Source organism: Dreissena polymorpha, chromosome 6 (genome assembly GCF_020536995.1).
Source record: "Dreissena polymorpha isolate Duluth1 chromosome 6, UMN_Dpol_1.0, whole genome shotgun sequence".
Taxonomy (NCBI): Eukaryota; Metazoa; Mollusca; class Bivalvia; order Myida; family Dreissenidae; genus Dreissena; species Dreissena polymorpha.
This window is the reverse complement of record NC_068360.1, coordinates 83,279,318-83,351,406: the sequence shown is the minus strand read 5'-3', so window position 1 is coordinate 83,351,406 and position 72,089 is coordinate 83,279,318.

Sequence of the window (72,089 nt, the reverse complement as noted above, 5' to 3'; positions counted from 1 at the left end):
TAAACTTTAAATGTCTATAGACAGGAAGCGTTTTTCCTTGCCATGATTTGTTTCATTATTACCAACAAATACATTATACTGCATGTGACTCTTGTTTATCAACAAAAGTACTATTTCCAACCTTAAGATATGTTTTAACAGACTACTTAAAAATGAAACAAACAAAAATCACCAAAGCATAATTCGTGAGCCTTACATGTTGTTTATTATGTTTAAGTGTGCCTTTTTTGTATAATTAAGGTGGGGATGTGTCCCACTTTACTATGCCCATTGCTTTAATGTGTATAATGCTCCAGAAAACGTATGACTTAAGATGTGTTGAAAATGTATTTATATAAGTAATTGTTCGCAGTATTTTAATTAAATTTGATTTAAAACAAAAGAAAACAAAACATAGCAAGTGTTTCGTTAATACGAAATGTCTTAAACATTGCAATCGGCCTGAAAGTATTACTGATGTCATTATTGATTCAATATAATCATTATACGCAAAGAAAGCATCTTGAAATTGTCTTTTTTATTTTCTTAATAATTTGTAAATTACAACAAATCTACCATTATAATTTCTCCATTTTAAATAAACCATAAAAAAACTAGCACCAGACAGTTCTAGACAGATGTTACGCGCATGCAAAATCGTTGCATAGTGACCTTTTTCATAATGATTGAACAAACGATAATTAATTGACAGTTTAGTTATTTAGGAAAAATCAACAACATTATATTCATACATTTATTAAACTAAATAAATATCTCTACATTATAAACGCGATTGCTTCTCTGAATAATTATGTACATGTTTATTCCCTGCATATAATTATCGCATAAAATCAAAACCAGTCTAAGAAAAAAACAAATATATAACAAATTAACTTCAGCAGAACAATATAACGTATAATTTGTATACATAAGTTGAATTTATTTACCGTAATTTTATTTTGCTTCATTAAAATAAATTTCACAAAGATTTATAAATATGCAGAAAATCTATTATGCTTATATATTAACATTATTTTATTTTCGTATTAAAATAACTTACAACATATTATCACATACAATAAAGGCGTGCAATCTTTATATACAAAATATGAATAAAAATACTATTTACTTACAGTGCTTCTTTGTTCCAGCGTTCACGTTTATATGCCGATTAAAAAATATGTTCAGTTTTCGAGACGTCACGTCAATCAATGATATTTGACTTCACAAGAGCGCAACATCAAAGACAGCGCTTTTATAACCGGTGTCTGGGGATTGAAGCAATCAACTTCCAATAGCTCCACTGAGACGAGCTTGTATGACATTTATTGTAAATAACATCATCTGATTCCGTAATTGTGACTGGTTGGCTAAACCAACGTCGCGGGTAAGAATGGATTGTGATTTGTTTCCAATAGAAGAGTTTGCTTGCTTTTTTTTATTAAATGACAAGATAGTATTACGACTTTTGATGGGTATTGTATTTAAACTAATCTAAACAAGTGAGGACAATTTTCAGAGATAAAAAAAACCACATTGTTTATAAAGCGCGATCTTTTTCCCCTGAACCCCAACATAAAAGAAATTATTGACAATATAGGACACATTTGGAAGAGCATAGTTCTGAAAAAAAGCTTTTTTTTTAAATAATAAACCAGCGCACAACCATTGGCTGACAAGCAAATCAAAGGAAACCTTGAATATTTATTTTACCATACGAACGGTGTTCTCATATTATGTTTACATTATAATAATATTTATTAAAGTATTGCATTTATTAAAAATACATTTTTAAAGTACAGTCTTATTCCAGCGGGTTTAGGTATATTACAGTTAAGAGTACAGTATTAGCATGTTTTCGTAACTGATAATATTGTTTCCCTATATGTTTTACACCTTGCTAAAATAAAACCATGGTGGGGTAAATTAAAAGCAATCCCTTAGCACAGGGTCGTCATATACATACCTATGCTTTCTTAATAATCTAAAACGAAAACGGAAAGGTCTACAAGTTGAAAGAGCGTCTAATGACAGTATATAGTATATTAAATACATCGGAGTATTTCACTATTTAACGGTTACATTTAAATAACAAACCAACAAAGATGTACTAGTGACGATGATCACATGTTGATGTTGTCTTTCATATGACAATACAAAGACGAGACAAGAAAAAAGTGTATGTGTAAATAAAGGCCGCTGGCCCGAAATAACAGAATATATATATATATATATATATATATATATTTATATATATATATATGTATATATATATATATATATATATATATATTTATAACAACATATTATTTTTTAATTGTGATACATCAACTATGAATATCAAGTTTGATCTACATATTTATTTTACATATCTTCGTTTATTTCACCCTCATCAGAAATGTGCATAAGATTGCACAAAGTTTGGAAAGGTTGTTCACAATTGTACCATGAACAGATATGCATGTGCCTTTCTTGGATTAATTTTGATAATTAAATAAATACACGAAAATCATCGTCAATACATATTTTATTCAAATAGACTGAAAAATATGTACAAAATTGATGTTCTCTTGAAATTCATAAATGTCGACCAGTTTCATTGGCTTGAACAACGGAATCTAGCATCTGACTTTCGATTATAAAATTGTATATAGATAAACAAATATTTTTCCGGGTTTATCATAGATTTTAGGAGTTTTAGGTAAAACATATTGATATATTTCCTAGAGTGTCAAGCCAGTTCAGTGTTTAATAATCAATCAATCTTTGTTTAAATGACAATAAGAATAATTTCATATTTCTTATCTCTTGACTTATCCAAACAAAATCAAGTTCATAGGGTTAAAAAAATTAATTACATTGTCACACAATGGGTTTTTCCGATTTCGTCATGCCCCTTTAACATAGTTTAACTATTTCTAATATATATATCTTCTGTCATACTAATAAAGGTACACTAATACATGATGTTCTATACACAGAGGTACTATACCACATTTTCCTAGTACAATGCTATCATTCACAAAAGGGCTATTTTTCTTACGGATGATATCATATAACACTATCGTTTATCGTCTAAACTATGCACAGTATTGCAAAAACAAAACATATTTTATCCATGGGCGCAAAGTTAAAGAACAAAACAACATTCGCTTCAAAAAGGCAAGCCAAACAAGTCGTCTGATTAGACAGATTACACGTGACATCGGATTACAAGTTTTATTTTGAAATAAAACTAAAATAAAAATATTTGATTAAATGCAGCTCACATGTGAACAATTTCATTAACTTAATTATAATGTCATGTATTACGAACATTTGTTTAATGTATATCTCAAATGAACTGGACGAAATCACAACTCTCATTAGCAAGGAATCTCTAGATATTAACAAATTAAAGAAAACGAACTTTTCAAAGAACAGTTTATATTAAACTCCCGATTCTAATTATGGCGAATGGAATAATTACTGAAAAAGTAGAATCATATACTATACTCCTTTAAAGGCAACTTTCAAATATTGTCACGTTTTAATGTTATCTCAAACATGTGTTAGTGTTATGTTTGCACGAATATATAGATTGACGGAAGACGCATTGGCTTTTACGTTTACGTGTTTCGGAATCAGAACAACGCATATTTCTTTATTTTCTCCAAAAGATCTTTTGAAAAAAATATTAATAAATACTGAAAAAGATGAAATCAATTTTGTGAATATGCATGCAAATACCTGTTATATTTTCACCGCCTCGCACTTAAAATAGGTTAGAATTCCATACACAATCATACGTTTTAATAATATTCCTGTTCAAATAATAAAATATTGAAGTGTGTCCCTGTTTATTTATTATGCGCTGTCACATTAATAACTATTATTGAGACAAACTTGTTTTAATTTTATATCTTACTGAAATTTGCAGAAAGAAAACCATTTACTTAAAAATGATAATTTTCCATCAAACATTTCAATACTATTTGCCGCTGACACCAGCTTCAATAAAGATATGCCTTTCTCATATCAGAACTACAAACGGCACAGGGCTTTGAGTTTTCGACCTCATTTTTGTCTTCGGTAATACATCCGGTTTAAGTTTTCTTCATGACAGCGTTGATGCTTGTGTGAACCGTTAGTGCCTACAAGTTGGGTGTGTTTTGTTTTCGTAATGACGTTTGTGAGTACAGAAAACACACTAGATTGATGGTTGCATGGGTAAAAGTTAAATTACAAATAAACCCAAGTCTCCTTAAGATGAAGTTTTATCTATAATCGTGTATATTTGTATTTCTTATATTTGTCATTTTCTTGCAATTTAGCGATTGAATGAAAGTTGCTTATCTTAAGCGTGTTACCAATAAACAAATAATAATTCACAAGTACTGCAAAGGTTTACAACCAAACACAAGCGCATGGTACTTGTGATTTATTATAAGTTTATTGATTTATCACTTTGACGTTTGTATTTTGTCCTGTTGTTTTTTCTAATTTTATCAAGCAATTAAAAAATGATATTCTAAATAATACAAACCACCTCACTCGAAACACTTATATTCAAACTGAATTGAGCTACGCACCAATGATAAATACGGAAACAATAGAAGGATACAATGTGTGCCTTAAAATCATTAAAGCAAGGGGCACTTCAGGAAACATACTGGTTCTCATCGTCGAAGCCAAACATCGCCTCTCTCAAATACGAGGTTTTTGAGTTTGTTCATTACGTCATGTGCCCGTTTGTCGTCGTTGTTGAACGTTCACGTCTTCAGAACATTTGCGAACATGATGTGGATCAAGTACGGAACATCCTTCATTTGCAAACTGCATATGTCTTTCAGTTATTTATATATATATATATATATATATATGCTGGTGTACGTGTATGTGTGTGTGGGGGGGGGGGGGGAGGCGTGTTGGGAGGCTTTTGATGCTAATTCGGCCAGCCTCATCATGTGAAAACGTCTCCGAAATGACGTCGCTAAGCATGCGCTTAATTTTGTTTAAATTCCTTTAAGTCGTTGTTTTCTGTGATTTTACCGTTTATCGTATGTAAGTGATATAAAAATGGACATGGCCATTGAAAGTATTTTCTATCAAACAAATTGTTGATTTGTATTGATCTAATTAGTTACTTTCTGCTGGTAAAAGTTGTTTAAAATAGAATTAAAATTGAATTGAATTTTTTCTTTTGGCTATTTTTAGCATACGTCACCGCTTTGAGGCTACACACCACGTAAGTTGCAAAGTTGTAAACATTTCTTCCAATTATGAAACAGGTATACCTTCCATAATTCTTGACATCGTTGCACCTAAGCTGTGTAATTATCATTTTTTATGCAAGAGTAACTTAAATCCGGTAAAAATTAGATTAGTTCATATGCATAATAATTGGATTTGTCACATTGTATGAGCCTTAAATTTTTCTAATATTTTTTAGATTTAACTTGTCTTTGTATAAGGTAATTGTTATTTTTGTATATATGACAGAGCATCCATAAATAATTTGATAAAAGCCCCTCGCGTATTACGTGCTAAGTATTCTGTTAATACAATGTTTTGAGATATATGCCTAAAGCTACAGTAACCAATCACTTTGAAAACTATGTCTCGTTAATGGATCATTCATTGATGTTTCTTGGTACTTATCTAAAACAGTATGTCTTGAAATTTCCGTAAAACCAATTGAAATAATTACGTTACTCTTTTGATGTCGTATTTTCTTTTCTACAGTAATGTGTATAAGGTTGACATTTTTGATATTGAATGAGACTCAATTAACCCAATTAAAAGTACATCGTGTTGTTTTACACGACAGTGACGTCAAACTTGCTTCAAAAAGACAGTCACCAGAACGTAGAGAATCGTGCGTTCACATACATAAACTACACATGGTTTTGATGCATTTGTGTCATTTAAATGCTTTTGTTGAATAATTAAAATTATGTTTCTTACATTTAAGAATTATCAGTAGCTTTGTCTACCTCGTGGCATTACACTTACTTCCCAATCTGTTAATTGAAAACTAAAAAACACGCACTTGAATCAATCCTGAATGGGCTATAGCAGTTGATTACGCGCAAAAGAATATCACGGCCTTACATATATGTTCACATATTTCATTTTCATGAATAATATTTCTACAAGTACTTCCCTGTTTCATTTCACCATTGGCTGAGCATCTTAATCGTGTAGTGATTACTCTTGATTGTGTTTATTTGTCATTATGTTATATGTATCTTTCACATTTAAAATCAATTTGTGTGGCATTTAATCCGGTTAATATTAGGTAAAAGCAAACCAAAACTATTAAATAATTACGCCACTTAATACTTAAGATGGACAGTATTCTATATAACGCATTATGGGTATTTAGCCGCGAAATAAGTATCATGCTTTCATTCAATCTTGAACTTTTCTCTAAAATACAAAAAATGTTTTGTACAATTTTAATCTGTAGGTATGAGTGAATTTTTTTCATCTTTGCATTTCGTTAATGAATTGGCTCTGTTGCTTTTATAATATTGCGAATAAATCTTGCCTGAGCGATATAATGGTTAATGAGATTTAAAAAAAACTGCTGTTTGATGCAACAATTAAGACGTATCAAGAGTTGTAATTGTTCGGAAACTTAATTTACATTTTTATTTTTCAGATGTATATGTTTGTGCTTCACTTTTTTATAATTAAAAAATGCCAAACATGGTATATATAAATTTGTAGAAATGTGATTATTTAATAACTTTATTACACATGCAGTCAAAATATTGTGAATACAAACAAGATGATAATTTGTATCGAGATAAAAGAAAGCAAATAAGCATTGTATTTGTGATGTACTCAGATATTTAGATGGGGCGAATATATGGCTAATACGTTATGATATAATTTCAAAATTTTAGAAATGTTTTTAGAACACACTTTTTAATGATATTGTTTGCATAAAGTGTTCTTATTGAAAATCAAAGAGGATGCTAAAAATACTTGTGTATTACTTGAGTTTTCCACATGAACATCATTACGACGATTTAAATTTTAAATATAGATAATAATTAAGATAATTATATGTTAATAATTGTGACCAAATACGATATGAAGTTACTCATTTTGTTCAACATGATGATCATTTAAAACTATAAAATAAAGTGTTAAATCAAGATGCTATAGAATGTGTCATAAAATCGCATACAAAATATACGCAAGTATCATAAACGTGAAGGTTACAGTAAATGTATGACGGATGAAACTTTAACAGGACTTCAATGTGTTCAGAATATAAAAGCGAGTAACTGAACGTTCCGACTCTGCTACATAAGCTTTTATTCAACCTGATTACCATTTGACACATGGGTATTATTTCAAAGCCGACGTCATGCTAAGTCTGTGCGTTGTTTAAATACCAACTGTGTAATAACTGTTTCTGTGTTGTGTGATTGCTGTGTCAAGGGCTGTTTTTACCGCTTAAAACTTCCTGATAAGTGTTCAATAGCCGTAAATAATAGACCCAACCTCCACAAAATATGTTTTTTTATAATACGGTATAGTTAATAGAACTTAAGAATAAGAAAACATTATAATAGGTTTATTGGTTACAACGGTATCACCATAAATTATCACATTATTAAAACTAGAAAAATGGTACGGCAGAGTATCCCTACGCCGCATTGATGTTATATTTAAGGGCAATTTTGGGTGTGAAAGGCTTATGTTGGTGGGCCCCGGGACGGGTAATGTGGACATGGATGGTCGATATAGACGGTGTTGTTATAAGAGATGTTCAGTATTAATATGAAGTAAATTGGTAAATAAATGAATAAATTATGTTTAAACAGAAAACAATTATGCTCTAAATAAATGTGGGTACGAAAAACCAATTTTGGTTAGAAAAAAATTGGGTACGAAAACATTTTGAAAGAAAAAATTGGGTGCGAACACAATTTTGGGTACGATAAAAAAATGGGTATGAAAAAAATGGGTACGAAAATAATTTGGGTACGAACAAAAATTTGGGTACGAAATAAATGTGGGTTCATTTTACCCATTTATTTACAAATAGCTTTTGACCCTGGGGTCAGATCAAAATTCCGTCGCCGTCACCGTCGCACATATGCTCATAGCTAGTGTAAGTTTCATGGTTCTAGTGCTAAAAGTGTAGGAGGAGATAATGGTCAGGACAAACGGACAGAGAGCGGAGATCAATAAAATGTCCCCACGTTTTTAAAAGCGTTGAGATAATTATGTGTATAATCTACAAAGATTTTTTCATTGTTCCATGTTTAATAACTGATATTATGAAAACATATATACTTCCATTTCAAATGCAGATATAAAGTCAACTCAATAGATATGGAGACTTGAATTAATTTGCTCTAAATTAGTTTGCAGTACATTTGGATCATAACAGATAACTAGCAAATGAAATGACACTGCAAAATATGTCTAAAAATGTAACTTTATATTCAAAACTGTGCATCTTCTTTTTTCCAAATATTATTATTGATTATTTACATGGTATCTCAAGATTTTAGTTGTTCTGTAACCATGAAAACCAATGTCCGTACACAAAATAAAATTATTTAAAAGTGTTGAAACTAAAACATTTTATTTTAAAGAAGTGAAACTAGAACATTTTTAAAGAGGTGAAACTTATATTGTTTATTTAAAAGACGTGAACATCACTCGCTAAATTCCAAGAAAATGACAAATATAAGCAATGGAAAAATACATGTTTACACACATATAAAACTTCATCTAAAGAAGACTTGAGATTATTTGTTCTTTAACTTTTACCAATGCAATAATCAAACTAATGTGCTTTCTGTACTCACACACGTCATTACAACGAAACAAAACACATACAACGTGTAGGTACTAACGGTTTACACAAGCATCAACGCTGTGATGCAAACAAAAATAAATCGGATGTGTTGACGTTGAGGTCACAAACTCAAAGCTCTGTGAAGTCCTGATATTTATGAGAAAAGAAAATCTGTATAGGAAAATATTCGAAGCTGGTGTCAGCGGGAAATGGAATTAAACTTCTTAATGATAAAGTATCATTTTAAACTTAATGGTTTTCTTTTAGCAAATTTCAGTTAGATGTATAATTTAAACATATTTATTTTAATAATTGTCATTATTTTAAAATTGCATAATAAATAAACAGGGACACACTTTAATATTTTATTATTTGAACATGACTATTATTAAAAGGTATGATTTTTATGTAATGCTAACCTATTTTCGTTGAAAATATCACGGGTATTTGCATGCATATTCACAAAATTGATGTCATCTTCTTCAGTTTTGATTTATTATATTTTGTTCAAAAGATCTTTTAGCAACATAATGGAATATGCGTTGTTTTAATTCCAAAAACGCGTAAAAGCCAAGGCGTCTTCCGTCAATCTATAAATTCGTTTGAAAATAACACTAACACATGTTTAAGATAACATTAAAACGTGAACATTTAAGATAAATATGCACGTTATCTTTACAGGCGTATAGAATATGATACTACATTTTCAGTAATTATTCCATTCGCCATAATTAGTATCGGGAGTTAAATAAAAAATGTTATTTTAGTTTTTAAATTTCTTTTAATGTACAGGTTTATTTCTAATGAGAGTTGTAATTTCTTCCAGTTCATTTGAGTTTCACATTCGTTATACATGATATTATAATTAAGTTTATGAAATTGTTTAAATGTAAGCTGCCTTAAGTGCTATATAAAGATTTAGTCAAACACTTTTTTATTTCTTTGCGACATAAAACGTGTAAACCGATATTTATTACTTGTAATATGTCTATTAGACGACATGTTTGGCTTGTCTGTTTGATTGGAACGTTTATTTAAACGTTTAGCCCATGGGTAAATATGTGTGGTTTTTGCAACACTGTGTAAAGTTTAGACGATAAACGATTGTGTTATATGATGTCATCCGTCAGAAAAAATAGCCCCTATGTTAATGACAGTATTCACTAGGAAAATGTGGTAACCTGTTTGAATAGAACATCATGTAAACTGCGTTAACTATTGGTGGACACTGATAAGTAGGGCAGAAGATCGATATAAACTAGAAATTTTTAAATTATGTTTAAACGACATCATGATAACGAAATCGGAAAAAAACAATTGCGTGACATCTGTAACAATTATTTTAGTACCGTTATGGGTTTAGTTTTGTTTGCATAAGTCAAGAGATAAGAAATGTGAAATTATTCTTAATGTCATTTAAACAAAGATTGATTAATTATAAAACACAGAACTGGCTTGACAGTCAAGGAAATTCATCAAGATGGGATTCTTAAAAACACTAAAAACCTATGTTAAACCCAGAAAAATATTTGTTTATGGATAAACAATTTAATGATCGAAAGCCAGATGCTAGATTCCGTTGTTCAAGCCATAAATAAGCCAATGAAACTGGTCGACCTTTATGAATTTCAAGAGAACATCGATTATGTACATATTGTTCAGTCTATTTGAATAATATATCTATTTACGATGATTTTCGTGTAATTGTTGAAGTTCCAAAAGTTTATAAAGAAAGACAAATGTATATATTTTGATGGTACAACGGTGAACAAAATTTCCAAACTTTGTGAAATTTTATGCAAAACTATGATAAAAGTAAACTAAAACGGCATAGCCGTTTTTGTAAACGAAAACATTTAAAAGACAGATGTTGATCGAATTTATGTTCACATTTGATGTATCACAATTAACAAAATAATATGTTGTTACTTTGTTCTGTTGTAAGACCGGTGGCCTTTATTTACACATACAATTTTTTCTTGTCTTCGTCTTTCTCTTGTCTAATCAAACTAAAACACTGATGTATCCATCAATGCTGATTATTCAGATGCAATACATGTAAGAGCGGTAAGGGAGCGGTTAAATTAAATGACGCTTGGTTATAAATTGGTTAAACTGAACGACGCTTTGTTATAAAGCGATTACGCTGAATGACACTTTGTTTTGAAGCGGTTAAACTTAATGACGCTTTAGACAATTTTGTATTTTGTTTGGCATTTAAACAAAGAGTGTATGTTCCAAAGTCTAGGTTAATTGATGGCTTCACGATTTCACTTTTTTTTAAGGAAAAAGGTGTTATTGTCGATGAATGTCTTGATATAAGTGTATTGTTTGGTCATGCCTTTGCTTGAGACGTGTTCTAGGCTTAAAGTGCCATTCTTGTCACGATAGGGAGATGTTTATAATTTAAGTTTAAAAACTCATTGACCTACCGATTTTTCGCTTGCAACAGTGTGAAGGATTGAATGTATCCGGAAAGGTATTTAGGCTCTACTTGTTTATTTTTTCTTTAATTATTGTTCTTGGTTAACCGGTATGACGAGCGATTTTCTAGTTGGGTTTACAAACATATATCAAAATATATTTGTTATACATTTAAATGAATCTGTTCAAATCCTTCACATTTTCTGTCATTACTTATAAATCGTTTTAAGACACATGGTTTTATTAAGCGCGTTATTTGTCAATAACTTATCTACGCATTTTGACAAATCATGTTAGAGATATTACGCTTGCTTTTGTAAACAGAGCTTGTAAATTAAGTAGTGTATTTACAAAAGAAGGAGATATTTACCTGTCGCAAAAGAAAAAAAAATCAAGTTTCGCCTTTTTTTCCCTGATAATGGTCGTTTCAGTGTGATGGCGTTATGACAACCTTATACACGCCAGGAGAGCGACAATTATACCCACCAGAGGGACACGATATGTCATTGATACGATACTTAGAACGTTTGTCACCCATTTATCGTTCTAGCTGGAATATTTACCGTTGTTGTTGGTTTTCGTGTTGTCGGAATTCAAACTAAAACACTAACAAATAACAGAGAATGTCAAGGCCTTTGTCGACAATGTTGACATTATCGCATTTTTATCGGTTAGGTGGGTACCCGTGTTATGTAATAAACTATGCAACATTTGCTGTACAATACTGAAACATGAACGTTAAAACAGCTTTGTCATTCTTATAGATAAACGCCCATCTGGAATTATTTGCATTCAATTTTTAAAATATAAATATTTAAATATGTGCGACGTAATCAATTGGGTAAGTATTTTGTTGTGTAAAATATAGCTTATCATATTCGTACACGGATGCAAAAAATAACGATATTGTAATGGTCAGCGAAGCCTGATAGAACCGGCCTACTGCTCCGCTCAGCGAATAGAAGCTGGTGGTACATTACTGTTAATTAGTTGCTCTTTGATAACGGTAGAGAATTAGAGTATGAAAAACCGATTCCTGTTTGGCCTTGAGATCTAACCATCGCTTTGAGGGTCTAGACATAAATACTTATAAATAAAGTAACATTTCAGATAGGGTCTGATCACTATCTGATCACTCAATAGTCATGATATTTAAGTAAGCAATTAAACAATCAAACAATGTTTTATTTTCATCAAATCTTAGTTTAATTACATAACATGTATCCATTGTAAGCAAATAACTTCCAAACAAATATTATATATACAATTAGATGGTTTGTTAGTGCAATCTGTCATATCCAATTTTTTATCGGTCTACCCCCATCGTCGTTCAGTAAGAATTTAAATTTCTGAATTTTTTATTTATGTATTTGCTGATTTAATTTTTACAACGTCGATCTCAAAATTCCCGGTTTGCACTGGGCAGAATATAATGCTTACTTAAGTAATAATTTATAAAAACACATTTTACATAATTATGTGTGTACATTGATATATCATGAATATACTTCATGATATTGTTCTGGATTTGTAAATACCAATTTATATAAAAATTGGATGCGTACGCATGTTTGACAGTAAATAGTTCAAATATGCCATTTTTATGAAAGAATGAATATGGCACAACGGAGCTTAAATACTGATCGACCAGTCTGCAGATGAACCTACTTACGCAATAGCTTTTTACAATAAGGATGATGTAATCCAAAAAGAGCATAGCTTTATTATTTGAAAGGGCCTAAACAAGCTTAATTTGATTTTGAAGATATAACATAACATGTGTTTAATTAAGACCTTAGAATGTAAAGCTCGTCGTCGTGATCATACATATACATTAGGGCTTCTTTGCTCAATGATTGAATGTCATCATCCAGCGGTCTTTTAGTCACGCTAAGCCCCTCTTATTGTGTCTTATAGGCACACTGAAATTTTAACCTTCAAGTTGTGTCTTGTAGTCATACTTGGTAAGTCTATTTGTGACTTGTACGGTTAAAACCCAAAAGAAGTGTCCGTAAGGGTGACAGGCGACCGGTAACTGTGGGATCCGACAGCCAGAGTGCAGAAATATCCTTTCACGTATCCTTTCAGTTAATGAAAAACAGTATCTTTATGTTGCCAAAACTTTGCTCATAATATCATTATAATTATTGTCTTAACCCCAGTTATATCAATTTATTACATAATATTTTATTTTTCCTGTGTTTTAATATCGTAGCCTGTATTGTTTTATTGCTTAAGTTTCTTACAGCATTTTTGTTTATATCACACACTTTTAGAGTATTGATCCTTCAATTAAAGCTGCATAAAAGTATCAATCACTCTTATTTTTATCAATTGTATGTATATATATATGTTTTGTACAACGCCATTGAATATAATTATATAAATAGGCGTTTCATCAAATTAGCAAGTTTCAAGTTTCACATTACTAGTATGCGTGTGAAGTAGACACAAACCATGTTTTTATTAAGTCTGACCTTGCAGTCAAAGATAACGTATGAAAGTGAAAGCACTTATTTTCCAATGGAACCTTTTTTGGTGTTGATGAAGAGACAGCAAGCAGAAGAGACAGTATTGAGATACAAGGAATTCGGGTGAACAGGGGACCTCTGAAACGGTAGACCTGAGTGTTACCAATCGACTACCGCACTGCCATCATTTCGAATAAAAATGTATTTACATTTATACAAAAATAAACATGTATTCTTGTGTTCGTGAGCATTTTAATACAAAGTGACCAAATTATGTCAGCTTATAATAATAGCACCAATTATAAAATTATTATACAGTTTATGTCTTTTGTAAACTAATATATTTTTTTTCAAAATATACAAGTTATTTTGTGTTATACATTACAACTTTAAGTTTGATTTTAAAAAGAAAAAGAAAAAGTTTAAAGTAAAGGCACATAATCGCATAACGTGTTTTTTGAGTAGTTTAATTATTTTATAAATATTAGTTTCCGAAATGCTGATAAAGTTAAACGATAAACGATAAAGTATAGGTATTACACGTGCTGACAAACAAATACAATATTTTCAATTAACTGTGCTTTTAATAATGTTATTTAAATGCTTTATATTATTTGAACAAACCATCAATTATTCAAAAAACAACACTATATTTTAGAACTTATGATCGGTATCTTTCTGACCGTGTCCAATATGACGTCAATTTACTCTCAAGAATCGGGATTTACTAAATAAAGTTGCCATATGAACATTTACTGTAGCTGGTGAAGTGTATGTAACATTTGACCGATTAGCATTTCCCGTGAGAATTTGATAATGTCGATTGCCAAATCAAGTGCATACATTATCAAACGGAAGCTTAATGTGTGGCATCGGAGTCATAACAACCATTATGATGATGCTATAATTACTTATTGACATTAAATCCCAAAAGTCATGGACAACTTGATGATATCTATAAAGTGTGACGTCATTTTGGTTTACTTATATTCCAGCGTGTTATAACTACACGCCAAAATTAGGCTACATATGAATGCATAAAGATAATTGCAACGGATCATTAATTTCCAAATTGTCGATTTATTCATAGAATAAAATACACATTATTTGTTGTGGCTTTTCATATGGTACATATATCATTAACAACATAGTATGTTTTTGTCAGCAAAATTTACGAAAAACATTTTGCACATATATAAAAATAAACATGTATTCTTGTGTTTGTGAGCATTTTAATACAAAGGTACCAAATTATGTCAAGCTTATAATAATAACATCAATTATAACATTATTATACAGTTTATATATTTTTTAAACAAATATAATTGTTTCAAAATATACATGTTATTTTTGTTATACATTATAACTTTAAGTTTGATTTTCAAAAGGAAAATACAAAGTTTAAAGTAAGGACACATAATCGCATAAAGTGTTTTTTAAGTAGTTTAATTATTTTATAAATATGAATTTTCGCAATGCTAATTAAGTTAAACGATAAACGATCACGTATAGGTATTACACGTGCTGACAAATAAATACAAAATTTTCACTTAACAGTGTTTTAAATAATGCTATGTAAATGCTTTATATTATTTAAACAAACTATCAATTATATATTAAAAAAAACATATTTTAGAACTTATGATCGTTATCTTTCTAACCGTGTCCAATATGACGTCAATTACCTCTCAAGAATCGGGATTGACTAATTAAACTTGCCATATGAACATTCACTATACATGTAGCTGCTGAAGTGTATGTAACATTTGACCGATTAGCATTCCCCGTGATAATTTTATAATGTCGATTGCCAAATCAATTGCATACATTTATCAAACTGAAGCTTAATGTGTGGCATCCATCGAGGTCAAATTACAACCATTATGATGATGCTATAATTACTTTTTGACATTAAATCCCAAAAGTCATGGACAACTTGATGATATCTATAAAGTGTGACGTCATTTTGGTTTATTTATATTCCAACGTGTAATAACTACACGCCAAAATTAGGCTACACATGAATGCATAAAGATAATTGCAACGGATCACTTATTTCCAAATTGTCGTTTTATTTATAGAATATGATACACATTATTTGCTGTGACTTTTCATCTGACACATATATCTATAATAACATTGTATGTTTTTTTGTCAGTCAAATTTACGAAATACATTTTGCTTGCATCTATCTATAAAGTAGTTCCTATGCACAGCGACAACTGTTAACACAATAAGGACAACCTTGACTTAAACTTAGGTTTCAACACGCATATACTGTTACAGATTAATTGACATTCTTAAATCACATTGATTCAAATTCATTTATTTTGTTTTCTTGTAATGTGCTACCCAATCATTTTATTAGGCAATTGTAATGAAAATATTAAAATTCAAAGATATTTGTTTCGGTGATATCTTTTAAAACTGATTTGGTGACATAATTTACAAGAGCGTCATTTCCGTCACTCTAAATTCCTGAATATGTGTTGCTGATAGTGGCGTGTGTACGTGTTATCTCAACACTGTCTACTGTATTAATTCTTTTTTTTATTCAATTTAAACATACATCTCGTATACATATGAAAACCAGGTTATACATTGACAACATCTACATATCAATTATTGTTATTAAAGTATGTTCATATTATATACAATTTAGTGATGATGCTAAAATATTATATATAAAAAAATGAAAATGTGAAGGACGATAGAAAATTTCTTAAGGGGTTTCAGTAGGGAAAAAACATGGAAAAGGTAAGACTGTATTAATTCGGCCTCACATGCACAATCCAACAACACACAACTGTTCTATTTAAACAATGAGTATCGTACAGGAAACTGCCAAAGCAACATACAGAACAGGTTATGATTTGAAGTCAACGAGTATGAAGTTACATTAATTAAAAATGTAAATAAAAACCTTGACACACCACTACTTCATATACAATTCTAAAATTTTATGGCAAACTGAAATATAATACCATTTAAGAGAGTTCTTCATAAAACATGGTTTCATCGAGTTTTTGTGTTTGTGCACATTACAATTTCAAATTATCGACAACATTTCGATGTTAAGTTTTGATTCAACATAAACATCTTTCTCATGGGCATGCATCGACAAAGTAAAACTGTATATTCAAATAAAAACAAAATAAAGAACATATTAACTTCACACACAATGAAATCCTTTATCGTTTCGGAACTTCCATCAACCAAGATAAAACTCGATTTTGGTTGGGCGATGGCTTTTCGATATCGCTGAGCTTCTGTTGGGCAGCAATTGAGGATAAATTTTAATTATGTCATGTCATTACACATATAAGGATTTTTAAAAGGATTAAAACTATACACGTTTCAAACTTGAAATTGAATATTCATCCGGCAGCCGTTGAAAAGCATAGCCTCTAGGTGGTTTATTGATCTGTATGTAGTAAAACTTTTTGAACATCCAAAAGCTTGTTTATCGATAAAATCATTAACATTCATCATAAAACTCACTAAGAGCAAAATCAAAAAACATTTTTTGTATCAACATCTCATTCATGTTTTCAAGTGGGTATCGTCCGTACAAAAAAAACGGCAGCCAGAGGTTGGGACAGTTTTCTCTATATGCCTACAGTTAAATCTTGTGAACTCTTATTATAAAATTATGTTGTGTTTTTTTCCAAAATATAATGATACTTGCTAGGAACAATTGTTCTTATTATATCAAGAAAGAGTTTGGTCCGTTGAATATCATGACTGCTAGAAAGCGGAGCAATTTTCCGTAAACCACTATAGTAAATTGGTGAACAGAAGCAGAACAAATAGTTGCCGTTCATAACGAAACTTCATGAGACCATTTTGTTCCTGGACATTCCGGCGCACTCAATAAATCGCGCATTTTTAAATATTTATAATTCTTTTCTCTTTCAGAAAGTGCTGGCGACTAAGCAAATATATGGATCGTCGTTTCTTATGCATGTAAACCAATCTTTAAAAAAAATAAGTTCAGTGAATAGTGTATTTATGGCTATTATCATGAACTGAAGTTACCCCAATTAGCGATAGTATAAAACCGGCACATTAACATAAAAAATACTCGCGATCCGTAAAACATCATGGAAACTCACTGACTAATATATAACATTGTATCAGTGGAGTATATGTAGTGACAGTAAAATTGTATCAGAGATGATAGTGTCTGGTCTACAGGGATTCTTCCTAGTCCTTTTGTGGTATGCATAATCAGCATGTGCAATATAATCGGGTCAAAATGTGTCAACAATAATATTCGTTTTCTCTTAAATCAAATGAACGCCGATTGATACACCAGCTGTGATGGCCAGATGTAATCATTGAATATCCAAATGAACTATTTAACCACACAAACCGTGTTCTTATCAACCTAATAATGTTTGACTATGTATGTCATTTAACACTGATTAAACGTACAGAGCCTTAATATGGATATCTAATAGATTCAGTAACCAAATAAAACGAAATAAGCGTTCTTAAGTGAGTATCATAAGGAATAAATAAATATATAAGTGTCTTGGTCTGAGAAAACTGGGCTTAATTCATGTGCGTAAAGTGTCGTCCCAGATTAGCCTGTGCAGTCCGCACAGGCTATCAGGGACGACACTTTCCGCTTTAATAGTATTTTTAGTTTCAAGGAAGTCCCTTCTTACCGAAAATCAAGTTAAGGCGGATATATATATTCGCGCGCTAATTATCTGGGCCACTAAAGTTCGATCCCTGTTCCCGGCGCATGTTAAGTTACACGTTTAGTATCCTGCGGGAACAACTGAGCAGATTCAATACATTTTTAAGTACACACCAATATTAAGAAGACATTAATGAAAATACTATTTGTTAAGAAGGAAAGGTATTCTGATATCTCTGTATTTTCTCTTCGCAAAAGCAGTTGCTAGGCGACTCTCTGTTTGCTGGTATAGGAGAAGCAGTTTCTGCATTTCTCTGTAGATATATAAATCACACAACCTCATAGGGATTCTTACAAGCAACATTGTGTCATTTTGTAAGGTCACATCATTCCGCACGCGTCCGCGTAGTGTGTCAAAACTATTGGTAGCTTCAGAATAGCATAGATAGTAAAATGGCATTTACCTGATGAGTCAAGCGGTTTTCAAATGCTTAATTATGGCAAGATATTTTGAAGAAGCGAGAGACATACAGATTTGCCCTTGAGAAACATTCTCGCTCGAGTATATGTGTCACTAAAGCCATTAACCTGATTGCTGCTTTTGTTGGCATGGCATTGTTAAAGACAGTTGCTATAGTGAGACCCGAGCCGGATTTGCTTAAGCCAGAAGTCTGATGGAGGCAAATGTCCCATTAATGTCGCAGTGGTCATATTTGGCGATCCGAATATTTTATTAATCAATCTAATGCAAGACAAAATCAGAAAAAATAAACTGCTTTGGCTTTCTACAACTTTTTGGAGGGCACACTGCATATGTGAGCCAGCCACGCGATGCATATGGATGACATTGGTTAAATGGGGTAACATGGAGGTAATTGTAGACAATTTTAAGCATTTATTTGTTAACTAATTATTCACCGGTTTTATTGTATTTTATATCTCTGAACGATGTTAAAGGATTTTAAGTTATTCGTTATGCTTTGTGTTAAAGCCATATAAATTTTAATTGTTCTAGGATTTTTCGTCGTGGTTAACTTGATTTTTAACGATACACTGATAAACCTTTTTATGCCATTACATATTAGTTTTACATTTTTATTCAAACCCCTCTGCTCAAATCGTGCATATTTCCTTTAATGGCGTATTAGTTTTTAGATCCATTAAAATGAGGTCGTATAAAGCCTGTTGTTTGTTGAAAGTTAAATTACTTCTTCAGACTTATTACCTTTCCAATTTAAACCGTTTATTAACAGGCTGCTTTGTTGTTTTAAAGGAGCTTGATACTTCAGTATGGTATTTATATTCCAATCATGTTAAGGTGTGGAGAACAGAAACCCCTTACTGGTATTGATCACAGTGTTGCTATGACGCATAACTATTCAACCACGTGATCACATTGTTGCTATGACGCAACCACGTGTAACAATAGCATCGTTGTTTATTCTTACGCACTGGACTCAATAGTCGTGATTTGTCAATAAGCGATTTTAAAGCAATCTTTTTATTGTAACCAAAAACTATGTACAATGGGAATGACTTTAATCCACACGATTTACCAAAACTTAAAATCAACAAATAACTGCTTTATTGGCGCAATCTATTATTTACAATATCTGTTGAAATTTGAACAAGCATGTTTTACGTTTAAAGAACACATTCCAAAGCGATCTTATTTATTTGGATCGGTTAGATGACTGCAAGAAACAAATTTTGAGTGATTTAATTTTAAAAACATAAATTGATTTGTATTCTGGACTGCTGCATGTACATACTTATTACGGAAGGATTTTTTTCTGGGTCTGATAAACATTGAATTCGATATGGCAAACGACGATGAAAACATAAATTGCAATAAGTAATATGTAATTTTTATGACTAGTACACTTGACAGAAAATCTATGTTTAAAAATAAATTATTTCCGATTACTAAGCTCGATATCACCTGACCATATGTTTAATATATCAGCTTGCACGCTATTGAAAAAAATACAACATGATTATGTGTCTAAACCCAACTAATTTAAAACAATAAATTTGGATCATAACACAGGCTATGAGTGTTTAAAATAAGCAAACTCTATGCTAAGATCAATAAATCAAAACTGTTGCTCGTGATACAACAAACACAAATCAATTGCATCGTTAACCTGCGATTCTGCTTAATATAATATTAACAAACGATCATCTCCTAAACATATTATTTCTCTGACATTAATTAGAGGAGACTACAAATGCTAAGCGTATTGCAAAACGTAAGCTGATTAAGAATCAAATGACAATACAAAAAGACTGACTGACATGTTGTTATTAAAACAAACTAGTATCAGCTTTGAAATAGTGCTTTTGAATGTTTAACCTTTAGTTTTGTTTTTGGTTATACGAAAACTTTAAAATAATTAGTTCTGACTACATACGAAACAAAGAGTTGAGAGTGTTAGTAATATGAAACACATTTTGAAACATTACTTAAAAACAGATTACGACACCAGTATATCACTAACTGGAACGTAAGTGTCACATCATCTAGTTCAATGATTTTATATAAGGAATTAAAACCAGTATTCGAAAGATCGGCTTATATTGATATTGTTGAAAATAAAAAACATAGGAACATTATAGGTAAATTACGTTTGTCATCTCACAAATTATTTATTGAAACGGGTAGACACCAGAACATTGTTAGAGATCAACGTAAATGTGTTTTATGCAACCTTAATGATATTGATGATCAATATCACTTTGTTCTTACATGTCATTACTATGCCGATGTTAGGAAAACATTAATTCCAAAGTATTACATATGTCGCCCAAATATGTTTAAGTTTATCGAATTACTTAATAGTTCAAAGAAAAATGTCTTAAGAAAATTAGCCATGTTTTGTTTTAAAGGCTTTGAAATGCGAGAAAATGTCTTCTATATGTGAACATGTTTCATTGTAGTATATTTTATTTACTTGATTGTATTTATAATTCATAGATGCACTTTGACTATACTGTGTTTACTTGTTTGTCAATGGTCAATGGCGTTTTGCCGATTTTTCCAAAAAAAACAAACTCGAAACTTGCTATATATTATATATCTTTCATAAAGCCACTAAGCGTATAATATTGTAATACGTGTTGCAAGCATTAAACAACGTTTTTACAGTATGTGGTCACCCAGTATTAACCTCTTCCATGTGACATTCTCACTTAAACACGTTGTATTTCATTCTTTTTTGAATCGATCTTCCTTCGAATGATGTATATTTTGTATTTAATTGTAACGCATGCTGTTATTGTATATGTATGTTAACGACGATATGCTGTATATGCTTAAGTCAAATAAACTATTCTGTTCTGTTCTGTTCTGTAAGAAACATGTTTTTTCTGTTAGTTGAAAATGAAAAACGAAGAACTATATGTACTTAATAGCAGCGCGCTTCAGTAAATATGTAGGTTTTGAATATGATATTTACCATTTAGTAATTTTAAATGTTTCAATTCAAGTTAAATGGATACATTCAAGTGTGTGTTTTGTGATACATTTATGTCTGCACATGAGGAACATTTATAAGAGATGTAGACCGCAAATTCTTTATGTTTTCTTTCTGTTGTGATAGCATGGTCCTGCATTAAATAGTCCTTAAATTAAAAAAAAAATAGAGCACTGAAACAATTCTCTCCGTTTTGAAACTCTTTCTGGAGTTTCATGATGCATATATTAAAAAGGCCATATGCTCACAAACGGACCCACACGTTTGGCAAGGACCAATTCGAATGCTGATAACAATACCTATGGTTAAATCCCACATGATTCAATCTTTATTATTTGCATGGTTCATTTGACGTTTTTTTTATTTTTAAAAACAATCACATTTTAAAACAAAATTTCAATAGAATTAAATATTTCTATCCTTGAAATGCTTTTGTTTATGTATGTAAGTGTTCAAAAACATAATAGTGTTCTGTTTAAAACTTGTGATTGGTTGCCTTTTCGCCGTGTTCAATTTGACGTATATTTTAATATTATTCAGAACCGAGGGCGGCTCAAGTTACGTATCATTTTGTATTTAAGGCTGGTTTGATTTATGTGGCGGAAGGCATCCCTAGTGAACTCGATTATGTCGATTGCTAAAAGATCGCATGCAATTATCACACGGTAGCAAATGTGTCGCATATGAGGTTCAATTAGGGTCATTATGCACCAGTATAATTTTGCAATAAGTATTTGGTTATATAAAATCCTTGATCATTATATTTTCTATAAAGTTGTGGTAATTCTAAAAACGAAGATGGGTCCAAACACATTTTTAAATGTTTTGTGTAGTTCGCAGCAAGATGGCTTACCACTGCTCAACACTGCACGAATAGGTTTAATTGTTTGTTTTTAGAATAAACATGCTTTATACGATTTCAGTATTAGCTGACAGGGTAGATACAGTTATATTGGCTTGCATCAGATACACAGGTATGGGCGAAACCTTAAAACAATTGACAATTGATAGTGCGGATTTATGAATGAATGCATGTTCTAAATATAACTTGAACTTGAACTGTTGATTCTACGTGGGTTTTGTGGTAGATTCATTCCATTACTTTAACAAAATGTTTGTTTTTTTTGCATACTCACGTACCGATGGTCAAGCGTCTATATTTTCAAAACGTAGGTAAGTGTATAAAACAACTCTATATAACATAGGTATATGATTCAATAAGTAATGTATTGAACAACCCTTTGCTATTCAAACGTTCACATCGATTAAATAATATTACAATCAATTTCTTAGAAAATTAGGTATTTGTTTTTCAGGTGTATATATATTATGGATATGCATAACGACATTTGAACTATTTTATTGACATGTAAACGTTAATGCTATGAAGCAAGCCTCACAATGATGATATATTTATTTCGATCGTGATACTTTTAACCGAGAAGAAAGCAGTAAAGCAATAACAAACACTATTTAAAACATGGTCAAAACTGCATTTAAGTACTGTCGATTTCATCGGTTTCTAGACAGCAGCTCGACAGACTATGACATGTAGGTGACCAACACTCGAACCGTAACTTGAGCCGATGTATTAAATATATCGATATGCGCTCTCCATTAACTGTTTGACATCTCAAGATGTGCTTGGGTGTCGATTAACATAAGCCACACCAAAGATTAACTTCAAATCGCCGTGCTTATGGTAAGCAGCGTTTTTGTAATTGCTCATTTGTCCAAACTAAAGAACTTAAATAAACAATACTAACACGTATCCTCCCTGAATACTATGTTATTAACAGAACAGTAATTGCATGTGTTTGTCACTTTGTTGCGTTTTACATTCGAATTACTAAGCACGAGCCCAACATTACCATAGTACTAAAAAACTAAACCGATACTGTATAATGACGTGAGCTTCAAGTGATAGCCTCTGATAGCTACACAACTCCTTCTCAGACGGTTCATAAAAGGTCAGGTTAATAATTGGGAAGCACTCGGCATCCATGTGTATGCATTGCAATTATTAACATCATTAGATTAAATGAGTCGTTTTCTCAGAAAACTGGACATAATGAATGTGCGTAAAGTGTCGTCCCAAATTAGCCTGTGCCGTCTTGACAGGCTAATCAGGTACGACAGTTTTCGCCGTAACAAGATTTTTAAAAGCGGAAAGTATCGTCCCTGATTAACTGCACAGGCTAATCTGGGACTTAACTTTGCGCACATGCATTACGCCTTCGTTTCTCAAAACACGACTAAAATGATAAATCATGATTTCACGAATTATCATGGGGTTTACTACCCCATCTAGTGCAACTATTGTTTTGCGTTGTATGCATGTATGCGACGGTGTTAAATACATATTTAGTAGTTGAAATTTGTTGTCACGTTATATCCAGATAAACATGAGAACAGTGAAAACCAAACAAATGTAGTTATTTCAGCTGGCATATATTTTATGAGTTATTCTACTATTGAACGCTTTTTAACTAGTTGGTTTCTAGATAATGTTAAAGCGAACCCAATTTTAAGTCATATTTTGCATATTACTCTTCAAGGCCTCAAAACTTTACATATTTGTCGACATATTATCATTAACATAATCAAGTCCGAACAAATTCATTGCATGGGTCAGATGCAACCGACGCTCTTAGCTTTAAAATGAATGTATGTATGTGCAAATGTAATCACTAGTTTAACGTAAGATTGTGTATAAGTACTTCATCAAATCAAATACTAAGCCTGTCTTACAAAAGAGTCAGTCCGTCTTGAGTAGACTTTAGTTGAATGATACAAATATTAAATTAAGAGCATTCTCGTGATTTACATGTGACAGTCAAAGACACAAAAACATGTAACATACCTAACAAAAACACAGCGACATAAATATTGTATTTTAAACGTAATATTACACCAAACCGAAACCGACGAATAAAAACCGTTAACATGTTTCAAATAATCTAAGTATTTATGCATTAGAACAATTGCTTCCCCACATGATATTTAAGAGGCGTTTAGTATCAAAAATTGTTAATTAAATAAAATTACACAAATTGAGTTCGCTTCCAGACTGTCCACCTGAACTGTTTTGTAACCCCGCCGTGAAATCCTAAACACTATCTGTATTAATACTCGTCATTCACTTAATTATACGTTTTTAAAGATTTAGGAAACCCAAAAGCATAATGTTGATCTTACGATGCAACAACAAACCAGACAGGACTTACACATATGGATGAAATGTATACTTTTAAAATGAAGATATAAGTTTGTGTTCAAGGTTAGCCTATAATACCAATGTTATATAGCGCACAAACATGACATTCATATATAACATAGACACAACACCAAGGTAAGCCTATAATACCAATGTAACTCCCCGTTCACACATAGACGCCGCTTCTACTACGATCAAAGCGTGGTCGAAAACGTGGCCGATCGTGACAAATCGCAGGACAAACGTAGTGGAGTCTTCATAAGCGCAGTATGATCGCGGTAGAGTCTTCATGATCGGAAAGCTCTACGCTCTCACCACGCTATTTTTGAACATGCTCAAAACAAGCGTAGCGGGATCATAGCCAACAAGAATCGGTGTAAAGTCTAAAAAAGGGCGTAGTAGAAGCGCCGTAATCGTACAGGCAGCGCGGAAGCATCGTGGAGAGATCTTCATGATCGTAGTAAAAGCGCAGTAAAAGCTCTGCGTAGCGTCGTATTATGATCTTGAATGTCGCGGCAGTAAACGCAGTAAGCGTTCGACGTAGGGGCATCGTAGAACGGTCGAAATGAAGACCATTATTTTCCAAATTGCTCAATCTATACTCCGATCGGCTTCGATCCTTTTTTCAGATCGTGGCTTGATCGGGTTGATCGCCGTAAAGTCGCAGCTATGTGAGAACGGGGGGTAATAAGGCGTACAAATATTGCCTTCGTGTATAATATAGACACAACACCAAGGTAAGCCTATAATACCCATGTAATATAGCGTACAAACATTGCATTCATGTATAACATAGACACAATACCAAGGTAAGCCTATAATACACATGTAATATAGCGTACAAACATTGCATTAATGTATTAATATAGACACAATACAAAGGTAAGCCTAAAATACACATGTAGTATAGCGTACAAACATTGCATTCATGTATAACATAGACACAATACCAAGGTAAGCCTATAATACACATGTAGTATAGCGTACAAACATTGCATTCATGTATAACATAGACACAATACCAAGGTAAGCCTATAATACACATGTAGTATAGCGTACAAACATTGCATTCATGTATAACATAGACACAATACCAAGGTAAGCCTATAATACACATGTAGTATAGCGTACAAACATTGCATTCATGTATTACATAGACACAATACCAATGTAAGCCTATAATACACATGTAGTATAGCGTACAAACATTGCATTCATGTATTACATAGACACAATACCAAGGTAAGCCTATAATACACATGTAGTATAGCGTACAAACATTGCATTCATGTATAACATAGACACAATACCAAGGTAAGCCTATAATACATATGTAGTATAGCGTACAAACATTGCATTCATGTATAACATAGACACAATACCAAGGTAAGCCTATAATACATATGTAGTATAGCGTACAAACATTGCATTCATGTATTACATAGACACAATACCAAGGTTAGCCTATAATACCCGTGTTATAAAGCTCACAAACATGTATTCATATATAACACAGGCACAACACCAAGGTTAGCCTATAATACCAATGTGATATAGCGCACAAACACAGTATACATTGTTTGTACATATATAACATAGACACAACAGCAAGGTAAGCCTATAATACCAAAGTGATAAAGCGCACAAACATGAATTCAAGTATATAATAGACCGAACACCAAGGTAAGCCTATAATACCCATATGATATAGCGCACAAACATGGTATACATATATAACATAGACAAAACACCAAGGTAAGCCTACAATACCAATGTGATATAGCGCAAAAACATGTATTCATATATAACATATCACTAGCTGGTTTGACTATTCATAACAAACAAACTTTGTATTACAAGCAAAAGGAAAGAAAGGATGAACAAGTATTTGAATGCCCAAAATTGTCATTTATGAAATGAACGCACAGTATAATACGTATGACTGTGTGAAATAAATTTAACTAATGTTTCATAACTCTTATATTCAAGCGTAAATTAATTTATTTGTTTTATAATGTTTCATTATATAACGACCACCACCTTGGTAAAGCCAAACACTATCTGGACAAAGCCTGGAAAATTTAGATGGGAAAATGTTTAATTACGAGTTTGCAATAGCAGATTGCTGCATAGGCGAGCAACCACCTGTATATATACGTATATGTTTTAATTAACCTCAACTAACATGAAAACATTCGAAATGTAACGAAAACGAGGAGAAAACGAAGCCAGTTACCGATCATTACCCACGGATATCTATGGAATTTTTTCCAATGTACCTTATTTGAGTTCACATTTGTCAAAACAAACTAATTTTATATAATAAACAATATATAATAATGGTAATTTGCCAGCAATTGGCAGATATGTTTGAGCTGATGTTAATAACGAGATACCGATGAATATGTTAAACAAGGCTATTTCTGTAAAAGTATTGGTCGTTGGCCGCATTATTCCCCAGCCACCGCCTATAAAAGTGTTATCAGCTTTTGCTGTTTGTATAGTCAGCAATTATGGATTGATGTGGTGACTCGAAAACTTCTATTACTTGTTTAAATCGGCGTAGACTGGGGAGCTGGGACAAAGTATTATTGTAAGTAGAAAGTATTATTGTTTATATATAAATGTCTATAATTATTTCACGTCATCATAGTATATGATAGGGATTTTTAATAATATTAAAAACAATTTATAGTCGTAATTTGTTATTTTGATGCAAATTATTTAATTTTCTACATACGGCAAATATATGTAAAATATTTTTTTGTTCGGCCACATTTAACTAACATTTGTTTCAAATAGCTTCGACAACACAATTAAGGTGTTTGAAATTGTTTTGTTTTACTTTTCGGCTGTTTGAGATTATTTTAGTTCTTGAGATCATTGTATGCAGGCAAAATATTGACTGTCAATAGAATTGCGCAAATTTTCATGTTAAATGTAATGTTAATTTACAACACCGGTTAAATGTGAAACAATAAATTTTGGAAATAAAATACTTATTTTAAGTAGTCTTACAAATGTAAGGGAATAACAGTTTTTATAAATTTTCAGAACAAACAACTGTTTCATTAGAGATGAGTGGGGATGCAAAGTGTCCTTTACATCTACAAGTCATGGTACCGGTAATTACATATTTGAATTTTCAATTTTATCTCTTTTGAAATGTGGATGAAAGTCACTACACATACCACACACATATAATGCCGACACCCATACAAGTTTGTTATGGCAATATATTTAAATTAAACATTACATGTTGATGATGTTAAAAAGTTTAATAAGTGGGCCTACATTGATATCATACAAACATCTGTGGTACACATGCACTATTGGTCTTGTTTAGTGATACAACCACTTGCAATCAATAAATCTATTGACTGTTATGCATTTTTTTATTTTTGAACGAACAGTATATGTTTCATACTCAGTAAGCTCTTGGTTTTAACATTCTCCATAACATGGGGTTAAACAATATCTTCACAGCCTTAGCATGTAATGTTAATGTTAGTAACAAAATTGGATAGCTTTTCAAACGTTTGAGACAACACATTTTACTCATGTAAACAGGACACGCTTGATCCGCTATCGCCCTAATTCTTCATCCTCTTTACTGTGGTGCAAATTCTTAAAAACAGAATAAAACTAAAATGATGTTTTGCAGATAGAAATACTACTAAATGGCATTTAAATGTATGCATATACTTTTAACTTTCAAACATAGTTTTAAAATGTGGCCGCGCTAAATGTCTAATCTCGTTCTCGAACCGAAACGAAAGTAAACAATGTCGTATGTACATGTAAGCAAAACACACCAAACAAGGTGCCCGATTTTGATACAAAATATCGCGTTTAAAAATAAATGCATTGAATATGCTGTCTGCAAAGAATCATCTAAAAATAATAACTATAAATCGTAAAACATCAAAGTGATCCGCTATTGGTAATGATTCGTTAATGGTAATTTGACTGTACTGACCACACACAAAAAGACAAGTCTTGTTAATGATACGCATGTTGTTGATCAATCCAATACGATTGTGCTATAACATGCACACTTCTTCCACTATTTATTGAGCAGCGAACATAAGGGTCGGTTCACACATAAGGGTAGGTTCAAACATTAGAGTCGATTCAAACATAAGGGTCGGTTCAAACATTACGGTCGGTTCAAACAGTAGGGCCATTTCAAACATAAGGGTCGGTTGAAACATAAGGGTCGGTTCAAACATTAGGGTCGGTTTAAGCATAAGGGCTGGTTCTTACATTTGGGTCGGTTCGTAAATATAGGTCGGTTCAAACATAAGGATCGGTTCAAACATTAGGGTGGGTTGAAATAGTATGGTCGGTTGATACATCAGGGTCGGTTGAAACATAAGAGTCGGTTCAAACATTAGGGTCGGTTCAAACATTAGGGTCCATTCAAACATTAGAATCTTTAAAAAATAGGGTCGATTGAACATTAGGGTCGGTTCAAACCTTAGGGTCAGTTCAGACATTAGGGTCATTTCAAACATTAGGGTCGGTTCAAACATAAGGGTGGGTAAGGTTAGTGATGACCAATACATTGTTTACATGTTTACAACTTACACCGGAGCGGCGATTTTAAATACATGTGTAGACAAACAAACATCTTTCTTTTCATTAGCAATATCAGCGATTATCATATAATTTTACGTGTATGTAAATAAAACATTATTACAATGTAACTCATATCGAAAACCCACATTCACAATGGGTGTTGAGTGTGCCTAGGATGTATTAAAAGCGTCGTAAGAAAAGTATTCCAAAACAACGCCATGTCTTTTCTTCTGCATATACTCGCATGTTTCTCTAATAAACATTTGTATTATCTGTACGATTTGTTCCAGTAAATGCTTGTATTTATATTTAAATTGCAATCATACAAAATGTGTGCACTAGTGACGGGGTACACACTTCTTATGCTATTGTACCAGAAAAAAAATTATATACGAAATTATTAGCCTTATACGAACTTTCTTGCGTTCGCATATTGCCTTTGATAGAAGCTCCACATAAAGCTTTCTTTAAAGAAACTATATCTTAGAATGTTGTTAAAGTTTCCCTTTGCTTTCAGATATTAAGAATATTCTCCTAGACATGGACGCAAATAATATTTCTGATTCCAACATAGCAAACGTGTCTTATCAAACGATGACGACCTACGCTTCTATTATATCAAAAGAATTATTCGATGCATATAATATTTTCCTCTATGCCATTATCACACTTGGCGTTCCTGGAAATCTGCTTGTTCTGATCGTGTTCATAAAACATCGCCCTTCAAACACAACAGACTGGTTCATAGTGTTCATCACGACGTTTGATTTATTGTCATCTCTCTTGAACGTACCCGTCTACGTTACATTTACCAATACATTGTGGCAACATTACGGAACGGACGTCATTTGTAAACTACATATGTATTTAAGCCAGTCAATTGTACTTTCATCATCGTTTTCAATTTGTGGGCTTGCACTTGACAGATACATAAAGGTGTGTCGACCTAATGCAGCGTTTCTAACAAAGATGCGTGCCCGCAATGTATGCATTGGAATAACAGTCACCACCAGTTTATTATCTATTCCGTGCTTGTTCATCTTCGCGAATATAAAAGGGCGATGCAACGTTGTCGTTATGAACTCGTACCTGTTTTCATACTATCTTATGGTGTTTGTGGTATTTTGCACGGCGACGGCAACAGTAGTTGTTGCTTACTTTCAAGTGTCGGACGCTTTAAGAAGGAGCGAATTTAATGTAAAAAGACATCAATCTGTAAACATAAATCAGAAACATATCGATCCAGAACGCAAAAGCTCAGATATCTGTCTCTGGTTGTTCTTTCTAAAATGTTGTTCAAAAGTTGCTCCATCCATGACAAGTTACAGAAAATCGAACAAAATTGTTCCAAGCAGAGAAACTATAGAAAATAATACCATGAATGCCAGCGAAACACAACAACGAAGTCAAATTATTAAAGTACGGTCAGCGAGTTCCGCTTGTACCTCAATAGAAAATCAAGGAGATTTAATGCCGCCTACGTCATTGAGAGCGACCGTCCCAGCGGTATCCTTTGTTGCATCCGCCAATTCCGGACGGACGATGAACACGTTAACAGGGGTGATTGATTCTAGACAACAGGGGATAAGGAATGCCAGCATTCGGACTACGAGAATCGCGTTTCTGGTGTGCGCCGTGTTCGTTATATCTTGGCTTCCGCCGTGGATAAGCTTCTTCTTGGCAACAAAGCCATCATTTCCGGCGAATCCGACGGTCGTTCGGTTTATGCTTTTCGGAAAAATGACTTACCTTCTCAACACGGTGGTGAATCCTTTTATCTACACCTGGTTTAACAGAAAGTTTAGACAGAAACTCCATGGAATATTCAGCAGTTGCAAACAATGATCGGAAACAAAACTGATGTTGTTTAAGCATGGTGTTAAGTGACAAAGTATTTTGTGACGTGATAATTATTATTATTTAAATGTAATGACATTGAAAAGATGCGTTTTCTTATAAAAATATGTTGTTTCACTGTTTAGGCAAAATGAACGAAGGAAACATTAATATGCTGCTCAAATTTATATTTTATAGATTTCAGACGACAAAGCATGAGTAAATGCAGGTAGTTTTAAATTTGTTACGTAATAAAATCACTGATACTTGAGATTTGATAAAAGCAAAAGTTTATACAAGATTGAGTGTTAGTAATATATTATTCTACTTTATCAATTTTTAAATATAAACATGATTTTAATGTTTGCCTCTGCAAGTTGGTATTATGTTGCGCTTATGTAAACTATACGCAATTGATGAATTGTAATCGATCGACGTGAATTGGTCGTCTTTCTAATTTGAATTACAATGCTTTGAGGTTAGTTTGTATTTATCCGTGTATGTGAGTCATAACTTGTAAGTGTCAGTTATGTGCGCTAACAAAGCAACTTAAACTTATTATTATGTTCCTAACCGTTCCAAGGCGTTTAACCCAACTGAAGTATTATGTGATGTTGACTTGAGTAGTGTATATATTGTTATGTATTGAAAGGTTTGATCGATGATTCGTTGTTTTAAATTGTCATTTGACAGTTGAGAATCCAAACTGTAAGATATGCTCAGACTGACATTTACCGATTCGAATGTTACTCCTTATATTGGTATAACATTTTTTTAGAAGACGAATGCTTTGTTTTATGTTTATGTCGCTGCTTTATTAATTTAAGAATACAAATAAATAAGCGTAGATTTATACTCACCCATCTGGATATAATATACAAAAGTTTTTCTGTCATGTTTTGGATCAGAAACTAGTTCTGAATATTCATTTATGAAATATGATTTGGTTTTAAATAATACGACACTAAACACAAGTGTTTAATAAATTACTTTACCGTTTTGATATAATACACGTTTTAAAGCGTCGATTGTGTGTATTTGTAATATTAAATAACTATATTACCTTATGCAGTATGCCTGTTAACGTGACAGAAAATAATATGTTTATTTAACTTTAAGGGCTGTTGCGGCAGTTTATTTAACCGAGAATATATTTCTAGCAACACCGATGATGCTATTATCACAACTCAATATTTTTGTTATCAGTATCATCAAAATTACCGAGTTGGTTCATAATGGTTAACTTTTTTTTTACTTTTTTTAAATTTCTTTGATATCATTCTTGTTTTATACTGGAGCGTTTTAGTCATGTCGTTTAAATTTATCAATTTAAAGCATTTAATTACAAACTTCAAAACATGCCGAAATCTGTGAACAAGTACATGTAAGTTATTAATGATTAAGGTCGAGTTTGATACTGTATGGTATTATGTTTGTGATTAAATATTGTTTTTTATTAATGTCTTTGGTAAGCTGTTGTGATCCCAGTTAAGATTGTAAACAATTTCTAATGTTTATGCATATTTCTTACAATCTGTGTACCTGTACTTGGGTTTTGCCTAATTGATGTATTTTTATAAAATTTGACGAAGACGGTAGGGATCGTTAAAACAAAAAATCTCGGTTAAAAGTGCGGTGACCCCCTTTTTTATTTGTGTTTTATGTTGACAACCCGTAGATGAACATATTTGAGCAGTTTTGCAGAATTCTATTAGACAGAAAAAAAAATTAATTACATTTTGGTGTTAAAAAAAGTAAAAGAATGATGTTTTTTGGGGTGAGATAAAAATTTAAACAAATATTTAAAAAAAAATTAAGTTGTGTTCTCCATTTTTTTTGACATTGTGTTGTTTAATTAAATGGTATTTTATGTTTCTCAGCTTATATCATATATATATACTGTTTATTTCATAGGTTATTAATTGGTTTGAGGCAATTAGAGATTTTCCAGTTTAAATGAAAAAGTACATGTTATAAAATGGTGAATAAAATCAAAACAAGGCCGGTGACCCTATATTTTTATTTCATTTTTCATATAGTATTTGTATATAATACTTGAATATAAATTCAACAAAATCTATTTGGTGGAAAAAAAATCAGCAAAACTGCAGCAACACCCCTTAAAGAGGATGCACTAGCGTACAACCATGAATGATCTTTCTGTATGTTTTTCTGTCTTTCTACTAGTGGTGTTTATGACAATGTCAACAAAAAGTGTACTACTAGTACTCGTTGGTTTTCGTCGACAATCTTCAACGGGATTGTTTCGTTCATTTACCCATTTCCATCACTCGCAAACATATTAACGTAAAAAAATTAAACAGTTTGCAAGAATTGGACAAAACACAACAGAAGCTTGAAAACAGAAAACAACATATGTGAATTTTGAACATATTTTTTAAAACCATACAATTTACGTACAACTTTCAACCACGGTCAGATACATATAGATTCCGATATAAACACATATATTATAACATACACATACAAAGAGACAACAACATATTTAAGGAGATACGTATATTAAGAATGCAGATAACAATTTACAAAATACTAAATGTATTATTTTGAACTAAACACAGTGTTAATCATCAGTTGAAAAGGGGTCGATTACACAATATTTATAAAAAAAACACGGAACCACATGTTATTACAATACTGTTTCGCATATAAATAATGTATTGCTAACATGAAATAAAACCTATTGGTTCATTAGTGTTCAATTCATATCGAATATTTTTATGTAAATTGTTTTTGTTTTTAAAATAGTTTATCTGATTACTAAACTGTTAGGGCGAAGGGTTAAAAAAGTGTTCGTGTCTCATAAAACAGGTCCATAAAATTATAAGCAGCTTTTCGGCTCTTTTATTCCGGAAAAACTTGAAAATCCATAAATTCACAAATGTTATAATACGAATCATTGATATAAGTTATGTCATCTAAATCAGTGCATACATTACCGACAATGCACTGGAAGGATATTATTATTGCGTGCCTTCAAAATGTCCGTTGGCAAATCATTTTAATTTAATCTCACTTGTCTCTAGTATCAGCACTTTAATAAATTTTTTACGATATCTCTTTATATGTGTTAGTTAATCGGCTTTCTTGAATGCCTTTTGAGAAGTTACCTGGTAACAAGAATACAGTTCAACGTTCATATGAAGTTCAATTAGTTATAAAAATGCCATACGATGTAACGCTTTTTTACTCCGGATATAGATGCCTGATTATGTGTCGATTCAAAATATATTAAATTGCCAGTATTATATTAACTCCTCAATGACGAATGATACACAAATTGAAACATACGTTCATTGCTAAACATGCATTACAAGACGAATCTCATGCGTATGTAGTTTGTTTTTGTTTTAAATTTCCTCCTTACACGGTACTTTGTTTCGATAAGGGATATTATTGATCACAAATATATATAAAAAAAATCATTTAATTGAAAGAGTCAATCAATTTTAATTACAAACGTTATACATCCTTAGGGATTTTATCAACGTTAACACAACATTGGCAAGCTCGTGGTTTAACTACGATCAAAAATATATTTGGATTGAAACCATGTGACTGAGAGCGGACAGATCGATGTAAATAATTATTATCTTCCCTCATTAGTTCGTTCTTTCTTCCTTAAAACAAATCCCACACCTAAATGACTGTGTAATTAAGCATTATAATTTGTTTTCAGGTAACGATTATCATTACAAGAAAATAAATGAGAAGTGGAGAAAATTATGTATCTATGGTAACTTTGTATGTACCTCATCTGTGTGACAATGTCACGAACACATGTTTATCCCTCGTATGCATAGGTTTATTTCTGAAGAATTATGTATGTTTTGTATTTACTTTAAACGCATGATGTTATTGCATATATACATGCATGTAATTGACGATAAGACAAAACAAATTATTATATCATGTTCTGTTCTGATATTTATTTCAATACCTCATATGCTTAAACAAACTGATGTTAACCCGAATGTCGCTGAATATATATCAACGTCCAAATTTCGTCGTATCAATGCCAAAAATATCATGAGCGAGTATTATGCATCCATAGTTAATATATTATACGATCAGGTCTCTATCAAACAATAGCATACACTGTTGTATGAAATAGCAAACTCTATGTCAGTTTAAATCTATACATGTATGTAGTGTGGCGGATTTGTGTTCGGCCGACAATATCAATTAAAAGTATATGATATTCCTTATTGATGTATGCGGTGACTCGAAAACTGTAAATATTTTTTTTAATCGGGTTATATACGGGATACTTGTGAAACAGTTTATACAGTATATACAATTAATATTTGCATGCATTTCTATAGTTATTGCACGTCTACAGAGTATATAAGAGAGTATTTAAATACTATTTAAAACAATTTGTATTCTTAATGTATTATTTGGAGTCAAAATATCCAATTGTCTACATACGAGTAAATATGTGAGAACAATATTTTCACTTAAGTGAGATTTAATTGTCATTTACGGAATCCGAATATTGCCAAGTTGATGGTCGCGTGTCGACCTTCGAGGTCGACGCACGACATTCAAGCGACGCACATTATGACACTCGACATTTGAAGTCGACAGGCGACAATCAAGATTTGAGTGTCGCATATCGCGCTAGGTTTTAGAAAAAAAATATTGCAGAAAATCTTGAACGTCGACTGAATTGTCGACTGTCAAATCGTGCGTCGCGATGAATGTCGCGTGTCTATTCGCATGTCAACTTCAATTGTCGTGAGCTTCGAGCGCGACACTCGACATTTGAGCGACACACGGTACGACGCGCGACATGCGATATGACACTCGACACTATATCGAGCAAATGTCGCGCAAATGTCGCCTGTCGACCTAAAATTCCCCAGGTCGACAAGCGACATTTGCTCGATGCACGATACGACGCGCGACGCACGATATGACACTCGGCACTATATCGAGCAAACAACGCGCACGTGTCGCATGTCGACCGGTGTGGGAATATTTTTTCAACTGCAAGCACGGTGTAACTTTTTCAGCTACAAGTAAACAATGGATGAAATGTGTATTAGTAAGTATGAAGACACTGCACTGTTGTACATCTCTGAATTATCTGTATGTCTGTGTTTTTGCATTTCTGTAGCGTCTGTTTATGAGAATTTGAATAAAACAATGCGATCACGTTACTTGTGCTCGCTGGGTTAGGTCAAATGTCTAAAACGATATTTCTGTTATCTATTCCATTTATTAAAACCAAGTTTTGATAATTAAAACAATCAATAATATGCATGTATGGGGCAAAAAAACAAACGGTAAATCATTTAACAATATTCGTGCAGTTGGAGTATACAAATATATTGTTTTAACAACTGTATCGAAGATCATGCAAATTTGAAAAATGATTTAAGCACATACATCATACATGTATGATATGATATGGCATTGCTTATTTTACCTTTTAACAGGTCGGTTATATGAAGCAAACATATAGCGTCATATGCATATTCGAGTGTTAAATTGATACCAAATTCTTGTTTATTTTCAAGTTTAGTATTCAATATAGTTTAGTCTGATTATTTAACGTGAACTTTTTAGATCCTATGGTTTACCATGCCATGTATAAATAGTGAATGGCATAATTACAACTATATTTGTCTCCTTTGACACGTCCCGGGATAATTTTACCAGCTTTTTGTCGATATTAAATCATTGGCAAGTACCGCAATAAGCTAACTTCAACATCAATATAATAGTGAAAGGCTCGGGGGGATTAAAAGTGGTAGCGTACGTCAATGGTCGTTTAATTGAAGTAGTCGAATGCACACGATCAACTATATATGCGTAATGCACATACTATCGTATTTAAAATATCAATGCTAGCGTGATTGTCGTCTTTTAGTGAAAACATATAAAATATTATTTACAAACGGACATGTTGACGACACAGAATAATAATATCGTACCATAGCACTGTCGGCATTGTATGTACTAATTAGGATAAATTTAACTGACATCGATTTAAGGAATGGTGTAACATTCTGACTTCTGTATCCCAATAATAAAATAATTAAGTGCCTTCATTGTGCATCACGTTCACGCTTGAGTAGTGAGACAAACAAAACCAACAAAAGCCCTCAATCAAAGAAATGATTCCAACTGTCGATCACATGCTTCTTTCTTGGTAATCATATCAGCCAATCAGCGCTCAGGTAAACGACTACACACAGTCCCCTCATGATTGTGTATACAATGACTGTACACATCATAAATAAATACTGACCAATATCAGCGACTGTAGCGCTGTAGGTAGAGCGTTAACGACTTGCTTTTAATCAAGAGAACACGTTTCCACATGCATAATAAATTAATTTTGTTATCCAAAAGTAAAGATCTCGGAGTGAGTTGTCAAACCTGCGCTACAAAGTTTAATTCAGCAATCAAATAATAAAGTCAATGCCTTCCTCGAGGAAGAGTGATGTAATGTTTTACATGAAGTTTAATATCTGCCTGCTTTTAATCACAACAACATATTTACACGAAATTAATGAAAAGGTTTCATGTGTGGCAAAAATTCATAAATTTTACATGAACAATTAAACTTTACAATGCTTTCGGGAAAGCACATTTTAAAAATACGCATTTCAAAATTCGTATATTAAATAATCTTTAGGGCAAATTATATCCTTTCTGTGTTGTTAATAAACTACTTTTTGCAAACCATTAATTTAGAATAAGAGAGACAAATGTTAAACATTATTTTATTCATTTATATTATATGTATATATTCGTATGTAAATTGGTCTACTTGCCTATGTGTAGATAAGGTATGAACATGTATCAAGTTTAAAAGTTAACATGAAGTTCAATTAACTTATTAACTGTGATATGACGGTCGTCTGCTCGAGATGCAGACGGCTTATTGTGCGTCGATTCTCCAACCAATTATTGTATATTGCCATTATTTCACGAATATAACATCATTAAATTCGCAAGCGCATATAATGACCTTTAAAATACATCGTTAATGACGAACGATCCAACAAAACATACGTTTATTGCTAAACAAGCATGATTATGCGAACACTCATATGCATGTAGTATGTTTGAACTTCTCCAAACACGTTAATTTGTGTCGATAGGCGACCTAATATATCGTATTTATTGAAATAAATTGAATTTACAGATTCAATATTAATCATAACGATAGGTTATACAACCTTGAGCATATTCCGACGGAAATAAAAGGCTGTACATGCCCATGTTTTGCAAACACAGGAAAATATTGTTAAAAGAAAACAATCGGCGAGCGGGAAGATCGATACGATATCCATATAAGGTAAAAAGTAATCGCAATTTGAGAAAATTATTGCATATTGTTCAAATGTTAAATACAAAAAGATTAGCAGGACTACTTCCGTAGTATGTCGTAGCATATGTATGATGGTTTATGTCGGAAGTATAGCCTATATCAGTATAGATAATTAGTTTACATTATTGTCATAATCAAAGTAGATACAACGTTACGTTAACACTTCGAATTCTAACATACTTCATTCAACGATATATTACATCAATGTATACAGGATATGTATTCGCCGTAAATTACAATGTGCAATACAACAAAGTAATTACATGAAAACAAATAGTGGTACAATTATTAAATGTCAGTCACAATATGAATTGATAATTACCATGTTCAGACATTAACTATACTTGCAACTATAAATTAAAGCGGGACTGCACGATGTTGTCAAATATTTATGAATTTATATAAAATGTGTAAACAACTTATTATTCATATATTTCAATATTAATTAAAATAAAATTTAAGAAGAACATGTGTCGAAAAATGCGAAAAAAGCCAGGTATTTTATTTTGAAATCGAAAATGTCTGTACAGTCACAGTCGCAAGCATGTAAATCATTCATGTACGATGTGAATCTAAATTTAGTTTTACGGATCATTACGCTCACACTAATGTTACAGACCATATTTTGCAAATCAGTATGTGCTTAGAAGCCTTAGGTACGGTATGAAAAGACAACCACTGTTTGTTTGAGCAGACGACAAATGCCATTCTCCTAGCAGAGTTGTCGTTCGTGCCTCAACATAAATGTGAATGTGATGAACCGCTGCGTATTGGTACACTGCAGAGGGTTTATATGACTAATAGTGTTTAACAGCTCGCAAAACGAGATTGGCCAGTCTGGTGTTTATCATTGAAATCTGGACATATTGTCTGCTTTCAGGGAAAACGGGGCTTAATGCATGTCAAATAAGATTAGCCTGTGTATACTGATTAGCCTGTGCAATGCGCACAAGCTAATCAAGGACGACATTTTACAACAGCGAACACCTACAGTGCCTTCAGCGCTTTGATAATTTCCTGCAGCGATATCTATTCATAGGACATACGCACGCTAACTCCGATCATAATAAAAAAGACGAATGCTTCGGTTATTGTAGGAAAATATGTACGAAGTATCTTGGTCACAATCGGCTCGCTAATTTGTCTTTGATGCATTTTATGAAATTCGTCTTCAATGTATAATGTGTCTTGCCTGTTTTGTGTCATTGTGACATATTTGTATCAATATATTACAATTTAACACATATAGCAATCGTGCAGTCCCGCTGTAATCTCTTTAAACATTAAATAACGTGTTTTTCGATATTCCAAAACAACATAAATTATCAACAAATAAACAGAAGTCAGGGGTGGTATTCCAGAAATATCTTAAGTTATTTCTTAAATAATTTCACTTTAGTTCAAAATTTGAATGTGTTGTGTTTCTTTACTAGATAAGGAATCACATGTTTCTTTTCGTATTCCTAAAATAACATTGACATAATGATGTCATTTTGATGTAATTATGATGCCAAATTATTGCAATAGGAAATGAAACTCTTATGAAAATTTCACAATTTGAGAATAAGAATACAATTTAACTAAAGATGCTTCTGGAATACGACCCCAAAACTTTAAACCTTTTCCTATACACGGAATAGATATAGGTAATGTTTTCCCTAGTAGTACATAAATACGCGTGTTTGTAAGGGGCGTGCTAAGATTCCGATTGGTTGGTCAGCGGTATACACGCATCACGTTCAAACGAATATAACGTCTGTATTGAGTTCAATTAATTAACAGTCGCTTGGCGCTGTTTTGCTTTTCTTTAAAAACCCTACGTGTTTGTCGATTCTCCATTGAAATATATTATATTGAAATTAGATATTAGATTGATATTTTATCAAACGAAGTCACAGTGCATGTAAAGAACTTAACATTGAATCGTTATTAAGAGCGGTCCAATGAGACGCTTACGTTATATATCAACAAGCATTATTTTTGAGCACACATAGGCATGTTTTAGTTTTAAACTTCCTTTTAAAGCGGTAATGTGTTTCAATTGACGATTTTATATATCACAAACAATGCAATAAATTTAAAGATTGCATATTTTTTAGAAACACAGTAAATATATTATTATGGAATGTTAAAATGTAAAAACAACGTTGAGCAAGCCCTTGATTCGAACATCTACAAAAATACCATGTTGATACAATTTCATCGATTTTTAAGGATGTCTTCACATTATTCATATTCTCTTAGAGGAATGTCAACACCATAATTGCTATAAAATGAGACTATGTAATGTGAGCTTGTTTAGACTCCTGTGCTTAACAAGAAAACAGTAATCGCAACTGCACAAATTGATGGCATATTTGTTTAATGCAAAATACATGTAGACAAGCAAGACGATTCGCGAGGTATGTCTTATCATGTGTAGGAAAACATGCCTGAATAATAGTCTTAATAAGATCGAAAATGTTATAGTATTATTATCATAAACTTAATATGTACCATGCAATAGTTTAAGTTTTAGACAAGTTTCTTCAAACAATCGTGACATGCATACGTGATAATTTTACCCTGCACTTGACATTGTACACAGCAATTATACAATGTCAGTCACGAAATGATTTGTATTGCGTCATGTTTTCCTATCAACGTCAAGGCTCTTTCACACTATTACACAGTTTGTTCTGCAATTATCGCCCGTTGAAGATATATCGTTTTTTGTTTAACACTACAAATATTGTAACAAAAACGTACTTATTATTAAGTTATGCAATTCTGACGAAATAGCGGCTTTGATTTTTGCAATTATTTTCCTACTTTTAGCATTATGTGGTTACCTCATGTATGTGATATATGTTTAATTCTTGTTTAAGTTATGTCATTTTTCTTCAAATAGGTGTATGTTTTGTATTTACTTTAAACGCATGTTGTTGTTTTTTTTTCGAGAATGCACTTGATGATAGGTACGTCAATATAAAATTGTCTGTTATGTTATATTCTGTGCTGACATATTTTTGAATGCTGCAAATGCTTAAACAAACTGGTGTAACTACGCGAGTCGTTGACAAATTGTATGTTCGAGTATAATGCATCAACAATAAATATACTAAATAATAAGGTGTCCGCCACACAACGTATATATCATATATCATATCTTAACCTATGTCAGTAAACACCAAGGAGTTTATTTAAATCAGATATATCTTATTGTTATTACCTTGCGTTAAAAGTGTTGTCATTTCTTTAAAGTTAATTAGAATAAATTAATTGTGCATGCATCTTTAAAGGAATATTATCCGAACTACTATTCATTCTGGCCTTTACAACCAGCACCCAATTGTATAAACGCTGGTTAAAGCTACCGCTAGGTACCTTTAAAAGCTTGGTAAGTTTGCGGTTATTCAGGTTTAGTAACCTTTTAGGTAACTCGATTGTATAAACACGATATACCGCAAAGTTACCTAACCGAGCAAAGTGGAATGTAACCACCGGTAACTTTAACCAAAACATTCACAGAATGCATTTTTAATGACATATATTTAGCACGAACATTTCGTAAACACAAAAAATGGCCGCCGTTAACACTAAGAAAAGTGCGAAACAATTTTCGTTTCGAGAAATAGAAGTGTTGGAAATTTGTATGGAACAGCACATAGGCAAAATAAATATGACATTTTCAAGCGGGGGCGCTAATTTCAACACAAAGACAATAAAGGATAAAATATGGGCCGAAATAACGGACAAAGTTAATGCCGTCGGGAATGGACCACGCACCATTGACCAAGTTAAACAGAAATGGACAAATATGGTACAGCATATTTTAATTTATTCACATATTTAATTATTGGCACATGAAACTATATGGACAAAATTATGTCATTAAAATAATTAAAAAAAAATACGCATAATTAATTAATAATCAAGTTATGCATCTCTGCTATTAAATTAAAATTTATAATATCGATAATGCTTGGCCTTAGGTACAAATCAACGATCACTAGTATCTTTTCTGTAAGTATTAAAAAAAAATATTTGTATTAGATATATCACCTCAACATATTGTAATACAAAGCAAATCAATGACTTTTGTCAAATTAATTTACAAATGACTTTACAATAGTAAAATGATTCATTTATTAAATTTTAACTATTACTTGCCAATTATTTGTAAAGTCTTAAAATAATCTATGTAAATAACACATAAAACGTGAAGACGGCAAAAAAACAATTCACAAATGAGCGACTAAGCATGACGAAGACAGGCGGTGGTCCACCAATCCCGGATATGTCCGCCATCAGCCAGAGAATAGTGCAGATGATGTCGGGTTTCGCTTCATTCAGCGGAATACCTGATGCCTCAAACTCTGAAAGCATGATTGAAGGTACGCCTATTGTTCTCACACATGTTGTTGTTGAAAATTATGTAACTTATAATTAGTCGTCGTAACGTTTTGTAATCAGCTCATTGTCTTAAAGAGCTAGTTTCATGGCTGTATTAAAAACAAATCTCACAGATCTTGTAACAACTACACTCTACAGCACGAGCTATACACTCTTATTTACCAAATGTACTTAACGAGGCAGTCACAGTGGTAAAAAATTTAGATGAAAAACGTCGCGTTAATGCATAACCCATTTTCTTATGTTTCAATAAAGCACTACACGTAATAGCAATTTGTAAGAGTAGTTATAACAATGTTATTGGTATTCACAATATCTTTTTTCAGCACAAGACGAAGTTCCGGTTGACAAGACGCTTCCACATCTCGTACTGTGGGAAGGTGTGCATTTAATTTGATTCACACGTTAATGATGATATTTTTCCTCACACAAGTGTCGCGGGCATTCATAAATAACATGTTTACTTCAATCGTACAATACGAATTGTTTTAATCTGAGCATATGATTTTGTCTTTTAGAATGTACAACAAGCCATAAAGCAGCACACAATTCGTAAAAATATTTGCAATAGTTCCTGTCCGACTTCATTAACGTTAATTTCGTCTCGTACGTCGTTGTAGCCTATGTCCGATCAATTCCACTAGTTTGTCTATGTTCGTCGTCGATAATCTGTATCGTCTGCGTAATTCTTCTTCGTCGAAATCCGTTATTTGTCTGTCAACTCGTCGAAATTGTCTGGGTCGTCGATGGTTAGCGTATCTTATGTCTGCCATTTTATCAAAAAAATGTCACGCGACTCGGCCATTTTGTGTAAGTTACTTTTCGATTACTTGACTTACCCACCTACAACAGCAGGGTATGTTTCAACCGGCTTTTAACCGATCGGCATAACTAACCACCAAATTTTATACAATGCTTACCGACAAGTAACAAACAAATTACCGACTTTTAACCGCCGGTATGTGGTTACCGACGGTTTAACTGTTTATACAATCGGGTGCAGCTTTGCAGTTTTTTTCCAAAAGAAGCATAACGATACTATATGACGTTACAATGTCTCTTAAACGATACATAAATACCAGATAATGGCAGATATACAATATATGTTGTGCATATAATTGTTTGCTTTATTTAAAAGCATGCATTGCGGAGTTAAATAGTACAATAATGAAATATATGTGTAGATATTAATGTTTGTATTTGTATGATAATGTTATGGGCTAAGCGCTTATTGACATTTAAAAGTTTTAAGAGTTTATAATTTGCGGTGGGAGCTTCAAACACCGTTCTCAAAATCGTTTCATGAAATTGAAATGACGTTTTAGGGCGATGTCTGAAGTTTAAGTTTTACAGGTGTTAATTCTATATACTTGTTTTGTTGGACAAGTAATGTATTAATACGTCTATTTATTTGGTGAGTGGTCAATTTCACTATGTGATGATGTGTTTCTTAATGGTTCCTCTCGAAATTATTTTCTTTACATCCTCAGCACTACGTGATTTTACAGAATGCAACTATGGCTATCATGTAAAGGTTTGCTTTCAATATATTGTTAACAGAGACAAACTATTAAAACTTTAAAGGGGTTAATGTCATAAAAAAAGACAAATATAGCATGGCCATTCACATCCACTTATTTGATTATGATCATTTTCATGAAAAACCAAAACAAAAAAAACGTATATACATGTCTGAAGTCCAATTAGATGTATAAACTGTTCAATCAAAATAGGATATACTTTTTAATTATATTAAGTCGATCAAAGCACATAACAAACCATTTTCAAATTTATTTTGTTATACATAATTTCAGTTATTTACGACAAGAATCGGGCACAATATTATTGAAACCAAATCACACATTCGCTTTTGACTTTCAAGACATGTACATCTGTTTTCCATTTATTAGGCATCCAATATTATACAAGATGCGTTCAGTTGGTTTAAAGTAATGCAAACATGAGATAGTGTTTAGGCCTACCTTTTGTAACAGAATACACACATTAAGTAGTAAAGTAAAACTCCTGGTAAAATAAATATTTCAACATGTTACACTGCTTAAGTAACGAATTTGACCGCTATTTTATCATTTAGATTCATTATTTCTTTGAGTTCACATACAAAAGAAAGTCAACTACCCGTTTGCAAGTCTTTAAATTGTATAATCGAATTTAAAAGGTTTGTTGTAAACATGCAACATATGTATTACAGAATTTATAAGTAGTATACTACAACTACTGGTTGAAACGGTATGGTTATGTTTTCATGAACGTGTAGGGTTATGTCTTTAACAATCGGATCACGAGAACTATCGGTATATAAAAGGCCGCTTTTTAAGTGTCTGGTACAATTGGTATCTTTACGGATGATGAATAACGTACTTTAAAGTTACGTGCGATATCCTTACAGCTTAAGTGTGTTTCTATAAAACGACCGTAGCCGTAAAACGTCGCTGTTGTGCTTGAATACTCTCTGCAAAGTAGTTCGATGATAGCGCGGAACCAAAAGAGAGCACTCGTAGGTTGCGGAACTTTTTCAAAAAGTTCGTAAGACCGGTGTTCTTTCGTAAGAATTTTACAAAGTATGTTAGAAAACCCGGCGTTTTATAGTATAAGTTATTAAATTATTCGCAACAACCTGCTAAGAATCAGTTATTTAAAATATAAAAGTTTCGAGTGGTCAAGAAGTATCGTAGCGTTTGCAAATATTGCCGTCTAAGCGATTGTAAGTCTTTACAAATTATAAACATATCACTCAAAAATAGATCTCATATGCTTTCTCAAACACACCTTTGAGTGATTTAACTACATGTTTCTATATGAAGTACCTGACAGAGAGCACAGTTGTTTCCCTTGTTTGCGAAATCGCGTATGGAAAACTATGTCAAATGTAGACTACGTTTTATGTATCTTGATTCTCTTGTAACAAATTCTGATAATTCTTTGTTGGACTAAAAATGCGCTTTGCTAATACAGACGGATTGATTATTTTACTGGTGCAAGTTGATGAATGTCAAACTGGAATTGATGGCATACCTGTAGCCAGGGGGGGGGTGCGTTGGGTGCGTTCGCACCCAATCTTGTTCGACGAGTAAACAAATTGTACTCTAAGTTGCACCCAGCTTTATTGGACGCACAGACGGAAATTTATGTTTTCCAGGAACCCAGTGAGTCTTCGTATTTAAGCGTTAAAATAATGTTGTATTCGATATGCAACCGACAGGATTCCATATAATTAATTTTTCAATTAAGTAATTTCCAAGATAGTGCGTTATTTTTATTTACAAGTTTAAACCGTAGAATTGTTGAAATCATTAGAAGTAGTGAAAGCAAAATTTTAGAAGATCTAAGAAGCCGGTCACCGCAAATGGAATTGGAATCTTTGTTACAAATAGATATTTGTTTTCTGTATAATGCAAAATTATTAACCTGGCACTCTAATCTGTATTCAATCGATACATATTTAAAGATATTTGATACTAAATGATTGTTTTGTAACTTTTGTAATCGTTTTTAATGTCTGTTAAAGCTATAACTGCAAGATATATCATAACAAAAAGTTGAAGCCTACTTATTGTGGGTTGAAATCCCAGTCCAATAACCTTTTTCGAAAATTGTCTAAATGGCTGGAAAAACAATTGATTAACTTGAATAAATAAATAATCTTATAAACAAAAAAATATATTTTAGGTGATTATTTTTTTTGAATGACAAGAAAACAAATCATTGTTACAAAGCAATGTAGCTTTTTTTCTATTTACCAACACTTAATGGCATCTGTTCTGCTCCACATACAGAACTTTCCACAATGTTTTAATTATGTCAAAGTTCACACTATGAATGACCTAATCTTAAACAGTTGTTATAACGAATTCAAAACGTTTTATGATCAGCTGGACGGTTACGTTTGATTTTCATCAACTCTGACGGATCTTGGGCAAATAAGTACATCTTTTGCTTCAACGTCCTGGTATACATTGTTTAGGACTTTGAGACCATAGGGCCAGTAGTTTGTGGTTATAGGGTCTTAATGAAGCCTAAAGTGTTAGTATGTTTCCGAAATTCGTTTTGAAAAAAAAACACTTATTTGTTAAAAATAGTTAAAAGAATAAATAATGAACCAATTATACCATTTTGATTTCTTTTTAGAATTGATGGTCATTAGAGAAGAGCCAGTTTTGTTGTACAATACATTATTAGCACGTTTTGAGCAATGCTAGGCCTCTGGTACTATCCATAGTAGAAGACAAATAATTGTTTTGTAACAAAGTCAAATATATCCATTTAATTTGCTCGATTAATGAATGGTAGAATGTAAGAATGGTAAAACTCACCAATTTTATCAAGATTCCAATACATAATGATATTTTATACCGTTCTTATTGTTGATTTCACATTCCATAAAATTTTGTTGCATAGGTAAACAAAGTGCGTGCGCGCATACTAGTGTCGGGTTAAACACCGTATAAAATGATGTATTCCCGTGACTGATCGAAAAAGGTTATTATTGAAAAACGTGATGGGGAATACATGTATGTTGTATCATATTCATGTAGATCAGTCACTGAGTATGGTCAATGAAAGTGAATTTTCATATAAAAATCTCTATAACTTCAGTCTCTGAATACATTAAAAAAAATTGACCAGAATGCAGGAGTTTACGTTTCAACATACCCTCCCGCACATACTCCCTTCTCCACTTCGTTGCTCAATAACAATCGTCTATGACAAAAATTCGCACCCCCCTTTTCAAAACCATGGCTACGGGCCTGAATGGATCAAACTGGAGTAAATGAATGATTGTACTGAGACGACAATGGTAAGTTTATTGTATCATACACATCTAAATTTACAGAATGTAACACAATCAAGGAATCTTGACCGGACTAGAATTTGCTGGAAGGGGATTCTGTTAAGTGCGTCCTTAAATTATAAAGGAATTGTTTAAAACATGATAGGATAATCAGCAATTCCCTCTGCAACGAATGCAGTATTTTGTTATAATTTTAATAACATATGTGCACTGTAAACTATTATTTTAGAAGTATTAAACTGTTTTCCGAATGAATAGTTCAGTTGCGGCATTTCTATATAACTATATAACAACTCAAAATGTACCATTTTCTATTTACATTTATGTGTCAAATATAAAAAAAAACACCATATGTTTTCTCATGACTTCATTTCCAAGCGGAAACTAAACATTTTAACTACATGTCTATGGGATATATTAACATGTGTCAATGAATGCTGCGTTTGATTCAAGACAATGGGCATTTGCAGTTATCATATAGAATGCTACTTTATCGTGTTCTGTATTTTTAAGAAAAAATATTGCATTAGTAAAATATATGTGATTGGTTCCGAACACACTATTAACAAACTTGGGATCATACCTTGGCAAGTATGACAGGTGGACTCTTTTAAGATAACTTGAATCATTGGGACTACAATATTTTCGGAAAAGGCCTGTCATTCATATTATACTTATACATCATACCATTCACCAAATGGGGAAAATGCAGTTCAACACATATGGCTTAATCTATTTATACACAAAACACATGGAGGCAGTAAACCATTTAAAAATATTGTCTTATCTTCAATAAATTATATTTTACTAAAATCATAGTTCACTTAAGATTTAAAACTTACATTTGTATTAATGCAAAATTCCTTATAATTATGTTTTAAAATATGTTTAAGTCTAGTTATAATAAAATTTTACATAAAATATTTATAGATAATCATTAACAATATTGTATTTTAGTTAGTTTTTTAATTTGGTGACATTTGCTTAAGATCACATAAGAAGATAGTTAATCTTAATTTTAACGTGTAATAGCTTTTGAATGAATTAATGTTTACACTTCAAACATAATTGTCCGAAAAGATTTTTTTTAATTTATAGTGTCTTATAATGTATTTCATATTTAAAAAAAATAAAAATGAATATTGTGGCTAATCGTGTTGTTCACTGCTTGGAACTAAAGCAATGGAATATCAATAATTTTATTGTCATTGCAGAATATGATATAGACAACACGACAAGTGTCTACTTCATATGTAATTTATTTAATTTTACAAATAAACGCGTTTTGAACATAAAATGGGCTTTGAATGTTGTTCGTCCTCATTGTTGAACAAAAGCTTAATCTGATTGATTAAGTATTGTAATGGTTATATACATTCATGTATGTACAACAAGCAGCAAAGAGTTAATACTGATTTGTTCACAAAAAGTTGAACTGGACATTTTCCAACTTTAAGTCACATATTCCACATATAAGCAAAACTGTGTTATTTTTATTATTTTTGCTTTATATTTTACAGCCTGTGTCTTTTGGAGTATGTAAAATATTCTGAATGATCATGGCAGAATTACAGTGTCAAACTGAAATTGTTTACATATATTTTGAAGTGCTGCTTAAATTACTCCATTCATTACAATTAGCGTTAGGTTTATATTCGTTTATATGTATGTTCAACTTGCAATAATCTATGAATAAATAAATAAAACTTAAAGCATAGCCTTTTATCCTCAGAATCTGATCTTGTACATGAATACAGAATCCTGTTTTGACGATGTTTTATTCTTATTCAGATGTTGGGAAATCCATTGTTTTACTGTTCCGACGCACCCTGTTGCCACATGTAAAGAAATATTGTACTAATACACTTCTTATGATTTAACAATTATTATTTGAACAGAGCAACGAAACTGTATTGTATGTATCCATATGGTTAAACGGGAACAAACAATATTTTAAAATTAGTAATCTAATATGTCGGACAGTCAAGATTAACGATGACCTTGATATAAAATTTGAAACTGTTCTTTTTGAATGTAACTGTATTTATAAGAATACAATAAAATATATTTAATGTACTCGAGACATTATAATCAATCAAAGTGTAGACTATAACGACTCCATATTATTAGTATTATTAGTATTCTTTAAATCATTCTGAAAACCATAGACTTTAAAAAAATGTGATGATAAAGCAAACAGCAAGAACAAAGTTGGGCCTTTAATGTGACGTAAATAGTGATTACTTGTACAATTGAAATATATTAATTAAACATATAATTGATAATTTACAAAAGATAAATCTCATTTATTTTGTAATATTGTCATGGTGTTACACCTTTTTTTCAAAATTAGCCAGTATGAATATTAAATGGAATTTAAGATTAAATTGTAATTGTTCAGTAGTATTTTACAAAAGTAAGTGTTGAGGAATGTATGTAAGAAACATTTGCATCAACTGTTTATGGATTCAAATGTTGATAATAACCATTGTGCAAAGTAAGAACAGTGCGTGGGACTTTGTTATTGACGGCCAGTTAATAATCGCAGCGCCTAATCAACTTGGCTAATCTGGCTGCTGGTTGTAATCAACACAATCTACAGTATAGTACACTGCACTTTTGACTAAATAATATAGATCTATTCATGATATTCTTACCACAGGAATAGATCTTGACAGCCGACTTCGTCTTATCCCGTCAAATTTTGCTAATAAAGTCACTTTTGACTAGCATATGTATTGCACTGATACCTGAAGAATTAAAAATACACACATATAAAGCCCATATGCTTTTTTTTAAACGATGTTTACATATCAATCACTAGAAGCATAGAAAACTGTATAATTGGTATAGAGGTATGTATGTAGCTGTTTGAACACAATAGCATTATATAATGCTAGAACATATTTATAAATAAAACAGTTTAAGCACAATTTTAATCATACTTACACTGACTTATATCCTTCGATAACTGCGATGCTATCGCTCAGCAAAAGCCGGGGTCGTCGTGTTATGATAATTTTATAAAGTTTCAACTTGTGATTGATACAGAAATGTTAAATACGAAAGTAGAATGAATTGTCGAAATCAAAATCCAAAAAAATAAAATCAATCGATTCGAACATGTGGATATTCCGTTTTAGCAAAACGTCAATCCAAAATCGATCCCCGCTGTCAACAATCGACACAGGATATGCGTTACATTATTTTCCCACGCCCTTCCTTACAGTAAGCTCTAAATGTAAACACAAGTTTTAAATAATCCAAACAAATGAAGCGTTCGTGAAAGCAAAACATAGGCAATAAAATTACATTGTTTCTTTTACATAAGAAAACCACACATACCTTTGTCGTCGAATCCTAAGTGCATGATGAAAGACCGTCTTTTATAAATTCGTTGAAAGAGACAATTGCGTTTCGTTAGGTCTTTATCTTTTGTGGATGTCGGAATACCCTTTCTACATTACGCATACATTGAACAATTTGGAGACAATTAGATATAGTTGTAATTAAACCCGAAGACCCAAGACATCTAAGACCCTCCATACACCCGTCGACGTTACATGTAGACAATCAGATTTCTTAATGTTAATCGAATCTGATGCCGCTAAAGTCACGATTTTATTCTCATCAAAATATGGAGGTGTTCGTTGTCATTTTGGAAATGAGGATTAAAGTTTGGCATCGTCTTCCTTTTGTTTTTATTCCATAGTGAATGACATGGTAACATAAAGTTAATACAAACGATTGTATAAATTTAGCTTGAAACAGGTCTACGTTTAAAAGACATTTTACTAAAACCAGAGACCGATATAGCATTATATTTATCATAAGCACGTTTTTTAGTAGTCTATCGAGGCATAGTTATACTGAGTTGTACTCTGTTGTGTTATTGCATTACAATATGTCTGGAAATATCGCGTGTATGCATTTAACTTAGCAATTGTTTAAAGCGGGTATATACGATCTTGTCAAATATTTAGTAATAAATATAAAATGTGTAAAAAACTTATTATACATATATTTCAATATAAACTAAAATAAAAGTTAAGAAGAACATGTGTCGAAAAATGCTAAATAAGCCAGATATTTAATTCTGAAATCGAAAAAGGCTGTACAGCCGAATTCGCCAGCATATATATCATGCATGTACGATGTGAATCTAAATTTAGTTTAACGGTTCATTTGAAATTTCTGCAGCGATATCGATTCATACGACACATGAACACTTACAAAAAAGACGAATGCGTCGGTTATTGTAGGAAAATAATTACGAATTATCTTCGTCACAATCGGCTCGGGGCGCTAATTTGTATTTGCTGTATTTTATGAAATTCGTCTTAAATGTATCATTTTTCTTGCATAGTGTGTGTTATTATAACATATTTGAATCAATATTTTACAATTCAGCACATATAAAAATCGTATATACCCGCTTTAAACACAACGAACGTTAATATCATGGGAATAACAACGAATGGATCCGCGATGTCTGGTTATGATATACGCTGTCCGCAATAAAGTCACGCCAGTTTGCTTGGTTTTAAGTTAAAAATGATAGATATCCTCATAAACGAAAAGTGCTTTAACATTGTGACGTTTCTGACGAAACATTGACGACGTTTTAATCATAATCTTTGGTTAACTACACAATATGTGTCGTACACAGTGTTCTTTTACCGATTTAAAACAAAAACAAAGTTGCACACAGATATGACGAGCAACCCGATAAACTTATGAAGTTAACTTTTAATCGTATACGGAATAAACTGTTCTGAATAGAATGGCATGCATTGCTTAGTCATTAACATTACCACTATAAATTATCTAAGTACTGTGGATATTCCGTGTTGAATCTGAGTTTCTGCAGGCGATTATGTTTTTTTGCAAGACCTATACTTATACTTATGCCGAGTTACGCAAATATATCAGGGTAGATTAACAGAATGCTAACTTAAGAGGTTTTACTTAAGACATAAATTATTGTATTTTGTAAATGCTTTTTTGCATTGAAACGCCTAACCCTGTCAGCAAAAGCGTCGCAGATTCGAGGCTCGACTGAAAAAAACGAATACTTTTTCCAACCAGTTATCAAACACAATTGCTTTACATATTTACATACGAAACACGTACCATTCTAAAAACGCATCAAACTGAACGGCGGTAAAACTGTATTGAACCGAGTCTAATTCATTAATACATAAGAAGATCTTATACTGTACTTAATTATAGATACCTTGTAAATCCCATATATAGGTAACTACTTTGCATCGCTACAAGAGAAGGACCACTTTATTATTATGCATTTTTCATCACGGAGTTTCATTGCACCAGTATTCTGGCAACATTGATCATTACTTAAGTATTTTGACGATATTGTATATTTTTAAATTTAACTTAGTTTTGCAAGTTAGATCCAATATAATATTTTGTTCGTGGATCTATATAGATGGAGCAAGTAAGAAAGAAGTGATATTCCGATTCAACAGTGTTTGCGTTACATAGTTTACATTTACGTTCATCTATGGGTATGTTATGATATCTACCAGTCTCTTTTTCTAATTCATGAGTGCTAAGTCTCGATCTGGATAACTGTTGCTTATTATTTCTACTACTAATGCAAATATTCTTAATAATTTTCATCAGCGAATTCAGTCTAAAATATTCTAAAGTATTCTCATTTCGGTTGGTTAAAAATTGTTTCGTGCCAATTTTGTATAAACTGATCTTTTATTCTCTGGTTAATTTCATAAGAATAATTACAGTTGTCATTTAAATAATTGTAAAATATTCCATGCCCTGGTTGGTCTTATTGTTGTGTTTTGTTACAAATGCACATCACCTATTTGTATTATTACTATTATTCTTATTGTAAAGATTACATTGTTAGCTATAAACACGGTGCATCATAGTACGGGTGTTGCTTGATTTTAACCCAATTACTCAGGGCACGTGTTTTACATATAAGATAAAGAGGACATCTACCTGGTTCACCCAAAACAGCATCATTAGAGGTATGTAAGCGTACACCAAGAATAAATTTACAAAATTTAAAATAAGGCTTATCTTCTTCATTAATGTTGTAAATTCCCCATAATTCAGATCCATATATACTAATCGGAACAACTAGGGAGTCAAATAGACCGAGTTTTGTTTAAGTGCTAAGCTTCACTCTACTAACAACGGACAATAAATGATTGTATGCTTTTAAGGCTTGTTCATTATTTGCTTTAATAGCTTAAGATATACTATCAGTGTAGTGTAGTTTAAGGCCCAAATAGCAGAATTCATCAACCATTTGAAGAGCCTGTTGATTAATAGTCCAACTATACAAACAAGTACTTTTACATTTTTAAGCTCACCTGAGCACAACGTGCTCATGGTTAGCTTTTGTGATTGCCATTTGTCCGTCGTCCGTCGTCAGTCGTTCGTCGTGCGTCGTCCGCCGTCAACAGTTTGCCTTGTGAACACTCTAGAGGCCACATTTATTGTCCGATCTTAATGAAACTTGGTCAAAACATTTGCCCCATTGATACCTCGACCGAGTTCGAAACTGGGTCATGCTGGGTCAAAAACAAGGTCACTAGGTCAAGAAAAGAAAAACCTTGTGAACACTGTAGAAGTCACATTTGATGCCAAATCTTTATGTAACTTTGTCAAAATGTTTGTCTTAATGATATGTTGGTTGAGTTCAAAAATGGTTCCGGTTCGTTGAAAAACATGGCCACCAGGGGGCGGAGCAGTATTCCTTATATGGCTATAGAGAAACCTTGTGAACACTCTAGAAGTCACAATTTTTGCCCATCATCATGAAACTTGGTGGAAACATTGGTTTTATTAATATCTCGGACGAGTATGAAAATGGTCCAGATCGGTGAAAAAACATGGCCGCCAGGGGGCGGGGCAGTTTTCTCTACATGTATATAGTGAAAACATGTTAACACTCTAGAAGCCACATTTTTGGTCAAATCTTCATGAAATTTTGTCAGATCATGTGTTTTTAGATGTGACGGTTGAGTTAGAAAATGGTTACGTTTGCTTGAAAAAAATTGCTGCCAAGGGGCGGGGCATTTTTCCTTATATGGCTGTAGTAAAATCTTGTTAACACTCTAGAGGCCACATTTATTGTTTGATCTTCATGAAACTTGGTGGAAAGATTCATCCCAATAATATCTTTGACGAGTTCGATAATGATGCCGGTTGGTTGAAAAACATGGCTGCCAGGGGGCGGGGCATTTTCCTTATATGGCTTTAGTAAAACCTTGTAAACACTCTAGAGTCCACATTTATTTTCCGATCTTCATGAAACTTGCTCAGAAGAATTTGTCCAATGATATCTTGGATGAGTTCAAAAATGGTAACCTTTGCTTAAAAAACATGGCTGCCAAGGGGCGGGGCATTTTTCCTTATATGGCTATATATGGCTATAGTAAAATCTTGTTAACACTCTAGAGGCCACATTTATTGTCCAATCTTTATGAAACTTGGTGGGAATAGTCATCCCAATAATATCTTGGAAGAGTTCGAACATGATGCCAGTTGGTTGAAAAACATGGCCCCAGGGGTCGTGGCATTTTTCCTTATATGGCTATCGTTAAACCTTGTTAACACAATAGAGGCCACATTTATTTTCCGATCTTTATGAAACTTGGTCAGAAGATTTGTCCCAATGATATCTTGGATGAGTTTGAAAATGGTAACCTTTGCTGGAAACACATGGCTGTCAAGGGGCGGGGCATTTTTCCTTATATGGCTATTTATGGCTATAGTAAAATCTTGTTAACACTCTAGAGGCCACATTTATTGTCCAATCTTCCTGAAACTTTGTCAGAAGATACATCCCAATAATATCTTGGCAGAGTTAAAAAATGATGCCCTTTGGTTACAAAACATGGCCGCCAGGGGCTTGAAAAATCCACTATCATAATTTTTTGGAATTAACCTTGTTGTTGTCGCACATACCCTATCGTGGTTCAAATAGGTGCCAATGTTAAGCCTTCAATGCCGTGACACATTTGATGAGCATGTATATACTCAACTATACATTTTTGGAAATATCAATCAAACAATTACACCCCAATATAGACCATTCACGCAACACATCAAAAGTGATTGAACCGCAAATGATGTAATATATTCCTGACATGACATCTTACTAAATGTTTAGCTAACGATAGAAACGTTGATGTCGCCTTGAAACTATGGGACGAATATAAAGGAACGATAAAATCCGTTGTGAATGGTTTTGTACAATAAATATAATTTTCCTAGTTTTAACAAAGTGAATTAGAGGAAAATTAATTTCCCTTGAATAAGATAAGTCGCCGTTGGAGGGCGTTGTAGAAAGGTATATGCGGGTGAACGCACGAGGAATTGTCATTCAGCTTGGCGATACTGACCGGTTTTACACATTAATTTTCCTAAAATTTAGGTAAAGGGATATGAATGACAAGTTTTCTTATGAATATATAGATGATTACAATGTTGCATATTTGTAAAGAACATCGAATATATATAATTATGTCACTTTATATGATGTATAAACGCATTACAAATTGCATTGTGTCATCTGGTAGTACTCAGGCTTATCCAATATAAAAGCTGTATTTCTCATATGTGTTGTTTTCATTTGAGAGAAGACGTTCGGGTTAGAGGGAACACCATTTTCTCATTTCTAAAGAGTGAAATCAAAGAATCATCCAACCTATTTGAAATCAACATGCCGTTGGTAAAGGAGGCGTGTACAGAAGTATTTTTTGTTAATGCCTTAAAATATACCTAATAGTATATAGCGTCATTCAACCGCTATATTATTGACTCTTACATTTCTATCACATAAATGTTCCACTTAGGTCAGAAGAGGTGTTTCTCTACAATACAATCTGAATTTCTGTTTTCAAAGAGACAGGTGTAAATAAACAACACCAGCATTATTATTTAAAATATCAGCGTTTTGGTTTTATTTGGGCTAAGATTTCTTGCTAATGCTATCATATCACACACGTTGTCGTCTAGGTGATCCATAATTTAGCGTAAACGACATGGGATTAATGTTTATTTAACCTGCGATTAAGCAAACACAGTATGTTTTCTGATTAGTCAGATTAAACCTTTCATCAATATCGGACGATCATTAACAACACATAAGCGCTTTATAAAAATCAAGACATAAGTATACTAGTTGATTGAAATATATATTATTCATCTGTTACAGTTAATAATTATTAATTCAGCCGTGTAAGTTGTATTCATGCGTACTTTTATTTTAAATGTATAATTGACAGAAAAAAATCAATATTACTTGATATTTGCATTTCGTATATTCGATTATCAGTTTCTTGTACAATGCAATTTTGCACAAATTAATACATGTTTGTTTCTGGTATCGATTGGAAAAAAGGAACACCTCACTATTAGCAAGATGACTTTGAATTAAAAAAGTCAACTGAACATTTATTACGGACGTTTTTTAACTCCGGATACTAATTGTGGCATATTTATCATTACTGATATAAAGTCGTATAAACTAAACTTCTGTTATCATTTAATTCAAATTAACAGTAGATAATTTGAGTTTTTTACAAATGTATACACAGACGACAGACAGCATTGCCTTCGGATCTGAACAACACGGAAATCATCGTTTCGCAGAAAAAATATTCAAACAAAATATTATGATTCGATGCTTTATGAGATTAATCTAATTGATTGTCTATGTTCATTTATGTCTGTGATGCTTACATCGCTAGGCAACTACATTTTTAAATAGTTCATATCCCCAAAATACCTTTAAGTAGCAATTATACGTTTTGAATAATGTTTCTATATTTTAATCTCTATTTCTTTTCATTTGAAGAAAAAGATGATATGTTTCCCTTTATCGTTGCATTTATATATAATGCTCTGTCGCACCGATTTAATAACAGTGAGTCAAATAAGTATTTAATTTCTTACTGCTATTTGCCTTACGAGAATCTTTTAATTTGTCTATATATATGTTATGTAACATTTCCAATACTTCCTGCCGCTGGCATCAGCGTAAACAAATTCCTATAGAGACATGCGTTTTCCATTATCGGACTATAAAAGGCACAGGGCTTTGTGTATGTGACATCGTCGTCTCAGGTAATCATTCTGGATGATTATATGAAGGTGAGTATTGATATCCATGAATTTTGTAATAAATATTTACAATACAAAAAAGTGGTTTCGCGGTTGTATTTAGAATAATATATTTGTTCCAGTCTGTTGTATTTTGATGTTTTATATGTGAGTGCATATCTTGTGATTTACCTTTTTGCATAAAATCTAACATTGCCGCATGACTATTCTAATATGTTTAACTTTAGTGATTTAATTATTTGTGTGATTGATTACGTTTATGTAATGCCCAATTTGTATTCTTTTATTAAGCGGTTTTAAAATGGATTCCTTCAATAATACAACCCACCACATTGGAAATACGTCCATTCAAACTGCAATGAACTACGCACCGTTGATAAAAAATGAAATAATAGAAGCCTACAATGTGTTCCTATACAGCGTAATTGGGCTAGGAATTCCAGGAAATCTACTGGTGTTGATCGTCTTTGCCAAACATCACCCATCAAATACGACAGACTGGTTCATTTTGTTCATTACGACATGTGACTTCTTATCGTCTTTGTTTAACGTTCCCGTCTATGTTACATTTACGAACACGATGTGGATCAAATACGGAACAGACTTAATGTGCAAACTTCATATGTTCTTCAGTCAGGTAATCGTTTTATCCTCGTCATTTTTAATTTGCGGTCTTGCTCTGGATAGATATCTTAAGGTGTGTCGTCCAAAGTCGAACCTACTCACTGCAAGCAAAGCTAGAAATGGCTGTGTTGCTGCAATGCTTCTAACAAGTTGTCTATCAATCCCATGTATTTTAATGTACGAAAATATTGCTGGACGTTGTTTGTCAGTTGTCATGGGCACGAAATTGATTGTGTACTATTTGATCGTTTTTCTAATTTTCTGTATCTCGACCATAACTGTTGTTGTCGCATATGTGAATGTTTCGAAGGCGATAAGTAACAGTGAGAAAAAAATTATTCGACATCAGATGGGCACTTACGAGCATGAACAATCATCATGCAATGATTTCTGCAAATGTATCAATTGCTGGAATTTCGCATGTATTTGTACCCGTGGCAGGAGGGTTTCTCCAAATGTGACAAACACGCCGGGAAACACATCTTCGCACCTTTCCCAGACAACATCAAACAGGTTAACAGTGCCTTTGACAGTAAGGGGCAAAATAAATTCGCATACCATGGTTGCATGGGTGACCCCGACATCGTTAGAATCGACGTTAATTTCCGGATCAGTTGCAACCAAAGCAACAACTAGCGATGATGGCGCCCATACACAACGGTTCTTGCCACATGGTAGGTCACGAGGTATTCAGAGGACAAGTGTACGAACAACGCGAATCGCCTTCATTGTATGTGCGTTGTTCGTAATATCTTGGTTGCCGCCTTGGGTATGTTTTTTCATCGCGCTGAAACCGTCTTTTCGTTACACGCCAAAGGTGGCTAGCTTTATGCTTTTCGGCAAAATGACTTACCTTCTCAACACAGTGACAAACCCCGTGGTATACATTACATTTAACAGAAAATTCAGACAACACATCAAGGGTTTTCTTTAATTTTTGACACGTTTAGTGTACGAAATGTACATTTGTAGATGTATTAATCTACTCATATTACCATGATGATCAATGGTCTGTGTAATATATGCGGATGGAAAACAATTGTAAATTGATTTAAAAATAAGTTTCGCGGTAAATATTTGCCGCTTTATACATTTAATTAGTATTTTATATTGTGTTGTTGTTCAAGCGTTAGACACGTAGTAGAAATGTATCAACTTATCCGCATCGAGTTGACTTGTTCAAATCACAATTCTACCAAAAACCTGCTAACATTACAAACCAGATGATGATTGTATAACTAAATATTATTGTTTTACATTTGTTGTATTCGATATGTTAATGATACATTTTTTACTATAAATCTTACTTAATAATCTGGAAATTTTTGCTGATTTTCCTTAAATTATAATAAAGTTTTTAAACTGATAATCCTTCATGGTATTTAAAAATTGTACTCGTGATCGGAGAGATTGTCGCTGGGTAGAGCAGCGTTTGGAATTTTTGGGTATTTTGTTTCATTGATTCAATGTATAAAACGTATAGTTTTTTTGCTTAAATATGTGTATTTTTTTATTGTAAAAAACCGTTTAAATCGTTTAAAATAAACACGTGCCTTATGTAAAACTTTGATAATGTGCGAATTTTATAGTTATTGTGCAGCTCAATCAATTGCGTTCATTTTCCACGGACAACATAATTATAAAACAACATAGCATTCCAGCTTAATATTGTCAATTACAGTTATTACATAAGCATCTGTGCAGCATTTGTGTTATTTGGATGATTTCATTATGTCGTTTTGATAATTGAAATGTGCATCTTTGCTGATTGTACCGTGTTTGCCTGTTCCATTTGTGGACGAATGTATATTTGAAAAATAAATATTGTATAGCCAAATGGCCTTAGACAGAATTTCGTGTCCGATCCCAAAACAACACATATGGCTTTGCCATGATGCTTACACCCGGACGCCTCGGACTTGTAGACCAGCCCTCTACTAACGTAGTTTGCCGTTTTAGAACAACACGTTTATGCAACAATTTGATATAAAAAAGAGCTCACATAAACACGGTTCTTATGTTGCATCGAATGTTGATCAAGGCTTAACTATAACGATTCAAAACTATCATTATATTAGAAATAATGTATAGTGTTTCATATCATTTATTTGTTTATTTCAAAAGGCAACATCATTTTTCCGGCGTTCACCTATAACTTCCCATTACCCAACATATCAATAATGCATTAGTTATTTTCGTTTTTACATACGTTACTCAAATTGTATTAATGTAGTTATTTGTATTAATTACTAGTTTGGTATTGGGAGAAATTTTCAGACACCAATGAGTATGACCTTGACACATAAACATGTATTATATTTGTATCAGCTATTACGGTATTAAGAACACCGTGTATTAATGGGAATCAATAGAGCAAATAACTGACCCTCATGTATAATTGTTCTGCTGGTCACACGCCAAAATACCTTACAGAACTTTTAACAGAAAAAGTACCCGCACGTAACCTACGATCTACCGTCTCGTTTGACGGATGGTATGATGTAAAACGCACAAAGAAAAAAAAATTCATGCACAGGGGTTTCGGAGTTGTTGGTCCAAAACTATTGAATGACCTACCATCAAGCATCCGGACTTCTGTCTCAATAGACATTTCAAAAGGAATTTGAAAACATTTATCTTCAATGACTTTTACAAACTGTTTTAATTTGAATACCTGTGATTTTAAAAATAATCTACTCAGTTGTATGGGCTTATTTGTCCAACAAATAGGACTCGAAGGCCCAGGAAATTAAATTATTGTACGGGCTTCTTTGCTCGAAAAGGATATTTATTGTACAAGTGACCAGTAACCAAAAATCGTTAGGGCTTCTTTTCTCTATTACTGAATGTCATCATCCAGCTGTCTTTTTAGTCACGCTTAGCCCCTCTACTTGTGTCTTATAGTCGCACTGTGATTTTAACCTTGAAGTTGTGTCCTGTAGTCACACTTACTCAGTCTATTCGTGAATTGCAGTCATAATAGTTCAAATAAGTTTAAAAGAAACCAAAAAAGTGTCCGTAAGTGTGACGGGTGACCGGTAGCTGCGGAATCCGACAGCCAGAGTGCAGAAATATCTTTTCACGTATCCTTTCGGTAAATGAAAAACAGTGTCTTTATGATCCGAAACATTTGCTCATAATATAATTGTAATTATTACCTTAACCCGAGTCATATCAATTTATTACATAATATTTTACTTTTACTGTGTTTTAATATTGTAGCCGGCATTTTTGTATTGCTTCCGTTTTTTACAGCATTTTTATTTATATAACACAATTTTAGATTTTTAATCCTTTAATTAATGCTTCATAATTGTATCAATCACTCGTATTTTTTATCAACTTTAGGTACATATATATGTTTTGTACAATGCCATTGTATATAATTATATAAATAGACGTTTTATCAAATTAGCAAGTTTCAAGTTTCGAGCAACCGTAAATAACGATAATTGGATAAGAGCCTGGCACTAATTGTGTGCTTCTTAGTACTTTCTTAAAATTTCGTTGAGATAAATGTAAAAATATCTATTGTATAAAATCACTTTGAATATTGTTTGCGTTAATTTTTAATTGCTTGCTCTTTGTAAATAACTATCTGGATCATTTGCCTTGCAATTTGCAATTAACCGATTGTTTTGCACGACAGCGTTGAGAAACTGGCTACAAAGAAAAGCAACCAGTACGAAGAGATCATGCACAAACTTACATTAAATACTTTTTGTCATGCCACTGATTTTTGTCAATGCTGTTTTAACATTTGTCAAATTGCTGTATTTATATTTTAATATTGTCATTGTTAAATTACTTGTTGTATCGGCCTGTTATAAATGCTGATTATTAACGCAACATCACGAATAGGAATCCCTCTGAATATTCTAAAATAGTCGATTTAGCGTTTAAAACAGAAATCTCTTTCACACCTGTCAATTTTCCCCTTCAGTGATTCTCGAAGACTAGAACATTAAAAAATGTTGGCCGATTTATCTAAGATCATGTTTAATAAGATGTACCGTGATTAATGCGATCATATACAACCCCATATATTTTTCAGAAAAATAGAGCTAAATCTATTACGGAAATTATCGTTAACATAATTCAGTCACGAAATATCGGGTCAATTTAACAAATAAACCTGCCTAAACATTAATTGCAAGAAAAAAAGGGACAGGAAACAAAAGGAATCTTACATCCGACGTGTATATTAAGATAAAATGTTCCTAAATAATATATTATTTGCATCATTCACTTTAATCTGCTCATAATTGGTGCATACACTTACAATGATATCGACATATCAGAGCAATTGTGTTTCAACATTTCATATAAAGAAACATGTTACGTTACAATTAAGCAAAATCGGCACTAGAAGTTGCTTCTTAGTAAATCGCACAAAATGACCATATTTTGACATTATAATGACAAACGCTAAGTACGTGTGTTTATGTACGTCCGTGTGTTGTTCTTCTGCTTTAATGTTTTGTAATTGCAAGCTAAATTGATTATAAACTGTAAGTATTGTTCAACGTAAACTATTGTTTTCATGCAATTAAAATAGAAAATATCATCTCAGAGAATACCGATATGAAACAACATTTTACTCAACTAGTGAATTGCAACATTAAAAAAGAACTACAATTGTGTACATTTAAAATGTACACATAGATACATAAATATGTTTTTCTAAAAATGAAATAATATGATTTTAAATTACTTATACCTGTATCAAGAAATAGAAAATATATAACATGTTAACTCGTTATTTTAACTGCTTATTTAAACAAATATGTACTTGCTTCCATTCAACCATTAGTTTTATACATCAAACCGTTTCAGCGTGATTGCATTCTTTTAAATATGAAAATGTGCGATATTTTGTTAGCATCCAATGTTTTCTCCGCAAATGATTATCGCAAGAAATCTAGGTTGAAACCAATTTTAAACGGCTAAATAACTAAATCATTAATTAACTAGGAGGAAGCGACCATCGTCCAGTTCACCTCATCATAAACCATTCTACCTCTTCATCCTCAAGCATCCCCAGATGGAACTACAAGAAGGCCGACTGGACCTTATACAAACGTCTGAGTGATGACCTCTGCAGAGATATCAGAGTGGATGGTAGAGATATAAACAAAGTTGTGAAAGACTTCAATGCATGCATACTAAACGCAGCACAGAAGGCGATACCACGTGGGGCCAGAAAAGACTACAAGCCATACTGGAGTAGGGAGTTGGAAGACCTCCAGACTAAGTTGACAGAAGCCAGGGTGGAAGCAGAAAGCAACCCCTCACAAGAAAGCAACCTCTCACTACAGCGAGCCAAGGCCAAATTCCTGCGGCACAAACTTGAAGCCCAGAGAAAGAGCTGGAGAAACAAAACAGCATCACTCAACCTGGAGCGAGATGGCCGTAAGCTGTGGAGGTTAACGAAACAGCTGAATGACGATGAAGTCCAAGCGAGAGGCTCAGTAACTCTGGAAGAGAATGGAGAGCTGCTGACAGGCAAACAAGCGGCAAATGTCTTTGCCAGCAACTACAAAGATGTCAGTGACATTCCTGTCAGTAGAGAGAGACAGAGAGAAGTAAGAAGAGAACAAAGGGACAGGAAAACAGATGATGTGACATCAGACCGCATGAGCCAAAGCCTGACCCTGCACGAACTACAGACAGCAGTCAGGCAGCTGAAATTAAAGAAGTCTCCAGGACCAGACAATGTGACCAATGAAATGATCACCCATCTAGGCAGTTCAGCAATGCACAAACTCCTAGACATCTTCAACCACAGCTGGACACAAGGCCAACTTCCCCAAGTCTGGAAAGAGGCCATTATGATACCTATCCACAAGAAAGGCAAGGATCCGAAGCAGGCTGGAAGCTACCGTCCAATAAGCCTCACTAGCTGTGTTGGGAAGACGATGGAGAGAATTGTAAATGCACGCCTTAAATGGTATCTGGAGACGAACGACTTACTTGCAAAACAACAAGCTGGATTCAGGCAATTCCGCTCCACCGAGGACCAGACTACCTACCTGGCACAAGAAATTGAAGATGCTTTCCAGGAACAGAAGGTTGTCCTGACAGCATGGATAGACCTTCAAAGGGCCTTCGATAAAGTCTGGACTGACGGACTCCAAGTCAAACTGATGAGGAATGGAGTTGGAGGAAACATGCTGAAGTGGATCAAGTCCTATCTATTCAATAGAAGGGCAAGAGTAAGCTTGAACCAAAGAAGCAGTAAGAAGTTCCTTCTACGGCACGGCGTCCCACAAGGAGGAGTCCTGTCCCCGACGCTCTTCTTACTCTTCATCAACGATCTTGTGTCTGAATTGCCAAGGGGAGTGAAGGCGGCACTTTATGCTGATGATCTTGTGTTATGGTGCAAAGAAGAGCATGCCACCACAGCCACATACAGAATGCAAGAAGCAATAGACAAACTTACCGCATGGGCTGAAGACTGGTGTGTAATGATCAACAAAGAGAAATCATCCACCACACTATTCACATTGTCATCAAAACAGAAAGCAGGGACGGTGAGAATGGGAGACACTCCTATGACTGAAGCAGACGAGACCACGTACCTGGGAGTCACCTTTGACAAGAGGCAAACGTGGAAGCCACACCAAATGAAAGCAGAAGGAAAGGCCCGAAGAAAACTTGCAATGATGCGAAAGCTTGCGGGAACTACATGGGGGGCAAATGAGCACATACTCAAGACAGTCTATCAAGGCACAGTGAGACCCCAACTAGAGTATAGTTCCCCCACATGGTCTTCCACAGCCAAATCAAATCGCCAGGCTCTGGATAAAATCCAGAACCAAGCTCTGCGCATCATGACAGGAGCAACCAAGTCCACACCAATTGCCTTCATGGAAAAGATAACAGGAATACAACCACTTCAAGAAAGAAGAGATGTCAAAATCCTGCTTCAGACAGAGAAGTATAAATGTCTAACGGATCACCCCATGTCAGCCAGAGTTAAAGGGTACACCAAAAATCGGATCAAGCGTAGCAGCTTTGTACACGAAGCTAAGAAGCTGGACAAGGCCTATGCAACGGATCTGACCATCCCCACCACTCCGCTTGGTCATGAAGACATCATAGATCCATTACAAAATGACCTGTCAAATGTTGCAGTAAGATCCAGTGTTCCTCACCTACAGCCAGGTAAACAAGAGGATGAGCATATCAGAAAGAGCCTCACACTTGCCATGATCGATGACGAATACCCAAGAGAGGCATGGACTCATGTCTACACAGACGGTTCTGCCACTAGAGCAGTCATAAATGGAGGTGCTGGCATCGTCATTATGTACCCATCCGGAAAACGAGAAACACATCATGCAGCAACCGGAACACACTGTAGCAACTACAGAGCAGAGACTTTAGCCCTCATGAAGGCAGTGTCAATGATTGAAGACTCGACCGAAGAAGTCAACTCGATAGTCTTCTTTACAGATGCCATGTCTGTATTAGAAGCCCTGACCAACAACAAGGTTCCTCAGCTTGCAAATGCCTTACAAAGAATCAGCACCAACCTAAACGTGACCCTCCAGTGGATCCCAGCACACTGTGGAGTGGCCGGAAATGAAGATGCTGACCAACTGGCAAAACAAGGTGCTCAGTTAGATCAGCCACCTGTGCAAGTAAGCTACAAGGAGAAAGTTACCATCATTAAATCACTTACCCGGCCAAGACAAGAGGCAGATGCATATCATCTCCTAAGCAGGGCAGAGCAAGTGATAATGGTCAGACTCCGATCAGGGCACAACCGACTCAATGCACACATGCATAAAAAATACAGACTGGCCCCGTCACCGACCTGTCCGTGTGGCACAGAAGACCAAACAGCTGAACACATCCTCCAAAGATGTAAACGTCACGACCAGGAGCGAGCTACAAAGTGGCCCCAGGACACAACCCTCCATCAGAAACTTTATTGAGACGTGGATGACCTGAGACGGACCACATCATTTATTGAAGAAACTGGTGTGATCGTGTAGAGCGAACGCCAAGAAGAAGAAGAAGATTAATGAAGTGAATAAACAATTAAAGTAAGTTTGTGAAATTAGAAACTACTCGGATGGTTTTGCTAATAAAGCTATCCATTATCATCCAAACACCGATTAAAAACCACGAGCAAACATGTTTTACATGTAACAGAAACGTATTCGCTTATTGGCGAATAAACAATGTAAACTGGTTTTATGATTCAGAAATGAAAGGAAACGCTTTAATACTGCGGCAAAATAACACTAAACATACTTATATAATTGTTGTATAACTCAATTTATTTTAATAACTAATAATCAGTTAAAATCGAGAAATAATTATTATGAAACGTCTGTATTGTCAAACGATGCAAATTATTTGCAATATAATTTTGCTTTTAATATATTAACTGTCCAACAAAACTAAATCGCGTAGAGAAAGTAGATCCAGATAAAAGTAACATACACCGTAATGGGCGAAATAGTTATACGTTAAATATATATATATATATATATATATATATATATATATATATATATATATATATATATAAACATATTATAAACTTAAACAGAATTTATCACACATCTTCTTCATCCATTGAATATTTGTGGTAAAGTCTTCTTAAGACTTTATTAAACACAAGAAGAGTCCTTCAAATATTTCATTGTGAAACGCCGAAAGATAGAGAACTGAAATTGTTCAAAACATTGCTTGTTGTATGATATCCGAAACCTTTTTGGAAAGCTGTGTTATACAAAGATTGCACACAATAGCATGTACAATATGAGCTATTCCACAGTTTTGTTATGTAATAGGACATACAAACATTTCATTAACAATTAACAAAATGGGTATGAAATTGTATACCGTGAATTGTATCGTCATAGAAATGTGAAGTCGTTCAATTGTTGATGTTTCATGTTTGAATACTTATTGTGAAGCAATCATTAATTAACTGACAGCCCTGCACTGAAAAGAAAACAAAATGGGTAAAGTTATACAACGAAAGCCGATGTAAACTTTATGGGAAAATACAATCTGAATAAATGGCTTTATTTTAACCAACGGTCATCGATTGGAATATTGCCATAAATAAAACAATACTAAAATAAACCGGAACACTAATGTCACGTACATTCCAAAGAGCTTATTGCGTGATGTCTTCATATAAATGTCAAAGCTTTTTTTTTGATATTATCACCCATTAATCAATATTAGAGACAGCGTTATCGCATCATCGATTAGGAATAAACATTTCCAGCTTCAATGGTTTAGATAAATGTCGGTTTTTATGCTGTTGTTTTTAAAGTCGTGTTGAAACGATCAAACTAAATCGATAATGACATAACATGCAGACTTTGCCAGAATCAGTGTATTGGTATTTCATGTGACTATGATTGTAGACGATTTCATTTAATCTTGGAAGAAATGGGTATAACATAAAAAAAAAATGTTTTTTTTTATTTGATGGTGTGCAAACATATAATATACATCTTGATTTTTTATTCAGGAGATGGTATGATTGTTTTTTCCTTAATTAAGCAATAAGGTGAAACAAGACCTTATATGTAAGAAATGATAAATATGCATAACACGTCAAAATACAAAATCAAGAGTATTTATATCAATATTTGATGATCTCTTCATTTCTTTATATGGAAGTACTAAGATATTAAGATATGGAAATAGTAATCGTAAAATATACAACGCTAGAGTATGCTGACAAAGTTAAATAAATGTTGTAGAAGACGCATAAGGTTGTTTGCTATATTATCATTTACAAAGAGAACTACGTATCAATCAATTATATAGATATATCACATTTAATGGCATATTGTAACATATTTCAACCGGAAATGATTGAGAACTAACAATACAAATTTGGAAAATTAGGACACTGACTACTTATGTTGGCAAAAATGACAGACAGACAGACATTTTATTTGACTTGCACAATGTACATCTTCAACAACACATGTGGTTTGTATTGATATATGTCAACATTTATATGCGCAGAAAACAAGTGTCAACAAACATGAATACTTACAAAACAAATATATACAGAAGTACAGAGGATGAACAATTTGAAAATTACGTAATACGATTTAACAAATTCAATCTAATACCAAACGATTCCTTAACAAATCAACAAAGTTTTATTATTTCAGACCTATTGGTTTATTGAAGCAATTGAACATACTTCATAACAGATGGATTATTATAGTTATATTTTTAATGTATGTCTTTCTTATATCAACAAATGTTGAACAAATACAAACATATGATGCCTTTCCTATCTGAGATATAGCCATTTATTATTTATCATGTTTTCCTCCAACACATGTTTGATATCTTGTTTCCTTCCAAATAATTAATACTTAAACGGGTCGGTAGTTTGGTTATTGTGTATGTGTTTGTATTTTGTCAACTTTGTATTGTGTATATAAAGCGAAAATAATGATTTGTATAAATGTGGAAATAAATTGTACCTAACGTTAAAGCCTATAGTTTTATTCAATATACGCGTGCAAGTCTGTTTCAGCGGTAGAAACAGTATCTGATGACTTGTTGGAAGATATTAAAAATGATTCTTTATAGGAGATCTTGTCCGTTATATCCTGGTCACTAGACAGACTCTATGTCCACTACTCCCTGGAAACCTTTTTACATTGCACCTGAAAAGCGAAAGTGTAAAGATGCTTCAAAACTCCTGTTACTTTTAGCACATAGTAAATATCCGCGCCGATTTTGCGTTACAAAATACAACTGTATCGACTTTTTTCGTAAGGTATTCTATTTCTAACACATATCATCCTCGCACAACGAATAACTTGCGGAACTATAGTGTCAGGAATGGCGACATACGCGTCGATGTGGACATGTGTACCTGATTGTTTAGGGATATTAACGCTGAAACATAATTATTACGGCAAACCAAATATCGTGCTAAGAGGAAAGTGATTGAAATGTGTTTATATAGACCTAGTGTTAATGTTCACACATGTGCAATATGGGATTCATTGTTCAAAAATGAGTGCAATAAGCACAACCACTCTGTTAAATGATAAGCATTAACTTTTAGTTCAGTTTGTAGGGAATTACAATGATTTTAATAAATACGTCCTTGAAATATCAACCAGCAAAAGAAAGCTATTTTCCAACAAGATTTTTATTAGTTTCAAATTACTTATGTTATCTTGGTATTATAGGAAGCCCCACTAACGCAATGCCACCACATTACTCAGGCCAACATTTTTGAACAAAAATTCTTTTGTCATTTAAGTGTATTTGGTCAATTAGATACCTCTACGGAGTATTATAGAAGGTGAATTTCGATTGATCGAGCTCTTATACGAGAAAGAAAAACCATCTGTATTGGAACGCTTATTGCTTTATTTGTTTTCTGTATTGGGTAAGGGTTAGGGTTGTATAGATTGTGTGATAAGTGTGCTTGTTCATAATCGTGATAACGCGCTTCTAAAAACGATGCTGTCTTGAATTATCATATTTGTGCATATGCTCTGATGTTTTTTCTAGTATTTTTCAGTCCAACAATAACCGTAGTTTTGCTACCATGCAAATGACAAGGTCTACACGAATACAAAAATTCAACAAATATGCATGGTCCGACCTCCAAACACGATTTGGGCTTTTTATTCACTTCATGAATACATTATAGCATACATGTTAAATTCAGTTATCAATATGTTCAATCAATCACATGAACGAATCAACATCAAAAATGCTCAGACGATTGTGTATTTACATCGATATCCAGAAGTAAATCATTATTCGATATTAATCCAACCAATTCAAACATTTTTTTTGGCCATCTGAGAAACCTAAAATTAATTTGACAAACTGTGTTACTCGCCTACCGATTATTATCTTACACGGAAGTTTTGGAAACGCATGATTCTTAATAAGCGATATGTGTATATCGCCCTATTTAGTGTATACGTTCCGAAGGCATGTTATATAAAAAAACATATTTCTACCTTTCAAGTTTTTTATTGGAATATCGGCAAAACGCCTTTGACTTTTAACATAAAAGTAAATAAAGTACAATCAAAGTGCATCAGTACCATATAAATGCAAGCATGCAAATAGACACAAACTACGATGAAAATGTTCAAACATTATGAACAAACGTATGCGTATATACATAAAAAGAGAACACAGCAAAACGTTATATATATATATACAATATATATGTAGAGTTGCATTCAACATTCATTTAAAAGCAGTAAATGCTTGTTATGTTTCCTCAGTGAGTTTCATGGCGTTAGTTTTCAAAACTGGCATTATTGCGAATTACTTTGTTATTTCGACAAAATAGTATGTATTTAAATGTCACAAAATTGGGCAAGTTTGATCGAATACAATATTGTGGTCGTAGGTCTGTAAAAAGGGAAAGTTAGAAAGGAGTGATACTCGAATTCTACAGCGTTTGCGTTACATAGTCTGCATTTGCGTTGGTCTCTAGGGATTTTATTATATTTACCAGTTTCTATTTCCAGTTGATGGCGCTAAGTCTAGTTCTTGATAAAAAAAATATGACTTTGTGAGTTTTGATGCAATCTTAATATTGTTCATACGCGAATTCAGTCTTAAAATTGTATAGTATAATAGCTTCGATTGGTTATAAATTGTAATGTGCCAATTTTTGATACATTGTTTTTTTAATATATTGTTAATTGCATTATAATAATTAAAATTGGTATTTAACGTATTGAATACAATTCCTTGTACTAGTTGTTAGTATTGTTTGTTTAAGTGCACAACACAGAGTTATGTTATTGCTATAAGTCTCCCAAATAAAATAAATTTTTGATACATTGTTTTTTTAATATATTGTTAATTGCATTATAATAATTAAAATTGGTATTTAAAGTATTAAATACAATTCCTTGTACTAGTTGTTAGTATTGTTTGTTTAAATGCACAACACAGAGTTATGTTATTGCTATAAGTATCCCAAATAAAATCGTTCTTAAAATAACGATGTTCTTTAAAAACTGTGTGCATAAGAGATTGCCCGTTGTTAGCAGAGAAAATCTTCCTAGTTCGCCTAAGCCAGCGGCATTAGAAGTTGTAAGCGCACACCAATACTAGTTTTACTAAGTCAACTTTATCAATATTGTAAAATCAGCAGAATTGCAGATGCATATAAAATAAATGGTACTATTAACATAGAAAGTTTCGTTTTAGAATATAGCTTCACTTTGCTAAAAACTAACAATAAATAGCAGCAAATTTCATCAATAATTTAAAAAGCCTGTTGCTTTTTTTCATCGAAATTTTCACTTACTTTTCCTTTTCTCGAACAT